The sequence below is a fragment of the Nuphar pumila genome, chromosome 14, assembly GCF_984573655.1.
Source record: "Nuphar pumila chromosome 14, dmNupPumi1.hap1.1, whole genome shotgun sequence".
Lineage (NCBI taxonomy): Eukaryota > Viridiplantae > Streptophyta > Magnoliopsida > Nymphaeales > Nymphaeaceae > Nuphar > Nuphar pumila.
Genome location: NC_143262.1, coordinates 18,051,865 through 18,123,953, shown reverse-complemented (window position 1 = coordinate 18,123,953; position 72,089 = coordinate 18,051,865). Strand labels below are relative to the sequence as shown.

Genomic DNA, 72,089 nt, shown 5'->3' with positions numbered 1-72,089 from the left:
TTGAATCCGATATCTGGAATCCTAAATGGAATTGGATCCGAAGTCTGGAATCTAATATGGAATTAGAAGATGGATCTGGATTTTAGAAATCCAGATGAGATTTGAAGATGGGTCTGGATTTTAGAAATCCAGATAAGATCCGAAGATGGGTCTGGGCTTTGGAAATATAGATGGGTCTTGAGAATAAAATTGGATTTTGGGAACCCAAATAGAACTTTGAAAATTGGATTTGAGAAATCCTAGATTAATTTTTGAAATTTGGGAAGAAGGATAGAGGATGAAAATTGATTTTCAAACTTGAATTTTGAAATCAAGAGATGAATCTGGAAATTTTGAAGTTTGAATTAAACTTTGAAGTTTAATTGAGAATTGGAATTTGAATTTTAAATATAAAAATGAATTTTAAAATTTCAAAGTCGAATTGGACCTTGAAATTGAAGTTTGAATCTTGAAAATGGGATAGAATTGTGAATAGAATGATGAATTTGAAGTTAGAAATAAGAATGGGAGATTGATTTGAGAAGTGATGGAGATATTTGAAGATTTATCTCAAAATTACTTAGATTTTGAAATAATATGAAAAGAATTTTGAAAATATGATGTAATTCTATCCTAAATGATGAATGAATTAAAAGAATTTAAAAAATGAATTTGAAAAGCATATTTCATTCTTTAAGTGAATGGAAATAAGATTGAAGATATAATACATTCCTGACTATGGTCATTGAATGTATTATACAATAATCTGTATCTAAATTCACATAAAGAATAAAATACATTATGGTGCCTTTATAGAGTTTAAAGTGAAATTAACTCTCAATATATCCTGACTATGGCCATTGATATATATTTTGAGTTAATTTTAAATTAAACTCTGATAAAGAAAGAAAATATTTAAAAATATGATGACTTTTAAAAAGAGATCTAGTGTGGATCCGGTGTTATCTCATAAAAGATAAAAAACATAAGTTTTTTTCACACCCTGAATATGGCCATTGATGTGAATCATCAACTTAGGATTTAATCACCTTTTATTAGAATGATGCACGTGCCATTCGTGTTCCCATTTGTGAATATTTACAATAAAAGAGGAAAATGATATGAAACAAATATTTTTATGATATTTACAATGCTCATTCATTCTATCTAAAGGCTGAAAATGTAATATTCTCATTAATGATCTAGCTATTACATTATGGAAATAGATTCTGAAAAGATGAGAAATATCTAACTTAAGAAAGGACGATCTAAATTCCTCATATATCTTGCAAAAACAAAGTTAGCATGAGCAATACAAGAGAATGTCATATTAAAGAACTAACATGTATGTATGTATATATATATATAAGAGCTAAATGAGAGTATGCATATCTATAATGCAAGGGTGGTATCATAAGTTTTTATGAAAAATTGAATGTGACAGCGCATGTATAATATACTACATTGATGGGAAAGTGTATATGCAACACCTAGATGACATGCATTGGCTAATTAGAAGAATGCATAGGTAATATTTTGAACTGATGAGGATGCAAGACCTAAGACCCGTTGCATGAATTGAGTGCACATACATATAGTTATCTAAATATGATGCTCACATTGATGGAGGGATGTATACTGTGTAAATGTGGGCTGAAGAAGGTAGCAGTGGTAGATGGAAGGGCTAACATGTAATGAACAATGGCTGGAATGTAGGGCTGGCAGTGAAAAGATGGGGTTTGCAATAAGTGATATAATCAATGATAAAGAAGGTATAACAGTGAAGAATTCAGCAAATGTAAGGTGTTGTATAACATTTAATGACAAGTGTGAAGGTGATGACATACTACTAGAGGTGTTGTAGAGGGGTAGATGGATAATGGAGAAGTAATGGTTGCTAACAGTAAAGATGTTGCAAGTAGCAGGGTGTGATGATGGTGCTGGTGGAACAGTGTATTACTACGGGTGTCACAGTGGGTTGGGATGTTATGTAACAGATGGATGGGGAGATTGCAGCATAAATACTGGAGATGATTAGCATCTCTGCAGGTGCCTAAGAGGGAACCACAACAATGCCTAAACACTGTTGTGAATGTTAACAGGGGAAAATGCAACAATGCATGGGCACTACTGTAAGCGTGTAAGAGGCTACAATAGTGCCCAGCACTGTTGTAGATGTGTGGGGATAATAGCAAATGGATGTGTTGTAATTGTGCAATATGCTGGAATGGTATAGGAGAGTGAAGGTATGAACGTTGTAAATTGCAACATAGTGAAAATGTTGGGAAACTGGAAGTTGGTGACAACTTGTGATGTGCTGTGTAGGTACATAAGCAAGGGGTAGTGAAGGTGTTAGATGAATTGTGGGTGTAGGTGTTGTGAGGTAGTAATGATGTAGAGAGCCATAATGGGGATTTAGGTGGGGATGTAACATTTGCAGATGAGGGTTGTAGTGATACTATAGTAGTGTTTGCAGGGGAAGAAATGGAGGTGTAAGTGAAAGGTGATGGGTAGCAGATTGGTGTGTTGTGACAAGGAATGTGATAAGGATGGAGGTGTTGTAATGTTGTGCACTTACAAGTGAATGGGGTAAAGTCTGTGGTTATAACAAGGTTTTATTTACCAGTGGTGATTGTGATGCATGGCAGGCTGTAAGGAGATGTGGTTCTGGAAGTTACAACAAATGGGAATAGTGATGATGGAACGTTGTCAACAGGGGATGGGTGTAAAAGGTGTGATTGTAGGGGAAATAGTTTTAATCAACCTCCCTTGTTGATGTATAACAAGCCAAGATAACATCAGCTGAATTTTCCTATCTTACCAGTGAAGCTGTACAAGTGGATGAAACTGATGAACTTTGAGGTAAGTCACATCATCCTTAGATGCATAGGCACGACGCAGCTTGAAGACGAATCTCAGAAGCAGGAATTTTTCACATTGAAAGAGGCTAGCAGCAATATATTTTCCCCTGCTCCAAACTTTAAAAAAAACTTTAAACCTGATAAATTTCCCATCAATAAGCCTGATTTCCTTCTTTTTTTAGAGAGAGAATTGGCTTCTAGAAGTTTATTTTGAGTTTCTCTTTAAACTATTCTTCATGCCCGTGATTTATGGCTTTTCCACATGGGTTAGTGAGAATCTATATTAGGGGATTCGCTAGTGTTTCCCAGTAATCCTATGGATCACTTGTATCGGGCTCGTCAATCCATTTATAACGGTTGTTCCTAAGGAGATGGCTCTTGAAAGATGTATACTGGCATGACTAACCGAATGTCGTGAACAACAGTAGAGCAACAACGTAATCGAAACAAACAGAATTTAGAAACAAGAGTGATCAATTACTACCTATACCAGGAATCAGATGTAATATATAATAAAAGAATACAGGGAAAGAAATGTGAAACTCAGATGCAAATATGGTGATCAGGAACAAATTGAACATTCAGAATAAAAGAAAAAGATAAAATAAAATAAAAAACAAACATGACGTCTAGAGTGAAAAATGGGGCAGAAAATGCTATTTAAAATTTTACCACTCGAACCAACCTGTTAGGATATTGAAATGATAGTTAATTAAGGCAGGTTTCATAAGTCTGGATGATAGGCTAAACATTTCATATCTACCAACATACTAAAGTACAAATGAATTAACTAACTAAATATGGTGTAAAGTATTGCACAAACGCATGATCTAAGGTATACAGAAGAGGATGAATACACGCTATCAGAAGTAAAAGGCTGATATGTAAATGCGGGCAATGAAGATGGGAAAGGGAAAAGAGACGCAGAGATATTGTTGACCCTGGACCAGACAGCAGAATATGTGATGCTGGGAATGGTATGCATTCATTAGTAATGAAAGATAAAGTTGCAGGAACAGAAGACACACAAAAAAATGAAATCAAACAATATCTAGGAAACGCAGACAATGTAATCTGGAAAACATAGATTGTAACAAGGGACTTACAAGGAAATTGGATCAAGCATAAATTAACTGTATGAATGGGAAGAAATTCATTAGTGGGTATGAAAGAATCGGTGAGATCGGCGTTTCTTCAGATATAAACTTCAAATATGTTGATGTTTGTTGATGATGTATGATGCAAGATGAAATATGATGCACAAAGCAATTACATAGCAAAAGAGGGAATGCTGAAATAATAATGCTATGAAATCAATGGGAACGACTTGGTTGGGATGCCCTTTGGGTAAATCGGTGATGTCATTAAGAGGCATCACCGATTACCAATAAGGCAATCACGGATGTAAACCACTTCAAATGATGCAATGTGATTTTAACATTTGATGTCAATAATGATGTCGATTGCTCAAGGCCACATATGCACATCACAAGGGCGATTCATATGAAGCGATCCAACTATTGGATCCAAAAAAGTAACAGGGGAAATACCGATCATAAACAGATGTTCAACTATAAACCAGAGAAATTCGGCAAACGAATTAAAAAAATGAATAAATAATAGAAAATGTTGGAATGAACATTCTGATGATATCGCAATACATAGATCGACACTACTATATGCAGGTCGATCCTACGAATTATGCTCAGGATGAATCAACAGCAAACAAATCAAAGGAAAAATAAAAAAAAGTGCTATGAATGGAAATTTTATAGAAAAAGGGAAGAGAGAATGGCTACTTACCGTGGCTTGCTTGGCTTGGAAAAGTGAGCTCTCTTTTGTTCTACTGCTAGAATTATCTACTAGTGAGGAAGAAGAAGAAGAGGGAAAAAGGAAGAACGAGAGGGGAAGAAGGAGAAGGGGAACTTCGTGATGCTTGGTGGAGGAAGACGAAGAAGCTTTGAGAGATGCAATGGTGAAGATGGATGAAGAACGCAAGTGGAGAGGTGGAGGTGGATCCAGACGAAGCGTGAAAGGGGGAAAGGTGAAGATGGATGAGGAGGAAGAGGAAGAAGCTTTGAGAGATGCAATGGTGAAGATGGATGAAGAACGCAAGTGGAGAGGTGGAGGTGGATCCAGACGAAGCGTGAAAGGGGGAAGGGTGAAGACGGATGAGGAGGAAGAGGCGATCGACCTCTGTTTTATAACAAAAAGCCGTTACGCCTTCTTCAAGATCGACACTTGTAAATTTTTAAATTTTCAAAATAGGGGCTTATTTACAAGATTTTTTTTTTCAGAAAAAGGTAGATGGGTTATTTTCTTTTCTTTTTTTTAGAATTTTTATGCTTTTGATGAAAAATCTAAAGTACGAGAGATTTAAGAGGGATTTTGAGGGAAATGAGACCCGAACGAGGTTTTTAAAGTATTCTTAAAAAAAAAAATGCTTTAAAACTTTAAGATTTTTCTAAAATGAGTTTTTTATGAAAAATGCAGGATTTGTTTCAGAAAATGTACCTCAAAATAGATCTGGATCCCAGATTTTTAGAAAACATTGGGTTTGGATCTCAAATTATGGTTGGATCCAGATAAAACATCCGATAAAATTCAAAGAATTGATTTTTTTTTTTGAAGAATAAGAGATACGAGATCATAATTGGATCCGGATATTCGATTTGGATCAGAAATTGGTTCAGAAATGAAAATTGAGTCTGGATTCCAGTGAATCCGAGAAATGAATGGAAATTTTGATTAAAATTGACCTGATTATTCAGAAGATAGAGCTAGGGGCAAAAAGAGATTTTTTTTGGAAAATTTGGGGTGTTCACACCGACGAGCCTGATCTGGGGCAAGGGACCGACTCCTCGATCATGTTTTCTGGCATGGCTAATCTTACACGATCGGGTGTAGACTGACAACTTTCTCAAATCAATCAGATTTTATCTGCCGAGTAAATGTGTGTTGTGCGAGGCGACCGAAGAATCTATGTTTCAATTTTTTTGGGAATACACTGTTTTTCAAAACATCATTAAGGTGACCTAGAATAAGCCGGAGGTCAGCGTGCGCCAGGAATCGTTCGTCAGCGACTTGTTGTGGGGTCCCCAGCCAGTTCGTCATTGCAACAAATGGTGGATTATTTGGCGAACTTGGCTTCTCTCATCCTGGTGGGCCGTATGGATGACCCGCAATAATGCTATTTTTTGGCATATTCCGGCAATGTTCACTAAACTGGTGAACCTTATTCTGGGAGACGTGTATGCCATTTTGCGCATCAACATCTCTGATCTTCAGCACAATCTACCTCCATGGCTTCCTTATGATCCAGGGTGATGCTCGTCGACTAATTGCATCCGTATCTTGTTTTTCTTTTCTTTTTTGGGCTCCTTGGCATGTCATGTGCCATTTTTGGCTTTTCGGCAGGTTCAATGTTGATTGAACCTGTTTCATAATGTTGATGGTTATAGTTCATCTCTCTCTCTCTCTCTCTCTCTCTCTCTCTCTCTCTCTTGGAGCAAAGCCAAGAATTTAAATTAGGGTGGGCACAATCAAAAGAAAAAAAAAATCACACAAAAAACATAAAAACCCTAAAATTATAATAAAAATCAAACAAGAAATCATGATTAATGCTATTTGAAACATAGACAAAGAAAACCCTAAAATCCTAATAGAAATCAAATATATAATGATTATTATGTTAATTAAAAAAATAGAGAAAATGATCAAAACCCTAATTAGACATTTATATCATTTGAAATAATGCAAATAAAAAACATAAATTCTAACAAAAATAATAGATCTTTCATCTATGCTAATTGATAAAAAAATACTAATATTCTAACCAAAATCAAACATTCATTATTCAGGCATAATACTAATCAAAAAAATAAATACACTTAAAAATCTTAAAACCACAATTTACATTTGTGCCATTTAAAAAAAAACAAATCAAACCCCTAATTCCTAAAAACATCATAGATTAAAAAAGCTTAATATTTCAACCAAAATAAAGAACTCATTATTAATGGATTCATGCCTAATGGTAATTAGAAAATAAAACACAGAAAAACCTTAAAAAGTTAAAACCATAACTAAACATTTATGTCATTCTAAAAAACCCAAATTAAAACCCTAAATCCTAACAACATCATTCATATATATGGTATTAAAAAAAAAAGCAAAATCCCTACCAACTTCCAACCAAAATCAGGAATGCATTCATGGAATAATGTAATATTAATTTTAAAAAAACATAGATATACCTAATTAAATAATCATGCCATTTAAAAAACATTCATGCTTCTTAGGAACTTAAACAAACCCCTTAATTAACATTCATGCTATTAAAAATAAAAAATAAATAATCTAAACGCTAACCAGCATCATCCATTATGTTAATAAAAAAACCTTAGAATCAAAACCTTATCAAGCAAAAAAATTTAATGAATGACCCCATAAGTTTTTTTTGGCTCATCTAAGAAAAAGAAAAAGAGGAGGAGGAGGAAGACCCTATCACCCCGAGGTGTCCACTAGAGAAGTCACCGAAGAGCAGATGACCAAACACAAGAGATAGAGAGAGAGATAATTTCAACATAGCCACAGAAAGGGTCAACAGAGTTGAACCCAAAAAGAACAAAAGCAAAAAAACAAAAACAAAACAGAAACAAGCAGGAGACAAACAAACAAAAAAAATGGCTCACGCAGGAGCCGCAAAACCAATACAGTCCGGAGGGAGCGGAGCGACAGCAGAAGGAAACGTTAGATCGAAAAGATGAATACGCAGAATCACGTAAACGTCCACTAGGATTTTTTTAGCAAGATGATTAATGTCGACCAGAGATTTTCAAAAAAGGGCATTGTTGTGCACCATCCAAATAAACCACCAAGTGAGAAACAACCACGACCTCCAGATTAACCGCCACCGCTTACTACGCCGAAGGCAGATCGGACCCAAGATGAGGTCTAGCGCAAAGGACTCCTCCATAACCAGAACCTCCGGGTGCCTCCAAGTCCTATAAAAGATCTCCACAAAGGTAGGGCAAGACCAGAAGAGGTGGAACGAAGATTCTTCAGCAGCATGACAAAGCACACACACCAGCTCGGAAGGTGGAAGCCCCACCTCTTTAAGGTAGAGTGAATTTGGACCTTATTGTGCAAGATTAACCAAGCCAGGACCCGAGAATAGGGTGAAGGGCCCTTCGCCCAGAGTGCAAATTCGATCAACCAGGCCACCCCCGGGGGAAGCAACGATCTATATACTTTGCTCATTAGGAACTTCTTAGTAGGAGCAATAGCCCAATGCACTCAGTTACCAATATCTGCAGGATCATCAAAATTGTCATTGAAGAAAGCTAAAGCTAACAACCATGACTTACGCAGATGGGAAAATGTTCCACGCTGCGAGCAGAGGAAAACTGGAAGGAGAGGAGGCCCATACTTAAGGAAAAGAAAAGAAAAGTAACGCAAGGATTATCCGGTTGATGAGCAAGCCAACATTGCTTAGAGATCAGGGCAATACTTCTGAGTCTGGGTGCATGAACACCTAAACCGGCCATAGAACGCAACAAGACCACCGAACGTCAACCAACCAAGTGGTGCTTACCCTTAAGATGACACCCAGACCAAAGGAAGCTTGCCAGCAGACGCGTCAGCTGCTTCTCCACACTCACAGGCATCAGAAACATGGACATGAAGAATTCCGGAATGGTCAAGAGAACATGCTTCACTAAAGTTAGGCGGCCAGCATACGAAAGATAAAAAGCTTGCCCCAAGAGTAATTTGTGCTTAACTTTAAGAAGCGTCGAAGCCTAAGCCATAAAAAAAAGGTGCTTAACTTGTTACGGCAAACCCAAGTACAATATAGGCAGCTCAGATATAACACAATTAAAAAACTTCATCACAGCAGCTAACATAGAGGGTTGGACATGGAACATAGAAAGAGAACACTTTTGCTCATTGAGAGAGGCCAGAAAGAGAGAAAAAAAAGTGAAGAATAAGCTTGAACTGAAGCATCTGCTGAACACTGGCGCGATAAAAAATGATCATATCATCAACATAAATAAGAGCATGAGCATATAAGTCCTGGACTGGTAAGGGATCGATGAAATTGCAGGCAGCAGCCCGCTTAAGCAGCACAACAAGACCCTTAGCGACCTCATTGAACAATAAAGGCGAAAGAGAGCAACCTTGATGCAGACCCCGCCCCAGCTTGAACCGTTCCCCAAAAGTGTCATTGATATTCATCATAGCCTGGGCATTCGAGACTAGTTCCCTAACCCAACTAAAGAACCAATGACCAAACCCGATGTTTGGTAACATTTGAAATAAAAAGGGCCATTGTACAGAATCAAAGGCCTTATGAAAATCTAATTTAACAACGAAAGAAGGTTGACCGCAAAGATGCAAAGAGTGCACAACCTCGGTTGCCATGATAAAAGAATGATGAACCCTCTTATTATGGATGAAGGCAAACTGAGAGTCTGAGAAGATTTGTTGAGCTACCAATTTCAGCCTGTTTGCCAAAACCTTGTCAATCATACGGTAAAGAGCACTCATCACCAAGATCGGGCATAACCGAGAGATATCTGAAGCGTCGACGTCTTTAGGAATAAGTGAAATAATGGCTAAATGAAAAGGGTAGGGCAGTTTGGAATTGCGATAAAACTCATCGAAGAGGCTAACCACGTCCGGTTTGATAGAATCCCAGAAAATCTTGAAAAAAATCAACATGGAACCCATCAAAGTCGGGCACTTTTCAACCAGACAAATCTTTGATAGCACGAAGAATCTCAACATCTGAGAATCTTCTTTGTAAAGCACAGATTTGGTCATGAGAAATTGTCTGTAGCATGACAAACCCAATATTCCCCTCTGCAACCACTAAAGAGGCATAAATAGACTTGAAATAGCGCGTGACGGCCTGGTTGACAAGCTGATCAGAGAAAGAGAAACCCTCAATAGAGATAGAAGGGATGCCCTTCCTCCGATGGTGATGGGATACATAAGAGTGAAAAAAATTTAGTGTTGCCATCATCGACTTTGAGCCAATTCACCCTGGATTGCTGCTTCCAACGGATTTCATCCCTGACTCTCTAGTTATTCAACATAGATAGCTCAATGGACCTGGCCTGGAAACTCAAAAGTTGAGGTTCAGAAAAAATATCAAGGGAAGACATAGACTGGTACAATTCAGAAAGCTCACGCTCCCAGGCATCCAAATGCTAAAATTTTACAATGTTGCAATTATAGATCCAGGCCTTGATATCCTTAGCAAGACGCGAAAGCTTGCTGATAAGCCGAAGAGCAGCCCAATGCTCGATAGAAGGTTTAGACCAAGAGTCCAAAATAACCAAATTGAAATCCGGCTCCTGAAGCCACCATTACTAAAAAAACAAAGCGCCTGGTGAAGGAGAATCCATCCTCCCAAAGAGTGATGAGTTGACTATGGCCAGAGATAGAGGGCGCAAGCAAGACACATTTAATATCAGGGATGAGGTCCAATAAAGAAGGGGTGATAAATACCCTGTCTAGAACCCGACAGCTCGGGCGCGACCGCCTATTCAACCAAGAGAAGCGCTCGCCGGTAAAAGGAAGAGGGTAAAGGAGATGCCGGTGAACAAAGTCTTGGAAGCCTCGAATAAAGGGATTATGAAGGATGATAGAATTGGAATCATAAGAAGAAAGCAAACAATTGAAATTGCCTGTAATAAGGTGGCACTGATCATTAGAATTAACCACTCTATCAAGGTCATCCCAAAATGTGGGCCTCCTATTAGGGAGGTTGGGTCCATAAACCACAGACACCATTGCTCTCAAACCAACCGACTGTAAGTTGAAGGCAACAGACAAAGAGTAGAGACCCACGTCCAGCTGCGATAAATTTAAAAACTTCTTGCCGAAGAGGAGAATACCACCGACATGGTTGATTGTTGGCTTAAAGAAAAAATTTGTACCCCGCCAAATGAAAGAAGCGACTGCAAGCGGAATGTCCTCCATTTTAGTTTCACAAATGACAAACAGGTCAAGATTAGCCTGTCTAATCCAACTCGCCAAAAACAAGCACTTGAAGGCAGAATTGAGGCCCCTAATATTCCAACAAACAAGCTTCATGGCACAAAATCTGAAAAGACCCGTGGCTGCTGCAGCCTGGACGATCTACGAGGAGGCCAACCAGGAGAAACTGAATCTTGAAAGACAACCATTTTCCGTCTACGGTTACCAATGGGGGAACAATGCACATTCTCGATGGAAGAGTCATCCTGCGAAGAACCGAACGAAACAGAAGGGGGGGGCAAAGGATATCCCCGAAAACATAATGAAGACTAGAAATAATTGAATCTATGACATCTGATAAAGCTAGCAACTGAGATGCGGAGAGAGAGATATCCAGCAGCCGAGCAGCGTCGCCGATCTCAATACCGAGGAGGTACAAACTGGGATACAGATGGAGCTAAGAGGAAGGCAAGTAAGTCAACACACACCATGGCAGACCACCGTTGGGGCCAATAATAAAAGAAAAAAACGGACGCAAAGAATATGAGATAACCTCTGGGGCACGAGGGGGGAAAGGGCGAGGATGAGGAACTGAGAAGCCAATCGCCATGCAGCTGCTGGTCTGGTTGAAGATAGCTTGAATCGCCATAATATGGATAACAGGGTAATCAAAATTTTGGGATGGAAAGAGAATGGAGAAAGAGAATGAACTAAGGCCACCATGAGCAAGATTGTCCACCCACGCTACCGAGCAGTAGCTGGAGAGGGAGAAGGTTAAAGAAAATGTTGGGTCCCAAGGATATGAAGAAATGATCGACTGACCTGAAGAATGGAAATGAGAGCAGGCCTTGGCATGGGACTGCAAGCCCAAATCTGGTTGCACAAGCTGCAAAGCAGAAGGTAGAGGCACCACAAGCCCACCTCAGGCAAGCAAACCTGAAGGCGTCACCAACAAGAATTGGGAAGGCGTGCAAGAATAACCAAGCTGAGGGCCTCGCCCAAGAGGAGAAAAAATTGTCAGGTCCTTAGAAGAGAAATCATTGAAAGGGGCAGACTGCATGGAGCCATCTCCATGCACAACGGTCGACGTTCTGAAGAGGGATGAAAAAGGTGCCAGGTTCCAAGAAGAAGACAAATTGACTGTATGAGCTGCATCAGAGAAATCAATGCAGGCCTGGGCATAGGCATGCGAGCCCATACCAGACAGCACAAGCGACGACGCTGAATGATGAAGGTTTGATTATCCACTGCATTCAAGCATACCTGGAAGAGCTGTCACAGAGACTCGAGAAAAAGTGCTAGAAAAACCAGACCCCCATGAAACAGTTGATGGCTGGGAGACACGTGCATCGAGAAGCTGGGCTAAAACGAGGATATCCTTCACCGGAGAAGAGGCAGGGGAAGCTGAAGACGAGGACTGAGAAACCTTAGCAATGGGCGGCGGCCGGATCGGGACCCAGATAGACCCAATCTTGACCGTGAGGAAGGAATCTATCGACTCTTGAAGATCACTGATTTGTATCAACGATGAGAAAGATAGATGTTTGATTGGCCGAGGATTACTCTGGTGAGCATGAAAATGCCCCAACCTAATAGGGGCTTGGGAAGAAAGAGACGGCCCCACCAAGAGTGGAGGAGAGAAGGTAGAACGCCTGCGCATCCAGACCGGATGACGTCAAGATAAAAAAGAAGAATCGCACTTGTGGCAGTGAAGGTGCTTATGAAAATTCAGGGAGAAACAAGCATCATACCACCAATCCTCCGGCCTGACAAGACTTAACTGAGATCTACAGCGAAGGTCGTGGAAGGAACGCTGCCAGGAAAAGGGAACCTACTGCCACCACTTATCTGTCGCCTGAACCGATGGCATATGAAAGAAGAATGGTGGAACCAGCATTGCCTGAGCAGAGCATGCGGTGAAAGGCTCTAGCCTTACCTCACGCAGGAAACGTTGAACGTCCGAGATGAGAAGCGAGCCCATGGCAAGGCAAGAGTGCAGTGACGCCGAAAGCAAAGAGAAAAATCTATATTTGAGCCTGAAAGGGAGTACAACACCGATACTCCACCGACGGAGAGCAAAGGCAGCCCCCCAGTCATTGATAGCAACCTAGATAAAATAAAGGGCTCGTTAGTTTGAGCTCAACGAGCGATCTAGAGTGAGGCTCTAGAAATGGGCCATCGGGGGTGCATAAAGAGAGAGAGAGAGAGGTGAGTTACAGAATGGAGGTGGAGGAATCGTCGAAGAAGATGATCACGACTCAAGAAGATATAGGGAGGTCTGGGTCCCTATCCCCTACAGAGACTAGTGAGCCCACCTCCTCATCCCCCTCAACAAGTGTAGGGTCAGAGAGATCTACCTCCCTTGGAAGTGCAAGAGCGAGAGGCACCGCTACGAGAAGTGCGAGCACGAGTTGATGATGGAGAGGGTCATATAGACGATGAGGAGAAAAAGCTCAAGGAGCAGCAGAAGCAACCTATTTTGTTGATCCCCAAAACCCCCAATGCAAGATGATCAGGGTCCCGTTGTCCTTCCAACTTGCCAAGAGAAAGGTAAAGCAATAGGGGCTGAGAGAGAGAGGCAGTTAGGGCAAAGCCGGAGAGAAGAAGGGCAAGGACAAGGGAAGAAGGGATTAGAGCTGGAAAGAGGGGAGGTTCAGGTGGTTGCGTATTGTGCAACAACAAGCAAAAGGTGGGCCGATTGAATGCCAAAGAGATGGCACCGACGAGCAGCAGGTGGGCAACAGGGTATACCTACGAGAAGAGGGGCAAGCTAGTTGAACGCTGACGAGGTGGTGTTGGCGAGCGGTGGGTGGGGCAGCAAGGTAAGGTGGCACTGACGAGGAGTGGGTGGGACAGCAGGGCACACCAGTTAGTAGCGGCGGGCCAGTTGAAGGCAGACGAGGTGGTGCCGGCGAGCGGTGGGTGGGGCAGCAGAGCACACCAGAGAGAGAGAAGACCCAAAGAAGGGGGGCGAGGAAGAGAAATGGGCAGGAGGATGGGCAGTATGTTTCCACAACAGCTCCACCCAAATATAGCTGCACCAGGTAATGAGAGAGGTCGAAACGTTGCCAGAGAGAGGATGCAGGACGTCGGATGGAGGTTATGGCACGCAGCGGATGGAGGTTAGGGTTGAGAGGAAAAGGGGGGAAGAGTGGCCGAGAAGCCCTCTTCTCTTTTGTGTCGACCGATCGAACGATGCCAGAGAGAGAGAGAGAAAAGGGAGCAGCCCTCTTCGGCCTTAGGTTTCAATGACCACAAAGAAGAGAGAGAAGAAGAACCAGAAATTGAGAAAGAAGGCGGTGGTGATGAGTTTTGGGGCCATTTTTGGGAGATGGAATGGAGAGAGGAGAAGACAAAGGTTATGGCGAGAGAGAGAGAGAGAGGTGTACACACCACCACCGACCAAAGATAAGAACGTCATATACAAAGAACACAATGTGAGAATGAAGACATGTCAGTGATATTTATACCTTTGAAGAAACCAGATGTGGTAGCCTCCTGCAGAATAATAACAAAAGCCTCCATGACGATATTGAACAGCAGAGATAAGGGGTCTCCTTGTTGAAGTCCCCTATAAATGTTGGAAAAATCTCCCCCGGTTATCGTTTATACTGACCGCCATGGACCAATAGCTCCATTATCCAAGAGCAACATTTTGGGCCAAAATTCACTTTTTTTTAAGCAAGTGACCAAGAAGTCCAAGCTAATCGAATCAAAGGCTTTTTCCAAATCGAGTTTAAGAATACCATCTTCTTAGTAATATGAATGAAATGAATTACCTCATTGGCAATTATGAAACCCTCATGCAAACTTCTCCCTTGAATGAAGGCAAATCTGAAAGGGAAGATAATGGAATGAATAACATCCTTGATACTTGTAGCCAATGCTTTAGTAATAATCTTGAATATTATTTCGAGCAAAGATGTTTGTCTTAGACCACCAATGTCATCTCGCCTCACATCCTTAGGAATTAAAATAGTGACCGATCTGCACAATGCTTTGGGTAGTTTGGCATTCACATGAAATTCAGGAAGCAGCTGAAGCAAGTCTCCCTTACAGGTTTCCCATACTTTCCCTAAAAAACTCAATTGGGAAACTGTCAACACCGGGCGTCTTGCCAAGGGGCAGCGGCCAAACAGTTGTTATGATGCTATGACACCACCTATGTCACAAGAACACGTTATGCAATATTATTTTAATATTTAAAATAATATATTTTGTTAATAAATACATTACTTTTATATATTAAAATATCAAAATATATATGTTTACCAATCACAAATAAAAGTTTTGAGGTCTTCATAAGGGGTGTTAACTAATGGGTTGGACCTTCTCTAGAGCTGGATTCAACTTTGAGGTTATGGTACCAGGCCTGAACCCTGGTCCGACCAGTCCTACCATTGATAAAGCCATATCCAGGTGCCTAGGTGGCTGAGTTCTATAAGGATTATATCAATCAGACCTGACCATTGCTCGTAAACTGATGGTTTTTTATGTGTTTTACATCGAAAAGTGCATTTCCTAATTGGGACTCTGGCCGAACCTGCGTTTGGTATGAAAATTCACAAACCATACTGGCTCCATGCATGTTCTTAATCGACTTCTTATTTTTTTAGATCAGAGAAAAATATCAGGTTTTAAATAGATAATAGGAAGAATTAAACTTGATTAGAAGGAGGCCTTGTTCAAGCGATCCACTTTATATTTCGTTTTAATAACCACGGTCCAAGGCTTGTTAAGTGTCCTCGTCAAACCCGATCCATTGACACTAAGGGTGTCAAAGAGTCTGGTTTGGTTCGGACCAACATAGAACCAGACTTGGACCAGATTTTCAGGTATGGTATCAGGTCCAAACTTAGGTTTAATCAGGTCCACTATAAAAAAAACAGTACCCGGACCCGATAAAAACTACATGAACCAAACCTGGCAAAACCATATTTTTTTATCATTTTTACATTGAAAATTTGTGGGTCTTAATCGGAACTCAGGTCAGGTCTGGGTCTGGTATAAAATTTCACAAACTATACCCGGGACAATGTATTAATCGGACCATCGGGTCAGGACTTAGGTCATAATCAGGTCTTCTTATTTATCACCATACCCCGACCATATAGGGTTTGGTTCAGGTCGGGTCCGGATAAACCAGGCCCATTGACACCCGTGGTCTTTGTGCCCTAGTTCTAAATGAATTGGCTTACTTATATCTATGTGACATGGGTTTTCAGTTTTCACTTGTAAACTTTGATGTTTACTGCATTGATCATTTAATAAAAAATAGAAGGTGATGTACGTTGGGGTGCATCACGGATCACACACATATAATATGGGGCCCCGGTTCCACTCGTCCCTTAACAATGTACTCCCTCCAGAGCCGGACCTGTAAAGAGGCCAATGAGGCTTGGGCCTCAGGGCCCCTGGGCCCAAAAAAATTTTAGGGGCCCATTTTTAAGGCCAATGAGTATTGTTTAGGTAGTTTATATAAATATTTTATACATTTTTATTTAATATAATATAAATATTTGAAACATTAAATTTGTTTAATGTGAATGCAAATTTTATTGTTATTTTGATTCTTTAAAAAAAAAATAGGAGGCCCTGGCCCTGAACTCCTAATATTAATAGGAGGCCCATTTTTTCCCTCCGCCTCAGGCCCCATAAAACACAGGTACGGCTCTGACTCCCTCCAGGATCTCATTGATACAAGTTGTTTTGATCAAATGTGGTCTTGTGGATTCGGCTTGGCTGTGATAGAAATCGAACCTTTGATCATGTTTTTCGATGAAAAAACTTGACTTTTTAATCATGACATCTTTTTCTTTCCTTTTTTTTTAGCCGTTTTGATTTTTTTGAATTTCCAAAAAAAAAAAAAACTCCACACAAGCTATATTTTGACAATTCAAATGTTGGTCTTAACTAAATGGACAATGTCTATGAAGTCCAATTTGATCAAAACAACCTGCCTCAATGAGATTATGGGAAAGGGTATGGTAAAGATGATGACCTTGAGAATGACTGAAACCAAACTCTTTGATGGTGGTCATCTTATGTGCAAGTCCTACATATCAAGAACTTACGTGTTCTATCTGTCACGGGGCCTAAAATTGACTCATTGATTGGTGCCAAAGGCACTTGCAAAATTGAATCTTCTGACATTGATTTCCTGCCAAATGTGTACCATACGATGGTCTAAAGATGCTCCACAACCAATCATCCTTATATTACTCATTAACCCACAAAAACTAACGGATCTCATTATCCTTCATTCTGATTATATCTTAAATTTTGATGGAAAGCCCGCTTGGGGTTTCCTAAGTGGTCAGGATTTTTTTTTCTCTTTAAATCAGTGACCACACATTGGTCAGGACGTCAACTCCCTGGGGCTGATATCCGCCCGGAAGAGCGCCGAGGCGATGGAGATCCTCAAGCTCATGAGCGCCACCTACATGGTGGCGCTCTGCCAGGCAGTGGACCTCCGCCACATCGAGGAGAACATGAGGGAGGTGGTGAGGCACGCAGTGCTGCAGGCGGCGAGGAAGACGCTCCACGCCGACCCGAAAACCGGGTCGCTGCTCGAGACCCGGTTCTGCGAGAAGGATATGATGAGGGTGGTGGAGAACCAGCCGGTTTTCTCCTACCTGGACGACCTGGCCAACCCGGTTATATTTTAGTTTGCATAATTTCAGTTTTGGTATATATATATATATATATAGATAGATAGAGAGAGAGAGAGAGAGAGAGAGAGAGAACGCAAAATCATGTTTATTAAAAAACACTTAAACATGGTGTTGATGACAAAACGAACACCTTCCCTGGTTTGTTTGTTTTTTTGTTATTACCTACAGGGAGATAGATTCTCTGTCTGGCAATAACCACAAAGTGACAATCGACAGCGAATGGTGGCACGTCAGCCGTCCAGTCGTCACCCCTCTAGGGCTGGTTCCAGAACCCCCTGCCGCTGGTGGCGCTGGGCGACCTGAGATTATCGAACCAACCCCAATGAGCGGGGTCGCACCTGGCTGGCGACGACCCCACCGACCTGGGGGTGAAGGGTCCGGCGGAACCCCTCCAGAAGGCCAAGCACTTGAGCACCACCTCCCCTAGCCTCCCTCCCTCGCAGATCCCCTTGTACACCTTCTCTATATCCTCCCCGGGGCTCCTCTTCTTGGTCCCGCTCAGCAACTCCGTCCCCATCGCCTCCCTCACGAACTGGTACACTGGGTACGTCCTGCACCTCTTTATCCGGTTCGCCACCGGAAATTCCCCGCCGTCGAACTTCTCCCTCGCCTTCGCCACCTCCTCCCCCAGCCTCACCTTCAACTCCTCCATGAACGCCGGTATCCTCTTGAAGATGAGGTACCCATCTCCCATCTCTTCCTCCGACTCCTCGCCGGCGAGCGATTTCTCCACCAGCACCTCCCTCAGCTGCAGCATGAGCGCGTAGGACGGGTTGGCCGGGTCGTCCAGGTAGGAGAAAACCGGCTGGTTCTCCACCACCCTCATCATATCCTTCTCGCAGAACCGGGTCTCGAGCAGCGACCCGGTTTTCGGGTCGGCGTGGAGCGTCTTCCTCGCCGCCTGCAGCACTGCGTGCCTCACCACCTCCCTCATGTTCTCCTCGATGTGGCGGAGGTCCACCGCCTGGCAGAGCGCCACCATGTAGGTGGCGCTCATGAGCTTGAGGATCTCCATCGCCTCGGCGCTCTTCCGGGCGGATATCAGCCCCAGGGAGTTGACGTCCTGGTTGTGCTGCTCGGCGCTCTGGACGTGTGTGGTGACGGGGTTGGCGAGGTAGAGGAGCTCCGAGGTGTAGGCGGCCATGGCGATCTCGGCGCCCTTCAGGCCGTAGTCGAGGCTGGGGTCCGGGCCGCCGGGGAGGTTCGAAGGAAGCCCGTTGTTGTAGTGGTCGCAGACGAGCTCGGAGAACTGGGCGAACATCAGCTTCCCGACGGCCGCGAGCGCGATCCGGAGGTTGTCCATAGACACCCCGATGGGCGTCCCCTGGAAGTTGCCGCCGTGCACCGCCGTGTCCCGCTCGACGTCGATCAGCGGGTTGTCGTTCACCGAGTTGATCTCCCGCTCTATCGCGTGGGTCGCCCACCGGATGGTCTCCACCTGGGGGCCGAGCCACTGCGGGGACGTGCGGAGCGCGTATCGGTCCTGCTTCGGCTTGGTGAGCGGGTCGGCCTCCTGCCGCCTGGCCGCTTCCTTCACGTAATCGCTCCCGTCGAGAAGGTACTCCATGATGGCCGCCGCCTCGATCTGGCCCGGGTGGTGCTTCAGCTCGTGCGTCAGCGGGTCGGTGAACTCCGGCTTCCCGTGCATCACTTCGCAGAAGAGCGCCGACAGCACCTCCGAAAGCAAGACCAGCACGTTCGCGTCGAAGCACACCGACGCTGCCACCGCCGACCCCACGGCCGTTCCGTTCACCAGCGCCAGCCCTTCCTTCGCCTGCAGCTCGAACGGCTCCCCGATCCCCGCCCGGCTCAGCGCCTCCTTGGCGTCAATCTCCTCACCTCCCGGCGTCGAGACACGGGAGTTCGGCCGGGCGGTGAGCAGCCCGGCGATGTACGACAGCGGCACGAGGTCGCCGGAGGCGGTGATGGTGCCCCTCAGCGGCAGCTTGGGGATCAGGTTCTCGTTTATGAGCTTGCCGATGGCGTCCAAGATCTCCCACCTGATGCCCGAGTAGCCCTGCATAAGGGTGTTGGTCCGGACGAGCATGGCCGCCTTGGCGTACTCGATCGGCAGGTGGTCCTTCCCCACCACCCCAGCGTTCAGGAAGCGGATGAGCTCCGTCTGGAGGTCGGCCGTCTTGGTGGTTCGCCGGTGGGACGTGGCACCGAAGCCGGTGGTAACGCCATAGGTATCGGTGCCACGCGCGATGTTGTCGGCCACCCACTGCGCACTGCGAGCAACGCGGGCGCGGGCTGTGGGCTCGTCGAGGGCGACCTTGACGCTGGGGCGCCGGCTAACTGCGGCGACCTGTGCCGTCGTGAGAGTGGTTCCCTGGATCAACACGGCATCAGAGCGCAGGTATTGAGATACCATCCGGCGAACTTCCTCGAAGTGACTGCTCTGAAGTGCCTCGGCGGCCTTCCGCCAATGGGGAGGGTTAGTGACGTAGGAGGTGCCAGGGACGCAGATGGGGTTGATGCCGCCCTTTGGGAGAGGGAGGGTTGGTGGTCTGCATGTTTCTATGGTCTTTTGAATGGACTCTGCCATTTGTTTGTTGGTAAAATGTGTATGTGGGACTGAGAGAGAGAGAGATGGGTGGGTGCTTTGCTCAACTCTGCTTGTGGAGTGAGAGTGGTGTGGTTACTGTGGTACTTATAGATAGAGGGAGAAAAAGGAGAAGGTGATGAGTGATGACGGGGGAAGGCTTTGAGCCACTTTGGAGAGTCAAAGTCTTTGGTGGGTGGCCGCCAACGTCGTGTATTGAATGGTCTGGTCCTTTTCCAAGAAGATGAGAGGAAGGCTGCTACTCTTTTTGAGACGCTACCTTAGCAACAAAAATAAGTGAGTACAGCGAGGCTGCTTGCTGAAAGATGCGAAAGGGGTCGTCAAATTTGAAGTCTAAGACTGTCGTTAGCGACAACTTCTGACAAAGGAAGACCTACCGTCCAATAACACATCAAGGGACATTTGATTTTAATAAGAAGCGTACCAAGGAACCCAATCACCGTTATTTTAATCATGTCCGTAACTTCAACAAAAATCAGAATTATAGGGTTTTTTTTTTCTTAATCTAAACTTTTAAATGTCTATCATCATTATTTATTTACTAAAAAACCTATTTTGAATCAAATCAATTTTAACTAAAACTTGAATTTTCTTTTCATACAACAACAACAACTACACCTTCATCCCAAAATAATTGGGGTGAATTTTCTTTTCATCAACAAGCTTAATTAGTGTAAGCAAGAGCCATTACTTTTTATAGCTCTAAAAACACATTAAACATGGAAGGCCTCATCCAAAACAGTTCAGATGAAAAGAGCTCTCTCTCTCTCTCTCTCTCTCTCTCTCTCTCTCTCTCTCTCTCTCTCTCTATATATATATATATATATATATATATATATATATATATATATGTTATGATACCATATAGTGGTACACCCTTTTGTTAGCATGGATCTAGCCACCAAATGATTGATCTAACAATCCAGATGGGTTTAGCATGGTTTATTTGTTATGTAAGAAGATTTTATCATGTTACCAACTGGTTGTCTGGCAGTAGTTAGTGCACGTCACGTTGTAAGTTCGAACCCCATGGTATGGTTGTATAACTGGTAGGGGTATGCCTAAACCCAGCTTTCTCTGTCAAAAAAAAAAAAAAGAAGAAGATTTTATCATGTTTAATACACCACAAGATTCAATTTTCAGATGGTAAAAATCAATGGTTTACCATTCATGAAAATAAAGGTAGTTTAAAAATAGTATAAAACATCATATTTGAGTAAACTTTAACACATGAAAATAAGAAACAGAACATGCTAAACAATATCCCCTTTTTTTTGTTAAGTCTATGTTAGGACCCTCTTAAAAAAAACATAGTTTTAGATGTTTTTGCTCAATATGAACCATTAAATGTGTTCATCATTTCTTATTTACTAAAACACAATCACTGTTTCAAATTGGTTTAATGTATGGCGTGAATAAACATCAAATTTTAGTACAATATCAGTCATTGATTTTTTATCTCTTCAAAAAGCACATTTGAGCATAAAAAAATAACCAAATACATGTTCTCTACAGAATAAACAATAATAACACATCTAAGGGTTCAGATCAAGCAGAAATCACCTAAAGCTAAGTTTTTTGGAAGGTCCTAACAGTGACCCAAAAAAAAAAACAGGATGAAGTGTACCTATCAATCATCAACACAAATTCATGTAGTTTCATATGGCCACATGATATTCCAAAGCCACAGTGTCAAATCCTGTTGTTGGTGGTACTGACTTTCACATAAAATTTTCTTACATGAGCCAGCCAGTCTGACTCAAGCTCACCTCTTCTAGTTTACGAGACGAGCTTGAACAGGCTAGTCTCGGCTTGTTTACCAGCCCTAACTACATATATCCCTAGATCGTCTTGAGGCAGTTAAAATAGGAGCTGAATTCGGATCCAAATGTATTGACTGCTCCTTAATATCAGAACCATCTTGGGCATCCAAATCCAACCCATGTAAAGGGCATGCATTATGGTTAGGGATGCACATGGTTCGGATTCTGATGTAGTCAAATACCACATTCGAACCTAGATTTGGATTCGGATGGTAAAAAGCCCAAACCAAATCCACTTCTTTACATGTAAATGGATCTGGATATCCATCAAATTTGGATATTTCTCCGATTCAGTATCAAAAAAATAAAAACATATCCACATTCCATAATAAATGAATTTGGTTTTAACTCACCAAATGCAACTAAATGGAACCAAATTGGGTCTGATACCAGATAAAATCCGATTCATTGCAACCCTGATTATGGCAATCGATGGTTGTTTTACTCTTTTGCATGATGGAAGACTTGGTCAAGTCCAATCCGATATTCCCCAACTCAACGTCAGCGCACATGAGATTTAATTTGATTTGTTAACTGAAAGGAGAAATTCCAGTTAGGGGCCATCCTTTTGCTCCTAATCCCAAAAATGTGACTTGAGTTTTCCAAAATTCCAGATATAGCCATAGGTTTTCTGGAAATTATCAAATAGGGACCATACATTAATATGCATCTCTTGAAAAGTATAAATTATTCATTCATCTCCATAAGAAAGAAAAGGCGATTATGAAGGTTATTGCTGTAATTTGACTTATGAATTAACTTGATCTAATAAATAATAATAAATGTCAGCCTATGTTTTGGAAATTGACAAGAAAACAGAGGCTCGTATCAGGAAAATTAGAAACATGAGCCTCATATTTGAAATTAAAAGAAAACGTTGGCTCCTAAATGAATTTTTTTTTAATAAGAGAAACCACCCCCAAGCGCAAGCTGGCGCAGAAACCTAGTCACGCTGGCTCAGCCTGCCTTACATATGATCGTTGTCCTGTAAGTGTAAAACTTCGAGAGCTTACCCTTCTATCCCAGGGAGTCCCCGAGCTTCGGCTTACACAAGGAGTGATGCCCATGGGACTGGAACCTAGGCTGCCCGTTAAACAGTGTCGCCCCATCCCACTATGCCATCCCCCTTGGATCTAACTCCTAAATGAAATTTACCCTAACTAAAAATATGTAATTGTTCTTGTTCTTTTTTTGGTTGTGAAGACTCCTAATCAAAGGTTGTTAAATGCGATGAGGCGAAGCGAGGCGTTGAGCCTGTTATTAAGCGAGGCTTAAGCCTTGAGGCGTTGAAGCTTAAGCCTCCAAGACCCCCTCGATGCGCTCTCCAACTGGAATGCCTCCTCCTCGTTGGCGACTGGCGGGGGCGTCGTGCATTGTCTACATCTCCGACCGCATCACCGAGCTCTGCCTCTCTCACCTCCGCCTCCAGGGACCCCTCTCCCCTCAGCTAGGCCTCCTATCCGGCCTCCGAAAGCTCAACCTCCTCAACGGCACCATTCCCTCCTCTATCGGTCGGTGCTCCATCCTTCGTGCCATATTCCTCCAATCCAATGCCCTCTTCGGGATGCTCCCACAGAAAATCTTCAACCTCACCGAGTTGCAAATCCTCAATGCCGCCCAAAACCTCTTGACAGGGAGAATCCCCTCTGGAAGCCTTCCGGCGAGCCTCCAGTTCCTCGATCTCTCGTCTAACTCGCTCTTCGGAGAGATTTCGGCCAATATGTCTGCATGTGTGCTGCATCTGCTCAACCTTTCATTCAACCGGCTGATCGGGGAGATTTCGATGATTTTTTGAGAGAGATTCTCTGAAGTACCTCTGGCTTGATGGAAACCTACTTCAAGGAAGCATTCCGGCGGCCCTTGCCAACTGCTCCCTTCTTTGCCACCTCAGCGTTCAGGACAACGGCCTTAGCGGCGAGATTACGGCAGGGATTGGTTGGCTTTCAAACCTTCAGGTGCTCGCTCTCTGGCACAACAACCTCTTCGGCGTGCTCCCATCCTCGCTTTTCTTCAACGCCTCCGGCTCCTCACCGCCACTGCTTAGAATCCTGCATTTTGGGTTTAACAAGCTCACCGGCATCGCTCCGTCAGAGAACAATGCGGCCGGCGGGGTCGCAAGCTCGCTGCAAGTCCTCAACCTTCAGAGCAACATCATCGATCGCAAGGTTCCCTTCTGGCTGGTGAACATGATGTGTACGCCTTAGAAGCGAAGCGTGCCTCGATGTGAGGCGTGCGTTTCACCCATGTGAAGCGTACTCTTCGAGCCTGCAAATGCCTCCCTACAGCGCCTGGGTTCCTTGCGTTTCGCCTCTGAAGCGTAAGCTTCAAGTACAGTTGCTCCTGGAATGAAAATTTACCTTTAGCAAAATATGCTCAAATCTTGCTGTAGTGATCTTTTATAGAAAATAATGATTTATGAGCCTCTAAACAACCACTTAAGCTCTTATAATTTTAAAATTTGGGTGAAGATATCAATGGGGCTCCACGTGGTTGGTAGGAGTTATCAGTGCAAGTCTGTTGCAGGACCTCAGTGGTACAATTGAATAATAACTGGTGGGGGTCTGCCTAACCTTAGTTTGCCTTTAAAAAAAAGAGTGAAGATCATATAAAAATAAAACGATGACATAGATGGCACTAATGTTTTGCACAATATCTAACTGAATAGGGACTAGAAAATATGGCAACTTTTTTTTTGACAGTTTTGCTCTTTTGTTGCTTGAAAAAATCAGGCTCCTTGGTGGAAATCATGGCACCTGGTCTTCTCAGGTGACAACATATATGGTAGTGCCCTGTATATCTTTATCGGTATGAACTATGAAGGTAGGATAGTCTAGAATAAGCATCATACTTTTTAATTTGTTAAATATGGAGAATCAATTGCAATTGATGAAATGAAGATACTCTAAAGTATTTTATGCTCAAAACAGGAGTATCATGAGAATGGCCACTTTCAAAGCTGGGAGTACGGTGGGGTCCGGTGAAGGTCTGCAGTAGTTCGAACAAAATATCTTTAAAGTATGCAATTTGGTATGAACTTGAATGATACACGTGATATGAGAAACTAAATTCCTACTACTATTCGTACAGTGAGGACAGTATCAAACCTCCCAGATGTGTTTAACAGGAATTATTTACTAGGAATAGGATGTTGAATCGTGTTTTTTTATTAAAAAATATGATTTTATGATCTTTCAAATTTATGAGAATTTTGAGTCATTGATGTTTTGTTAACCTTATAAAACCTGCTCACATGACATTTAAATTATCTAAAAGTTGTTCTCTGCTAAATAAATCATGTAGCACCACCCTGGCCAGCGTTACCAGCCTGGCTATTTTCCAGCTGGTGGCTGACCGGCGGCAAATAGCCGGGCTAATGTCATGCCGACAAAGCAGAACCAGTCGAACACTGGTCCAAAAATGGCTAGAAATTGGGGAGCGCCCGTGAAGGATTCATGAGAAAGGGGTTGATGTGGTGGAGGGGACCAAGTTAGTCCTGGTGAAAAAACAAGGTAGAGGTGTTTTTACAAATCCTAGTTTTTGAGGCAAAACCAAGTTTTGTCAACCTAGTTTGCATCACCCAAATAATGCACAAACTGGGTTTTAGGTTCAAATGTGGGTTTAACACCCAAAACCTAGTTTGCAACAGGTTTTGGGTGTCATCCAAACATGACCATAATAATTTAATTATGTGGGTTAGCATGTAGCCATGAAGTGAGATCCAGGGTGTTTCAGCTTCTTCCCTTGGATCAGTCAGACATCAGACTGGATCTTCTTCACATCCTTCCAACTTGACTAGAGCTAGCTCAGTATATGTAACTAAGGACGCTGGTCTTGTGGGGGATTTTTCTTTAAGGACCTATCCTGGGTCTCAATCCCTAAATTCATGTTCTTCCTTTTGCGATAGGTACAACTTGACCAGGAAAGATTGACTATGTTGAGACCTTTTGGTTCGAAAGCAGGTCAAGGCCACTAGGGCTTTAAATATGCAAAGTACCAGACCAATGTTATCAGTATCGGTATCGGCCCTGAATCGTTTGGCCAACGAATCGGCCCATACCTATTCTCAAGTGAATAGTTCTGAATCAGCTAAAAATAATTAAAAAATAATTTGTGTCAATCAAAACGTGACACGTGTAAAAACTATTAAAAATAATATGAAAGTGATTATCTTAGCATGACCATTTTCCCTTGTGTATTAGCTGACTACATTAACACCAATTATGATTCAGTAGTTCTCATTTTGTGCTTTGGGTTAATACAGACTTAAATAATGATAGCACAAGAGAAAAATGATGAGTATTAGTTTTCTTTTTAAATAATTCAATTGGCTGTTTTGCACATTATTCTCCTTTTTGGAAAGATCCTAAAGCAGCCTGTGATGTTTCTTCATAGAGGGTTTCTGTGAATCTAAGTTATGTTCTTTGTTGTCTAAATTTGGGTGCGTATTTCATAAAATGTTTATTAAATAACCTAAAAGCATCAAGCCTTGTAATTTATTTTAATAGAGGATAGTTTTGCCTTTGACCGCTTGACTAGAAAGTGTGGTGGCCCTTCCAAGGACCACATTGGATAATATGATGTGAAGATCAGGTGAATAATTTTTTTGTAACTCATTGCATCATAAAGATGGCTGTCACATCTTGTTTACTCAAGGCCCTCTAACCAACTACTATTGTCTAGGTTTGGCAAGGTTTCCCTTTCTTTTTCTTTTTTTTGAAAGGCAAGCTGGGGTTAGGCAGACCCTTACCAGATATCTCTTAAGCCTCATGTGGCAGAGGGATTCGAACCTGGGCCTTCAGATTGGCACAGGACCCCGCTTACCACATGGGATACCACCTCGGTGGTAGGTTTGGCAAGGTTTCTTGTGCACGATGATTATGCAGGAATCTCACCTTACTGCACTTGATCCATCATGGGCTCTGTCAAATAGAAACAAGTAGAGCAGGCTAGATCCAAAGTTGGTCTTAAGAGTCAAAATGTAAAGGGAAAAAGTATCGAACTGAAAAAACCTTATTAAGCTCACAGGCATCATCCAAAGTAGAAATCCAACTGCTGAGCTCTACGATGGAACTAAATGGCGAGAACACATCGCACATGTATTCAAATTAGGAACCACCGGAGCTAGCAGTAATAGATAGCAAGCTGTACCAACTATATCTCTCATAAACGAGCACACAAGCGACATTCGCGTTCCATTTTGCATGGAACCATTGTCGTACCTTTTAAGCCTCACAGAAACTATTGAAACCACACCAATGCATTGGCCGAATGAGAACAATTTTTCCCGTACTTAAACAGTTTGTTCCCTCCTGGGATTTATTCCGGAGAAGTATTGAATGGCACCATGAAGCCGGTCTGCTCTTCTTGGGTTTACCATTATAGAGTGTGAATTAGAGTTCAATCCTAGTGGGTTCCTGGCCATCACACGCCCACTCTCGAGGTAAAAGGATAGTAGTGGTAGATCTTAGCTCACACCACACCATGCCTTACCAGGACAACCATGCATAACAGATCAGAGATCAATAGCAGATGAGTAGTTTTTCATTTTGGTAACCACTGTTCCACTTGATTAAGACTATTTTTTGATCTGTAAAACAAAATGTGCAAACCATCCAAGCTATGCCACATACCCGCTGCAGGCTCATGGACAACATTTTTATGAAGTTTTCCGGTACGATCAGGATATAATGGTATACATTATGGGGTAAAAATGGAGTCAGTGTGAGGTACCAGCCAGTCTCACTGCCGGTTTTGTGCTGAAATCAATTCAGGACATCCACCATAAAATGGAATTTCATTCGGTTGCCATGTGCATGCCGAGAAAAACTGCATGTAAGACTGAATTGGCATATGCATTATCAAAATATTAAACAAGACTGTGTTACAGAAAGTTTCCCATGGCGGCTCTTTTCTCCCATAATCTATCAAGCTTGAATGATTGGCAACTAGAAATTATTGCCCCAATTCAGATGGCCTAGTTGCGGTTGCTGATATGCTCCAACCTGAGCACCAGAGGCTGCTGCAACACCACCCATTCCCGGCAATTGTTGGTGGACCAAGTGGTGTGCATTAGCCATTGCCGCTGGCTGAGAAGGATGATACATGCTTGCAAAGGGCACATGTGAAGATTGTGGAGTATTGAATGATGCATGACCCGTATGTGAGGGCACATAACCTGCATGCGGCACTTGTCCAGACAGATTATAATACGGAGAAGATTGCAAACCAGAAAGTTCTCTGGCCGTCTGAATCCAAATCTCAGAGCTCTCAGCCTGCCAGAAAACAGCCCGTGTCACATGAATCAGTCACACAATGCAAGGGAAACAATGACAGTATTGTTAAATTATGTATCAAGCTTGTAATCTTGTGTATATATATATATATATATATATATATATATATATATATATATATTTCTTTTGTCTCATTGTTCACCCGAAAAGGGTATTTCTGTAAATACTTATTTTACGCATATTCCATTTTGGAATAGATTGTAACTTTTTTTAATTATTTTATTTTTCTTCTTTTTCTTTTTCTTTTTCTTTTTCTTTTTTATTTTTTGTATTTTGTGCCACATAGGGGGCTCCCAAGAGAGTCGTTGGGGAGCCTCCAACGGTCATATGTGACCGTTGGTTGGGAGCCCCCTATGTGGCTCCTTGTTTGGTTATAAATAGGGGCATCTCCCCTCTTGTATTCTCATGGCTTTGAGTCAAAGCCCAAGCTTCTAATAAAGTTCGAATATTTATTTTATTTGTGGGAGTTTGTGATTTTGTGTTTTTATGCACAAGTGTTCTAAGTGTTCTTATTGTGCATGTGTGCACATATTTGTTATCAAGAATATTAAGGTCTTGATCATAGTATCTTGTTGAAGATACTTTCACATGGTATCAGAGCCTCGCTTGAAGAAGGATAGTGTGTTTGTTCATTTTTTAGTGCCTCGAAAAACGTGCCTTCAAGCTATTGTTTCTTGGAGTGGATTATCTTCTTCGGGCAATATTTTAGAAGCCTCCTTTATCAAGAAAAACTTGAGAAACTCATGAGGTACGTATTGTTTTTCATCATATCTCTCTAATGGGTGAAAAAGACTCACATTTCTCTCTTGGGTTCAAACTCAATGGGTCCAACTATCATGTTTGGGCCAAAAATATGGAAGCTCACATCAAAGGAAAAGGGCTTTGGGGCTATGTCCAAGGCTCGATTCCCAAACCGGAAACCAAGATAACCTCGCTAGAAAAAGGATAGATAAAAATTCTTGAAGGTGATGAAAGGACCAAGGCTCTTGAAGAATATACGAAAAAGCATGAAGAATGGGAAATGAGAAATTTTAAAATCCTCTCTTAGATGTTTTCGTTCGTAGAAACGAGAATTAATGCAAATATCATCAAGTTCAAAAAGGTTTCTCAAGCATGAAAATATCTTGAAAAGATGTACACCTCTAGGGATTTGTCCCATAAGTACTATCTCCAAAAAAGGGCATTAACGCTTCAACAAGGAGAGATGACTATAAGAGAGTATTTTGTCGAGCTCTCTTCTATTTGGGACGAGCTTACTATGCTCGAACCTAAGTGGAGTGGTGAAGCCATAGAGCTCCGCCATAAACAATTGGAAGAATATAGATTTTCCAAATTTTTGAATGGGCTTAGGCCCGAATTTGAACAAATCTGATCTTCTCTTTTATCCGCTTTCATTTCCCCCTCTCTTGAAGATGTAATTACTAAACTTAGTGTGGAAGAGACTCGGATGGGTATAAGCAAGAGCAACCCAAGTGTTCTTGCTACACCTTCCAACAATGAAGAAAATGAAAGTGTTAATGCCGTCTCAGGACCGGGGAGCAATTTAAGGACCTAGAAGTCCCCTCGCTTCAAAAATCAAAACTCAAGTGGTCAAGGAGCAAAGAGGGACTATAGCAAGCTTACATGTCATTTTTGTAAAGAGTCTGGGCACATTAAACGTATTTGTCCAAAATGGAAGAAATTGCTTGAATGGCTATGACATCTCAACCGGAGGAACGATCTTCATCGTCAAATGGGTCTCTTTCCCTTCAACAAATTGTAGAAGCTTTACAACCCCTTCTCAAAGGAGGGATTTCCGGAACCGCTATGTCTACTTCCTCACTACCCGGTAAGACATCTTGGCTTCTAGGTTCTGGTGCATCCTTTCACATGACCCCGAGTGCTTTTCTTTTTCCGAGTGTTCTAAAAAATTTCTTCCATCTTTTGTCTCAACGGCGGATAGAACACCTTTTGAAATTAAAAGAATAGGTAATTTTGAAAAACAAGATTTCTTTATTCCAAAAATTCGTCTTATACCAAAACTAAATTTAAATTTACTTTCGGTTTCTCAACTCTCGAACCATGGTTGCGATATAAAATTTTCTTCTAACAAATGTTGGATACAGGATCTTCGGTCCTGGAGATTGATTGGAAAAGGCTCTAGGAGAGGAGACCTCTACTATGTTGATTTTCTTCAAGTTCTCAAAAATCAATTTTGTAATGTTGCTCAAAACAAAGATATTCATGTATGAAATAAGAGACTGGGACATCCCAACATTGTTAAAATCTCTTATTTGCCTTTTATTAAACATCTTTGTAAAGAGAATTTTGTATGTAATGAATGCATTTTTGGGAAAAATGAAAAGTATACATTTCTCACAAAGATCCATGTTTACAACAAAATCCTTTGAAATAGTTCAGTCCGATGTATGAGGTCCGGCTCCTGTAATATCTATTGAAGTGTTTTCCACTTTTAAAACTTTTCATATGATGGTTTTTAACCAATTCAATGAAAGTTTGAAAATTCTTATATCTGACTCTGGTGGCGAATATCTTTCAAACGAATTCAAGAGTTATCTTGAAAGCTATGGTATCCATCAAAAATCATGTCCTAAAACCCCACAACAAAATGGGTTAGTTGAACAGAAGCATAGGCATATTATTGAAACAACTAGAACCTTGCTCATTTCGCAAAATATTCCAAAAAAATTCTGGGCTGAGGCAGCCCTCGCATCCGTCTATCAAATAAATAGACTTCCATCAAAAAATTTGAACAAGATTTCTCCATTTGAAAAATTGTATGAGAAAGAACCTGATTATAGCAAGTTAAGGGTTTTTGGATGTAAATTTTTGTTCTTACTGATAAAAACGACAAACTTTCCCCAAAAGCCATTCCTTGTGTCTTTCTTGGTTATTCTGAAACTCAAAAGGGTTTTCGATGTTATAATGTTAAAAATGACAAATTATATGTTTTCATAAATGTAAGTTTTTTGAAAAATCTTAGTGGTTTCAAAAACCTTGAATCTAATGACGAAAACGTAGATTATTTTTTTTTATTTGATCTATTAACTGAAAGTGATGATACTAGTGATGACGAGTCAAATCAGAATGACTCAAGTGATAATGAAACCAGGGAAACCAGTCTTGTGTCCTCTCCATTTCCTCAACATGTCGAAAAAGAACCTCCTAGGGATCCCATCACCTATACTCATAGAGATAGAAACACCTTCAGAAGTGCCCTTGAAAGATATGATGATGCTAGTAGGACTACTCCTCAAAGTGAGGAAAACCTTCGTAGGACCGAAAGACATAGAAAGACTCCTTCTAGCTTCATCTCATATGAATCATTCTCACCTAAACATAGAGCTTGTCTAAGCGTCATTCATTCTTACATAGAACCTAAAAACTTTGAGGAAGCACGAAAATGTCCTGAATGGATAGCCGCCATGGATAATAAATTCGAAGCTCTGAGAAGAGCCAAGACATGGGAATTTCAAGACCATCCTAGAGGTAAGAAAACAATAGGGTGTAGATGGGTATTTAAGGTTAAGACTAAGAGTGATGGATCCCTCAAAAGATAAAAGGCTCGACTGGTTGCAAAGGGAGATAGCAGTGTTGTTAAAAACGTGCCTCAAGGCGCAAAAAGCGCGCCTCGCCTCAAGGCGAGGGCCTTTGTGCCTTGAGGCGCAGTTATAAAACGTAAAAGCATGCAGGCGTACGCCTCATGCGCCTTGAGGTGTACGCCTTGAGGCGAGGCACGCCTCACCGTGAGGCGTGCATGCCTTATTTTGTTGGTCAAATGAGGGTCAAAGCCCTCATTTGACCAACATTAACATGTCACCCCGGACCCTAATAAGGGTCGGGAGCCCTAATTTCTCTCTCGCATCCCCTCTCTCCCTCTCTCTCGTCTCTCGCAGTCCCTCTCTCATCTCTCACACTCTCCCTTCTCGGCCTCCTCCTTCTCGCCGGAAGTAGCCGCGATGCCGGCAACCCTTGCCAAACACCAGGTAACCCCGACCCCTCTCTTCAATCTCTCCAGCAGACACGAAAAAGTTTTAATGCAATACATGTCCTCAATCATCTTAGAGATGTTCTTCTTTTCTCCTTTTTTTTTGTTAACAATGATAGCACACGCGACTCAGGTGACAACACTCAGTCTACAATAGTAGGCAAAATTTAAAACTTGCTAAAAGGCCTGTGGAACTGCTGCTTCACACCCGAGGAAAACCTGGGTTTAAATGGATGCTTCTGTACAGTAAAGCAAACTTTGTCACAGGCATATCCAGTGGTAAGCAGACTTTGTCCCCATTGGTGTTTCTTGGCCTAAAATCTAGCCTGCGGAGAAAACATATACAGTGGTAAGCAGAAACCACATAAAGAGGCTTGAAGGCTTCAATATCGTGACCAAATTGCCAAAAGAAGATGGCTGGTTTTCAGAGCCAACATTCATTTTAAATCAATAACCAACAAGATCTGAGATGTCTGCTAGCATTCTCCTTGTTAATATGCACCAAAGGCATTTTTATTTTTGGCTAGGCCACAAGAAACCACACCCCCCTCCCCCCTTTCCAAATCACCGACTGCACATTTGCAGCTCTCTACTTGGTACAACCCTTGAGGTCCCCCGTGCCCACAGAGCAGTACACCCAATTTTGACCTTGAGACAAAGGATGCCCCCTGCAAAGCTGAAGCTGGGTGCACACCCAGGTGGGCAAGGGGGACCCAGGGTTCTATGCTAATGTTGAAAGACCACAATTAATAAGGCGATTTTTCCCAGTTATTAAAAAATATCATAAATATCAAAAAACAGTGGTATATGGTATTATGTTGACAAGCTTTTATATTTCCCACCAAAACTTTGATAATTTTTATAGTTTTTTTAAGTTTAAAAAAAATGAGACTTACGCTTTGCGCCTCGAGGCTTACGCCTAGCCTCAGATTTTGGTGGAGCGTCTCGCTACGCCTCAACGCTTTTCACAACTATGGGATATAGTCAAGAATATGGGATTGATTATGAGGAGACCTTTGCTCCAGTAGCTCGAATGGTTACTGTCTGATGTCTTATAATTGTTGCCTCAATCAACAAATGAAATATCTATCAAATAGATGTTAAGAATGTCTTTCTAAACGCAGATCTAATTGAAGAAGTGTATATGAATGTTCCTCCTGGAATGGAAACTCCTAAAGGAAAGGTGTTTCGCCTTCGAAAAACACTTTATGGTCTAAAACAAGCCCCAAGGCTTGATATGATAGGTTTAATTCCGTAATGATAGAAAATGGTTTGTCATCCTGTTTTACTGATACTGCTTTGTTTGTTAGAAAATCCAATGCAGGTATTGTCATCTTACTGTTGTATGTGAATGACATGCTCATAACTGATAGTGATTTTAAAGGGATTAAGAGCATAAAATCAATGTTGAAAGATAAGTTTAAAATGTCTTATCTGGGTTTTCTAACTTATTTCTTGGCTATTGAAGTAGCATACTCTCATAGAGGGTATTTCTTATCTCAAACTAAGCTTTGCTTCTAAGATCATTGACAGATCAGGTATTACAGATGAAAATGTTTGTAAAACTCCTGCTATAGTAGGAGCTAAAATGAAGATTGATGATGGTGTTCTCCTTTCAAACTCTACTCCCTACAGACAGCTTGTTGGTTCATTGATGTATCTGAGTATCACCAGACCAAATATTTCTCATGCAGTTCATACTGCAAGCCAGTTTCAGCATGCACCAACTTCTGTTCACATGAGTGTCATCTTGCGAGTCGTAAGATACATAAAAGGTACTCTAAATAAGAGAGTTTTTCTATCATCTTCTTCTGATTTAAATTTAATTGCTTACACTGACTTTGATTGGAGAGGTGACTCAAATAACTGTCACTCCACCACTGGTTTTTGTGTGTTCTTAGGAGACTCATTGATTTCGTAGAGATGTAAGAAGCAACAAAAAGTGTCTCTATCATCAACTGAAGTCGAATATCGTACCGTGGCAACTACTACCATGAAAATTGTATGGATTCATCAGTTGCTTGAAGACATGGGGATCACTATTGAAAGGCCCACTAAACTATGTTGTGATAACAAGAATGCAATTTACATTGCCAAAAAATCATACTTTCTACGAGCGGACTAAGCACGTTGAAATGGACTGTCACTATGTTCGTGAAGCTTATTTAAAAGGAGTCATTGATCTACCTTATATTACTTCAGAATATCAATTGGCAGACTTTTTCACCAAAGCCTTATGTGCACCTCGATTCAACTTTCTTCTTGGCAAACTTTCGGTCATCATGCCCTAAGTTTGAGGGGGGTGTTAAATTATGTATGAACCTTGTAATCTTGTGTGTGTGTATATATATATATGTACTATGTATATATGTACATCTCTCTCTATATATATATATATATATATAATTTTTTTTCTTTTTTGTCTCATTGTTCACCCGAAAAGGGTATTTCTGTAAATACTTATTTTACGCATATTCCATTTTAGAATATGATTGTAACTTTTTTAATTCTTTTATTTTTCTTCTTTTTTTTTTCTTTTTCTTTTTCTTTTTCTTTTTCTTTTTTATTTTTTGTATTTTGTGCCACATAGGGAGGCTCCCCAAAGAGTCGTTGGGGAGCCTCCAACAGTCACATATGTGACCGTTGGGAGCTCCCAACGACTCTCTTGGGAGCCCCCTATGTGGCTCTTTGTTTGGTTACAAATAGGGGCCTCTCCCCTCTTGTATTCTCATGGCTTTGAGTCAAAGCCCAAGCTTCTAATAAAGTTCGAATATTTATTTTTATGCCTTTGGTGCATTTGTGAGAGTTTGTGATTTTGTGCTTTTATGCACAAGTGTTCTAAGTGTTCTTATTGTGCATGTGTGCACATATTTGTTATCAAGAATATTAAGGTCTTGATCATAGTATTTTGTTGAAGATACTTTCACAAGTATGCATTCACAATGATAACACGACAGTTTCCAGATAATCGGCAACCTGGTAAAAGCAATATGTCAAACATTCAACCACACTGGCCAAAATCCAGCAAATGAGAAAAATTATAGATGTCAAGATTCAACTTTCAGAAAGCACGAAGACAAATTCAGACTCAACCTCTTTGGAAAAGAAGAAAATAACCCTCAACCTTGCCTCATCAGCACTCCCCAAGGGAACTCACGCCTTATCTTGTGAGGATGCAACCACAAACATGGGAACATTACATTTTCAGTGTTAATTTTTCAAAAACAGTACGTCATAATCAAGAATGAAGTAAAATCCAGGGCACATATCCAAGATAACAAGATCAAAATATTGTATGAGGATGATTTAGCTTGGACAAACCCATAATCAGGACAACAGAACTTGAAAACCAGATAACTCCACCAAAATCTCGAAGTAGACAGTCAACATCAAATATTATTATCCACGCGAAACCATAGTCATATCATTGTACATTAAATATCGAAAACTCATCACACGTTCTTTAAGTAATGAAGAATATAAACCACTTATATGCACCCTAAACTGGAACTCAAAAACGTCCAATATCCGAAGGACATTAAGTGGGGCCTTAAACCAGGATTGATGGCCCATTCGCTTCAGAAAGATCATTGCAGTTCAAAAAAGGATAATTAAGTTTTTACTTTTCAGCTCAAGTCAAATAAGCACAAATTTGTGTTTTACATGACCATGCCAGAAATAGAGCCAGCACAATATCAGTTATAGTTCTTGCATATATTAAAACAGCAGTTCCAAGCTGTAGTTCTGACAAAAGTTGAGAATCATCTATTGATGTTTTTGCACAACCTAGGTCATCTATGGTCAATAACCCAGTAGGTTTTCCAGCAACTAATTTCCAATCAAGCCACAGTAATATAGTTCAAATGATTCTTCTGCACAAGCCATATAAACAGGAGCAATAGCCAGACATTCTTCTTTGGCCCAGGTTGAGAAATAGCCTATGGTGGGACTTCAACCCGAGAATCCTTGTTTAAGATAGTACAACTCTAACTGGAAGCTATTTCACACATCACAATCAAGGGAAAACTTGCCATTCAAAGAAAGAGAAACTTTACTTTTTCTTTTGGATTTCTCAGGGCCACTACTTTCCAACATGCAGATGAAATATAAGGTGGTTTACTAAGCATCATTAAGGGAAAAAAAAGTAATAAACAAAACTAGGACAAGTTAATGTACTTCACCTGTGGATTTGGAACGTAGAGATTGTTCTCCTTGTACTTGATTCTGGACACATCGTCAACACCAGCAGTGCCACTTAGTGTCATTGGTGTTGTGACCGCATATCCAGCAGGATTAGTGTAACTTCCATAGCCCATTGGACTAGCAGCAGGAATGGGCTTATACTGTGCAGGTGCATATTTCAGACCACCTGGAGCAAGGTGGGAGGTACCCCCTGGCATTATCAGGTAACTGCTGCCTGCTGATGCATGAGGATATCCAGGGCTGCCAGAAAAACTAGGCATTGCCATAGGTGGCACATATAATGGTGATAAATATTGTCGGTATGGAATGAAATTTGGAAATTGGGGCAAATGAACTCCAGCAGGTTGTGAATACATTGGTGTCATCTGTTGCTGCTGCACCATGGAGACCGTGGATGCAGTAGCACCATTTGTATGTGTATTCAGGGTCTGAAAAAAATAAGGGCAGGGCTGCTTAAATAACAAAAGTACAGAGAAATTTGTCATAATCCATGTCATATGCAATAAATACAAAAATAAACCAACCAAAACCAACATAAATTTCAACTGCAATGAAAAGAATGTTCAGTTCTCCATCATCTTACTAAACCAAATAGCAAAGCCATTTTTTTACATTTTCTCATGGTGTACTCTTCTTCTGAAAAGTACTGGAAAATGAACAAAACTCAACATAAAAATCCTGGTTTGGACATTTATGCAGAGTTAATGGAGTCCAGGAATCTGCACAAAATGTTTTGGAGTGCTAGTTTACATGTGCAACACAAAATTGTGGCCATCTGACTCCACAGCCAGACCATCATTTTCCTTTAGAAGTGGGGGTTAACGAAGGATTATTATGCAATCCAAAGTACATGTAACCAGACAACAGGAGGATTGGACTAGGATATCCTTTTCTGGAGTTTCCTCCATGAAACCAGCCAACAGACATTGTAAAAGAAATTGAGCAAATTTTGGTGGAGATTAAAAACATCCTAGCGAAAAATATGTAGGTTTTGGCAAATAATCTATAGAACTTATGCTGACCATGGTTAATCACCTCCTGTGGCAATGTCATTCCCTGATCTCTCACATTCTCATCCATAGCCTGTCTGAAAAATGGTGTGTCATAATCTGTTGGATGGTCGTAAGCCTGAATCTGCAGAAGCAGAAAAAATGAATGATGAGAAAGGCTTAAGAGGAAGAAGTAAAGATTCAATTTTGACAGAAAATTCAAAATGACTTTAAGTTGCCAAAGTAAAATGAAACAAGAAGGAAAACCAGAAAAGCATGCAAACAGAGCAAGAGCATTATTTTATTGCTCAAAAGAAGAAAAAAAAGGTAACAGCAGAGACTTTATAAGGTGACATTGTTGTTTTGATTATTCCAGTCACTTGATTTGCAAAAAAATAAGCATTCCACCATGCTGCAAGTAGCAAATTATTTCTTTTTCTCAACCAATCAGAAGAGACCCGGGAACTTCTATACAGATTCAAAAGCATAGAATGGAAAAAAATACGGGTTCCATGAAATTGATATAATGCTCCATAAACGTAACAAATCTAATGAACAACATAAATAGATTTAGACTAATAACGGTTAACATTTCTATATGGTGGAACTGTCACCTTCAAGAGCATTATGTGAATGCTAGTGAAAATGATGTTTACCATGGAAATCAAAAAGCTCTTACATATTCTTGAAAGCTTGCTCCCTCAAAGGCTGCTGTAGAAGCAGGAAGCTAAGTGTTACAGAAGCCCGCTTCCCAGATATTGAAGCATGCTTCCAAGAACAACAGAATAACAATGTCCACACAATCACATCCCACAATGTGTATTTTCATTTTTCATAGATGCACAGGTCTTTTAGGTAACTACCAAAACCATTAGACACTTAGTTTCTTATTACAAGAAGATTTAAACAACTTTCTCAACAGTTTGGTTAGTTAATCTAGAACAATAATGATGTATCATATAGCATGACAGTTTTTGCCTTCAACTTCTGAAACCTAACTTCTTAATTTGGATCCTAGGTTCTTAGTTCGTTCTCTTCCCATATCACATAGATTTTGAAAGTCATTGCCTTCTGCTAATAGGAACCACATTAAAAAAAAGGAAAATGAATGAATTTTTGAATGAGACTAAAAATTAATGATGAATAATTTTGGCAAACTAGACTGACCGGAAAACTTTGGAGATGGGAAGGATCCTGTTCTTGCAGCTCTGCTAGTCCATAGGAAGAGGAACTGTGGACTTGGACTAGTCCAATATTTGCATAGTTCTCCAAGTTCTGCATGTTTGATGTCTCTTTTCCCTCTGGCAATGGGGATTCAGATGAAACAGGGGACGGAGAATGAGATCCAGATATGCCAGGTTGATCAGCCTGCGAAACTACCTGGTCACCTGAGATCCCTCCAGGATTAACCACAGCATCGTCTGTTGAACTGCACAAAAGGACCAGAGTCAGTTCATTCACCAAAGACTGATATAAACTATAAGATAAGAGACACCAGAGAAGAAAGAGTTATAATTTAACTCAAGCTTTCATATTCAAGTCAAGCAACACAGTCACAGTATTGATCTTGCTGAGTAATTGGCAAAGGTTGTCTAAGTTGTCCTTCAAAATGGTTATTTCTTAAGAAAACATTGTGATTGTAACAATTTTCATCCCAATATATTTGTTTACAGTTTTCTATTGTACTCTGATGATTGGAAAAAAAAAGGTCATTCATCAAAGAGATTCAACAAAACAAGAAATGGGCATCAAAATGGTGCAAAATATGAAAAGAAAATCAAACAATACATAACATTGCTTGATAAAAATAATATAGCATTACATAAAATAGAAAAAAAAACAGAGTTCGAGCTAGTTTTTCTTTGCAAGCATAACAGACAACCGGTCCAATCGTTCATTTTCTCATACGACTGGCCTGTTTTTGTCATACTGCTCATATGTTACACTATGGATAGAAAAGGTGAGAAATAAAGGCATACTAAATGACACTGATAGTGGCACAAACCTTGCAGATGGCACAACTTTTGCTTCTTCACTTTCCGTAGACTCCCAATTCCCAGGAGTGAAGATCTTGTTAGCATCAAATGCTGCTTCAAAGCTTCCAAAGGTCAATCGTGTCAGGTCAGACTCTGGTACCCTAAGATGAGCTGGTATAATCACATGCTGATATTCACCAACATTTGTTTGTGAAAGCTTTTCTACCAAGTGGTTAACTTCCTCTTGCTGCCTAACTAAGCTACCACTAGCTGATGAAATGCTGGCAGCAGTTGTCTCAACTACAGGGGTGCTAACGACTGGCTTTTGGCTCAAAGATTTAGGCTTCCATTCCATATTAGTTGCCGGTACTGAAAAATAACAAAACAAAGGCACACACAAGTCATTGTCAAGTTCTGAAAATTATGAGGATAAAATATGAAAACACCAACACACAAAGATAGTATGTATTGACATACTCAAGGTAATGCCCTCTCTCTCAGGTAGGGCTCGTAAATAAACCGATCAGTTCGCGATTCAGCACGGTTCGACTGGTCACAAGCTCGTTCGTGATCAGCTCATATGGCTGGCAAGCCGAGCCACGAGCAGCTCATTTAGCTTAAACGAGTCGAGCCCAAACACAGGGTGTTCGGCTTGGCTCAGAGCAGGTGAGCTCATATAGATAAAAATATATATATTTTTATGTGTGGTATATACTTTAAGTGTAATATATAAAGATAAGGATACAATATATATACATATAGATAGATAGATAGATAAAGAGAAGGATGAAATATATATATATAGATAGATAGATAGATAAAGAGAAGAATTCATGTAAAATATGCTATTAAGTTTAATATAAAAAATATATATGTTTCAACTTTCAAGTGTATATAGAAAATATATATTCCATGTATAAATAACATGGATTTTTTTTACACAAGCCAGCACGTGTTCAGCTCGCCTCGTTCAGGGATGAGCCGAGCTTGAGCCCGGATTGGCTGAACACGACCCGAATCACGAGCTCAGTCCACTGGTAAATGAGCCATGCCCGAACATGCCCTGTTCGGTTCATTTGGCTCATTTACCAGTCCTACTCTCAGGTAAGTAATTATGACACTGTCTAGAGCTTTTAACATTCCATAAATTATTTTTCATGGAACAAAAGTAGATCAATCTCTGAACAAATCTCTATAAAAAAATCAACCAAAAGGGCATCTGAATATGTTTTTTTTATGGTGACTAGAAAATCATAGTGGGAAGGCCCAAGTCCTTATAAGTCACAATATGGATATTCGGAACCAGGGTTACCACAAGCGCCATAGGGCATGGGGAAGCACGCTTCCCCCAAGCGTGTTTCGGAAGCGTGAAACGTGTCTAAAACGTGCTGGGAAGAGCCAAAAAATTGAGAACCCCTCGCTTCCCCTTCTTTTTTCATTTTTTTGTGTTATTATTTTTATTTTTCTTTATTTTTTCTCTTTTTTCCTTTCCCCTCGCTTCCTAAGTCGCTTCCGAGACGATTCCTAGTTCGCTTCTAAGTCGTTCTGCGCTTCTCACTTCCTAAAATTTTGAAAGTGCCTTGGTTCTCGCTTCCGCTTCCCGAATCACTTCCCGCTCCCGCTTCCCCAACAGGTAACTCTGTTCGGAACATTCCCATGTATGTCACTGTAATACTAGAAATCAAAGATAATGGTATATTGAAATAGAAGCAGTCATATCTGATTTCACAAACTTAAATGTGTATAAAGCTCTTTAAAATTTCCAAATACAACAAAAATCAACACTATATGACAAATTCAGATAATGAAACATAGATTGGCAGTCAGAATTTAAGAGACAGGTCTGTACAATTCAGGTGATTTACACCATGTCAGTTGTCTACATAATTTTTTTTCAGCAACTCACCAAAAACCACCTAAAATTTCAGGTAGAAGAAAAAAATAAGAATTTAAATCATATTCTACTTTATTGGAGAATAAAGTTCTAAGCTGCCGATATGAAAGACAATTTTTAAAGTTCAAGGTGACACTAGAGGTGCCTTCAAAAGCTAAAATAAAACCTGGAGTTTTCCTCAACTAACTCAACACATGGGAGTTTAATATCCGTTCAATACCTCTGAAAATGTCAAACAGAGCCCAGCTATGAAAACTGCAACCATAGGAACTATCTAAAAGGTAACAAGATCATATGGTCGTGTCTTTGGGCCAGAACTGCTACAGCCTTGCACAGATGAAGATGGAAGGTCAAGATGTGTGCTTGACTTTATGTTTCATGTCATTTTTGTGGCATCCTAAATGTCTTGCATAGTATGTACAGCTCATGAGGAACGCGTCCAGTTTAATGTGACCATACCTGAAGTCCTGAGCTGTTATTGAGTTAAAAGACCGTGTATTCTACAGAGCATTAATGTTGTATCATGGCGTCAATAATGTGGTTTGGTCCTTCGGTTCTAAACAATTATTCTGGGATTAAGTAGGTTCTCAATCAAAAGGCATACATGTCCCATAGGTCAATGCCGTTAAGCGTGAACTTTCCCCATCTTGTATTTGTTCAGGAGGTTGTCCCATTTGATATAATAAGCACTTAATCATACTGTTGCAATCTGGCTACAATGCCTAACTTATATATGTTTCCCTTCATGTTTATGTATCCCATTTGCAGGTTCCTCTGAGAATTTGCATCATCAGTGCATCAAAGTGTGACACCATCACTTGCCAAGTTCCACCACCAGGACACTGACATATCTTGGTGCCGCAAAAGCATAACAACAATGGTTCGGGCACTTACAAGACACAGGGAACACAATGAACATTGAGTTTTCTATGTTCAAATTTTGAAAAAATTCAGTGTCCAGCACTACAGCATAACATTTGTATTTGGGTATTCAGTAAAAAGAAAAAAGGTCAGAAGCGTCTAAACTTGAAACTGTGTCAATGCTGAAAATCCTCTTTAACAAGCTACAGTAGGCATCGAGCTGCTGTACAAACATATCTTATAAAGCACACTTTAGTTTAACATCAAATCAAAATAAGCAAGCAATTTTACTGAGATTATGAAAAGGCGAAAAAAAAACAAATGTAAGTTGCAAAACCATACCTTTTTGATGACCAGCATGTTGTTGATGAGCCCTGGGGCCATATTGATTGCCCACAATAGGCCGACTGACAGACAAACCAGGCAAAACAGATTTGTGTGCAGCCGGTTGACTGTATTGATCACTCTTGGCCACTGATGCAGCATTCCCAGAGGATGAGGTTGTTGGCGGCATATCCTTCGCCAGAATTGGAACAGAGAAGGAATTACTTGAAACAGATGAACGAGTAGTAGAATTTTCAGATGATTGACGGTGAGCACCAACTATTCCAACTTCACGTTTAATTGTTCCAACTATTCCAGCTAATTGAGGATTACGAGATGGAACATGAACTGGGTCCTTCGATGAAGAATAAACCCCTGCCACAGAAATAGTTGATGCCAATGATTCAGAATGTCGTTCAGAATTTAGCGTATGTCCTACTCTCAACAATGAGGTTGAGACAGATGCCCCTCCGCTTTCTGATGGCAAACGATTTCCGCACACATGATGTGAACCAGAATCAGAAGCCCCAAGGGACTCTTGAGATGGAATCTGACACCCTGAGTTCCCATTGGAATCGTTCTTTTGATCAGTTAATTCTCCCGGAGAGCTACAGAAAGATGAAGAAATAGAAGATGAGCATCTAAGTGCACATATGAAGAGGAATACAATCTAGTAGCAGTAATAAGATGAATAATAGGATAGTCCTTTGTATGGCATCCCTTCTTCATTAAAATAAATATCAGATAAAAGGAGAAAGATTTTTTATATTCAGAAAATGTAGCTGACCGCAGTCTCCATATATGGAAACCGGATAAAAGATGAAAAAAAATGTTCAGCTGCCGGAGGCATCAAACTCTAGAACCAGTACCACTAGTTTTGACTTTGGACAACCTGGGAAGCCTATAGTCACCTTGCATGATTCAATTGATTACTTAACTGATAAGAGAAATAAGCTGAAGCACAATTGGCCCAGCTGCTGCAGCTAAGAGCATTTGTGAGAGTTGCTTGTGGGTCTAGGTTGTCAACCTTTAAAAGGTTGCCTCTAAAATATATAATAGGGTGGGGTCATAGAGCTACATTTGAATTGGAAGAGCCATTGTCATCAAGGATGAGGTTGCATGTTGCAGAATGACAAGTGCTCAAAGACCCCTCTATGCAAGGTAGGATTATTTGAACCAAAATAGAACCAGTATACTAAGAAGGCTGGTAAATGAATAATTGGTGGCAGGTCACAATAACCAGGCAGAGAACCAGTCGCTTGGTTAGGATCACAAGCTGCCATAGATATGAAATAGGCTGTCACCCGGTGTGGTCAATGCACCCAGTGTCATATATGTCCAAATTTTGGACTTAAAAAAAAAAAGTGCCTGATAAAATGGGCTTTAGAGGATTAGGGCAAAACATTTTCGCCCTCTCTCCTCTGTGAGCCTAAGTCTGTGACACCCCGACGCCGGTGACGCCTACGAGCTGCCACCGTCCAGCTAGCGCGACGCTTACTCTCTATCTCCAAGGTACGCATTCTCTCTCTGATTCTCTCCTTCAATCTATCTCTCAATCTTTCTCTCCAGTCGTCTCTCAATCTCTCGGCTACCTCTCTCTATATATTGTTCCCCTTTTTCATATTGTGTGCTTCTCTCTCTTTCAACTCAATATCTTTCTCCTTTACTGTGTACCTCTCTCTCTCTCAATCTCGGCTAAACACTGTTGTTGCCCATTTTTTAAAACAATATTTACCCATTTTAGGGAAAACTCAGTTCGGTTGGCTCATTGTCTTGAAAATCTATCTTTTAAGAGTTTTTACATGTAAAAACTATGTAATATAAACATTATATATAGATATATTATACATAATATATCTGTTGGGACGTTGCAAGTTCAAATCCTAATCATATGGCCGTATGGGGGTCTGTCAAAAAATATTTTGTTGCCTTAAGCAGCTATTTTGCAAAACATGTTGGCTATCTCAGCTCACCGAACCCAATTAATGAGCCGAACTCAGTTTTCACAAGTCCAGCCAAGCCCAAACTCAATTTTCACAAGCCCAGCCAAGCCAAACCTGGTTTTTCCTGTGACATTTGGTTGCTTATAATGTGTATTATTTGTTGATGACTTGATGTTGGGTAATTTGATTGTTATTACTTATTTTGTTACTTAAAATTTGGTTGAATACTCATATTTTTATTACTAACTTACCACTAGTCTACTATTGTTATTGTTAAATACTTAGATATTTTTAAATTTTGTTATTGTTACTAGTTAAAATTTTAGTAACATACTAGTCTAGAGCCTAAAATTTGTTAAAGTTTTGTTACTAGTTAAATACTTGCATAGATCAAATTGCATTAATGTTATTTGTTATATATTTTTCTCGTACCTTTCGGTATTTATTTATATGTACGGTACTACTACTAGTCTACTATTGTATATGTTAATGACCCATAATTGATTTTAATATAACATTTTTTTGTTTTCAGGACAAAAATGACGGATAAAGAGAAAGGACTTGTGTCATCCTCATCCTCATCCCCACATGTGAGTTTTGTTGCTAGTGTTGTTGGTAGTTGTAGTAGGAGTATTGATTCAAGTTCGTTAGCTGCAACATGTGATGATGGAAGGCCACTATGGGCACATGTGGATAAGCTTGCAAAACTGCAAAAGGTGGTAGAAACAAGAGATTTTGATGCAAGCCTTGTGAAAGAGATTTTGTTGGGTTTTACACAAGAGTTAAGGTTCATTTGTTGAAGATACCAGGACATGGCATTTCAGGATGCAAAAGAGTTGATGAGTCAATGCGAAGACAATACAAAATGAATATGAGAAGAGAAAGACAATGAATAATTCTTGTGCAATTAGTGTACAATTTTTAAGTCACCAAGAAGATGCACAAAAAAAAGTGAATGTAGCAGGTAGAGAAAGAGGAATGATACAAGCATCATTTAATACATATGGAAGGGAGGAGATGGATATAAAAGTAAGGAGATATTTTTATTCTAGTTCATTTTCATTTAATGCAGCTAGAAATCCTTATTCAAAGGATTTAGTTACTTCTTTGGCAAATTGTAATTTGAGTGGCTATGTACCTACAAGCTCAGAAAAACTACGAATCGCACTTCTTTCAAAAGAGAAGGCAAATATTGAGAGATTGCTACAACAACAACAACAACTACGCCTTCATCCCAAAACAATTGGGGTCAGCGATATGAACCAAAAAAGAAATTCATTTTGGGTCTTCCACATGAATCCTTTTCCTCCAATCATTTTTATCCAATGCCATGTCCTCGGTGAGGTTCAAAGCATTCATATCCTTTCCTATCATCTCCATCCAAGTCTTCCTAGGCCTACCCCGACCTCTTTTAACTAATATATTTTCCCATTTCTCCAACCTTCTAACGGGAGCATCATTAGGCCTTCGCCGAATATGTCCAAACCACCGTAAACGATTCTCTCGCATCTTATTTTCAATGGGTGCAACACCTACCTTCTTACGTATCTCCTCATTCTGAATCTTATCTTTTATAGTGTTTCCACACATCCATCTAAGCATCCACATCTCAGCTACACTCATTTTTTGAATATGATGTCTCTTGGCAGCCCAACATTTCGTACCATATAGTAAAGCGGGTCTAATAGTCGTTCTATAAAACTTTTCCTTCAACCGCAATGGCATTCTAGGATCGCACAGCACTCCAGTTGCACTTTTCCATTTCATTCACCCAACCTTTATCCTATGATTTACATCTCCATCAATTTCTCCATACTTTTGAATGATGGATCCCAAATATTTGAAATAATCCCAGAGATTGCTAGAGACTAAAAAAAAAATCATGAGAACAAAACAGAGTTTTCATAGTTAATGATGGATGGACAGATATTCAAAGGCATCCACTAATTAATTTCATTGCTTCTTTACACAGTGACCCAGTATTCTTGAAAGCAGTTGATGCATCTGGGCAATATAAAAATGTTGAGTATTTGAAGAGATTGTTTATAGAAGTAATAAAAGAAACGGGTGATCAGAAAGTAGTGCAAATCATCACAAACAACGCTCCAGCTTGTAAAAGTGTTGCATTGAGTTTGGAGAGTGAATATCTTCATATTTTTTGGACTCCCTATGTAGCATACACCTTGAATCTGACCCTCAAGAGCATCCGTAACCCTAAAGAAGAAGAAAATTCACCAACATATGCTTTATGTTCATGGATTGAAAAATTAAAAAAATATCAAAAGCATTAGGAATTTTGTTGTCAACCACCATCATGCTAATGTTATATTCAGTGTTGTGAAAAACGTTAAGGCGTAGCGAGGCGCTCCACCAAAAACCGAGGCGAGGCGTAAGCCTCGAGACGTAAAGCGAAAGACTCAAATTTTTTTTTGAAAACTTTAAACAAATTCTAAAAAGATTTCCAAAAATACAAATAAATAAAGAAACGTTTTATTGATGAAATAACAACCAATAAGAAATAGAAAATCTCAAATAAGTATTAAAAAATATGAGATTAACATATAAAAGTAATTAAAAACTGATTATATAACTGAAAAATATATGAGATTAACCAAAAAAGTTAAAATTTACTAAGAAACTAATTACATAACTGAAATAACTGAAAAATATATGAGATTATTAACCTACAAAAGTTAAAATATATGAGATTATTCTAAAAAATATGAGATTAACCTATGTCACATGGGTGCGGGTGCGGGTGCGGGTGCGGGGATTCGGCACTTCCAAAAAACCCGGGTGCGGGGGTGCGGCAGGGGCAAAAATATAATATATATATATATATATATATATATATATATATATATATATGCGACGCGGGTTTTTTCAAATTTCATTTTATATACAGCTGCACGCACCCATTTCGCCAGGAGAACAAGAGAACAGTGGAAATCGTTTACTAAAAAGAACCATCATTATCATTTATTATGGAGAGAGAAAATCCTTTACGAAAAAGGATTGAAAAGGCAGCTGCTGTCAGCTGTCATTTATTGTGGAGAGAGAAAATCCTTTACGAAATTGAAAAGGCAGGAGCAGCAGTTGCTATCATTTATTGTGGAGAGAGAAAATCCTTTACGAAATTGAAAAGGTAGGAGCAGCAGCTGCTGTCATTTATTGTGGAGAGAGAAAATCCTTTACGAAATTGAAAAGGCAGGAGCAGCCGCTGCTGTCATTTATTGTGGAGAGAGAAAATCCTTTACGAAATTGAAAAGGCAGCTGCTAGCAGAAATTTTTAAAAAAAAAAAATTCGCAGCCCATTTCGTAGGGCAAATTTTTTTTTTTAAAAAAAATCCAAACAAAAATGGACCGAAATGATCCTGGGTGCGGTCAACGCACCCAGGATTGGGTTGACCGCACCCGGTGCCGCACCCGCATCCGCGTCGAGTCGCGTCGACGCAAGTGCGGCACCCTGCTAGCCGAATCCCTGTGACATAGAGATTAACATATAAAAGTAACTAAAAAATTATTACATAACTGAACAATATATGAGATTAACCAACAAAAGATAAAATATATTAAAAAACCGATTACATAACTGAAAAATATATGAGATTAACCAACAAAAGTTAAAATATATGAGATTATTCTAAAAAATATGAGATTAACATATAAAAGTAACTGAAAAACTGATTACATAACTGGAAAATATATGAGATTAACCAAAAAAAAGTTAAAATATACTAAGCAACTTATTACATAGTTGAAATAACTGAAAAATATATAAGATTAACCTACAAAAGTTAAAATATATGAGATCATTATAAAAAATGTGAGATTAACATATAAAAGTAACTAAAAACCGATTACATAACTGAAAAATATATGAGATTAACCAACAAAAGTTAAAATATACTAAGAAACTGATTACATAACTGAAAAATATATGAGATTAACCTACAAAAGTTAAAATATATGAGATTAACATATAAAATTAACTAAAAAACTGATTACATAACTGAAAAATATATGAGATTAACCAACAAAAGTTAAAATATATTAAGAAACTAATTACATGACTAAAATAACTAAAAAATATACAAGATTAACCAACAAAAGTTAAAATATAGTAATATACTAATAAACTTATTACATAACTAAAATAACTGAAAAATATATGAGATTAACCTACAAAAACTTTGTTGATTATGCCTCAAAAATCTTGTTGTAAAAAAATAATAATAATATGCACCTCATGCTTGCGCCTTGAGGCACAAAGGGCCGTGCCTCAAGGCGAGGCGTGTCTTTTGCTCATCAAGGCACATTTTTTATAACACTGGTTATATTTAATAGGCATTCTAACTTAAAATTATTGAAGGTCGTTGAAACACGTTTTGCGCCCATCTTTGTGATGGTGAAGAAGATTAAGGAAGTGAAAAATGCTTTGGTTAACATAGTAACCGATGAAAATTCAAGGCTCAAGAAATTAAGAAATTCATTGTTAATGATGAGTTTTGGGATAGAGTCGTATACTTCAATTTACACAATTTATTTGAGAAATGTTGAGAAAAGTTGATAAGGATGAGCCCATGTTTCACAAATTTTATGAAATATGGGATAATATGATTGAAAAAATACAAGTTGTAGTTTTCAAGCATAAAGAAAAAAATCTTGCATTGGATGATTCAGAATTTTTTAACCATATTTATTCAATTTTAGTCAAAAGATGAGATAAGAGCAACACTCCTTTGCATTGCATGGCACATTCTCTTAATCCAAAATATTATAAAAAAAAAAGTGGTAGGAAGGTGATATTGGTCGTGTCCCTCCAAATTTAGACAAAGAACTATCAAGGCATAGAAATATGTATGTGACAAGACTTTATCCAGAATCATATATTCTAAATCAAGTCACACAAGAGTTTGAAAAATTTGCATCTTCGAGATTATATAGACAGGCATTACTAGCAAAAGAGGAGGAGAATATAGATCATATGACATGGTGGTCAACATTTGGATCAGAAACACCTTCTCCAACCTCTTGCATTGAGATTGTTATCTCAGACTGTTAGTTCATCCTGCTGTGAAAGAAATTAGAGCACATATTCTCAAATCCACAACATAAAGAAAAACAAACTCACCAGCAAGCGTGCAGAAGATTTAGTATATGTTTATTCTAATCTTCGACTACTTCCGCAAACCAATGATGAATACAGGTATTAATTGCTCTCTTAGTTATTTGACTATTTCTTAGTTTTTCATTTAAATATACTTGTATTTAACATTTTAAAATTGACTTTGTAATACAGACAAAGAGCATCCAAAATTTGGAATGTAAACCCAGAAGAGTATGACTTAGAGAAAGAGCATGATTTCAACATTACAAACATGGATTTATCTGATCTCAATCTTCTTATGATGTATTTGATGATGAAGAAAAAAATTATTAGGATCCATTACCTCATCGTAATATACATTGTGTAGGATATACTTTTGATATGTAATTATGCATTGTTTGCTTCTTTTGTTAGTATATTGTATAATTTCCTTCTTTTCTGCTTTAGTTATTTGATTGTTTCTATAATATATTTAGGTTGATTTAATTGTGGTGTTAGTTTTTATGATGTAGAATAGAATTGTAGATTGTTAATTTGATTTATTGCATGCATGATGATGAATTGATTTGATGATATTCTGATAATTGTTTTTTATTTCATTAGCGTTATTGTTGTTAATTGTTAAAACTTAAAAATTATATATATATATATATATATAATTTTTTATATTTTTGTCGTCCCGCACCCAAGTTTTTTTAAAGTGCCGCGCCTGCACCTGCACCCATGTGACAAAGAAAATAGGCAAGTTACAAAAATCACTCAACGTTTCACTTATTACATTCAACTACCTGAGTTTTTCATCTTGGTACAAGGTCATAAGATCAATCAACCTGCTCGCTATGGTTTACTAATAAAATCAATAAATCATTCTCAAGCTTCATTTTATTAACAAAAGAACATAAGACAAGTTCTTTATCAATTAATTTTTATTATTAACAGCAGCAAAGTCATTTCATACCTTAGGCAGGTACTTGAAATACATTACGAAAAAGAAAGCATTTGAATGCATTAAACAGAAAATTGAGTGATTTTCCATAAATAGGTGAAAAGTTGGCAGGCTTCTTGCAACTTTCCCTATGAATTATTTTGAGGAGTGCTGCTTCTAGGTTTTATGCATTGATTCCTTAGCAGCTCTCTCTGTAAAAGTGGGCGCCACTCTGGAGCAGATTTGCTGATGTGAGGGGATAGAGAATCTTCACCTTCACACCAGACCAATGATCAGAGCTTCTTGACTAAAGTTTTAAAAGATGCGGATGTTGACTAAAGTTTTAAATATGTGGTTCTACATAAAATTCTCAAGAGGCAAGGTTGAAGTTTCTCTTGGGAAGCTTGATCAATGCAGAAGATGTAACCTGAGGTTTGAGTGGTTTTATGAAACCAAGATCCCTTTACAAGCTTATTTTTCAAATATTCGAATAATTTTCAGGGCACTTCCATGGAATCAGATTTTCACTTTGATGAACCAAACCCACCAAAGTGTTGTAAAAGATTCTCCCGTGTATATTTTACACGATGATTCCCCTGAAATGTCAATGGAGGGTTTGAGATGTAAAGAAATTGGTGGCCTGGAGTGATTTTTTGTCCAACTCTTATAAAGAATACAACTTTACAGGTGTTTCTCTTCCATAGCCATCCCAATATATCATCTCTAGTAGCCATAAAAGACAATTGTCTTATATACCCATGTCCCAAAATATTAACTCTAAAGGAGCAACCATTAAAAATTGGCCCACCTGAATCTTGATATCCTAGCAGCATATCCTCGTACCTCTGAACACTTGAGATAAATACCATGTCATAGGTAGTGGGAATAATTTGGCAATTCGTGCAATTTAGCAGCAACTTCGGAAGACAAACAGAGAGATACTTTTCATCCATTATGATGACAAGCCTAATATATCATTTAGGGTTGATAATTCCACTTGCGATATATTTTTTTCAATTAGGCAGAAACTATACTTTTATTGGAAGTGTGACAAATGGAAGGGATTGAAGAAAAAAAAGTCCCAGCAAACAGGAAAGATATAATTCAACAAAAAAGCCAATGTGACCAAAAAGCACCTCCATGGCAAAGTCATTTTGTTTGAGGCTAAAGAAGAACATGAATCCCTATGGAAGTCAAACTAAATTACAGTCTTCAGGGTTTTGCCATTAGCTAGGGCCTCTTCAATCATGTAAAAAGTAACTATCAATAAATTGAAAATGGTTCTCATCATCTCGTATCATGTGCTGATGACTCACTCCTTAACCACAGCACAATTATATACTATTGCCAGACATTGACAATTTTGTGATGCTTCATTATCTTATTTGACAATGAGAAATGTTACATTCCGTAAAAGATTTATACTTTTCCATCTGTGAAAGCCTAAACCAGGCAGCAAATAAACTCTTCGTTCACAAACTTAAACTTGATAAATGTACAACCTTAAATTTGAGAAGCATCACAATCGAAATGTAACATTCAAAAATCATTACAGTCTTTAACTATAAAAGATAATCATAAGCCAATAACTGCATAACACAGCATAAGCATATTATTGAAAAGCAAATATTTACCTCAGTTTGGAATTATCTGAAGACAGTTTCTCACTTTTTACAGCAGGTAAATGTGATGTGGTAGCCCTGTTTTCCGTATTTGAGTTTTGATTGAGTCTATTATCTTGTACAACACGGAACTCTTGATTCACCCCTGCATTGTAGCATGTTATCATTAAAAAATAAAAATAGTAAATATTAAAACCCATCATAAGCATACGAAATAACAATGTTCAACCTAGGGCATAAGAACAGTAGCACCAAATATCATGTTGAATCAATCTTGAAGATTAAATAATAACAAGCAATTCAAATCAAACAGAATGAATTCATGCACAGAAAGAGAAAAAAAAGTTAACCCATTAAATTCTATCTCAAGATTAGACCTTTCTTCAAATGACAAATGGGTATCAATCCAAACTGCAACTACATTATTTACAAAAAGCAAAAATGTAAACATCCACCAATTCTTGAACATTAGTTTCCACTTTCCAGCACAAAAAACTTTCCAACATGTTCAGCATTTTGGTTTCTCAAGGGTCTTTGTTTCTTCCATATTTTTATTTCAGATTTCTTACTTTCTTTACCTAATAATAAATATTGCATTGATGGTGATAGTGTGAAAATATCTCAAAAAGAGATAAAGTGTGCGATAAGCACAACACCACCAATGTGCACAAATGCACAAGAACACTTAGAACAAATGTACACAAAGGTACAATAAAGAAACTCAAATGCACAAAGGCATACAAAATATAAAGAATTTTATTGAGAAGCTTGGAGAACAAAAGCTCCAAGAAGTGAGTATTACAAAGGGGGAACTCCCCTATTTATAATGAGAAAGGAAGCCTTGGAGGGGCTCCACTAGCTGTTGGAGCACCTCCAACGGTTAGAATTCTAACCGTTGGAGAGGCTCAACAGCTAGTGTTGAGCCCTCCAAGTTGACTTTGAGTCAACACAAAAAAAAGACAAAAAATGAAAAAGAAAAAAGCAAAAAGAATAAAAGTGAAAAAGCAAAAAGAATTACAGCATATTCATAATTATGAATATGCGCAAAAGGTGAATGACTAAAATACCCTTGCGGGTTTTACAAGAAAAGAAAAGAAACAAAAAGAAACATACATATTTACATATATATATAAAGATAGATACATATACATATATACGTGATATATATATGTATATGTATCTCTCTTTATATATATATGTAAATATTTACATAAAGAGAGATACATTTTAACACCCTCCCTCAAACTTAGGGCACAATGACCGAAAGTTTGCTAAGGAGAAAGTTGAATCTTGGAGAGCAAAGCGCCTTGGTGAAGAAATCTGTCAACTGATATTCTGACGTTACATAAGGAAGGTCGATGACTTTTTGTAGATATGTCTCTCGGACATAATGGCAGTCCATCTCAATATGCTTTGTCCGCTCATGAAACGTGTGATTCTTAGCAATATAGATTGCACTCTTATTATCACAACACAACTTTGTGGGTTCTTGAATTGGAATCCCCATGTCTTGCAACAACTGATGAATTCACACAATCTCCATAGTTGTAGACGCCATGGCTCGATATTCTGCTTCGGTGGATGATAGAGACACCTTCTGTTGTTTCTTACATCTCCATGAGATCAGGGATTCACCTAAGAAAATGCAAAAGCCTGTAGTGGAGTGACGGTTATTTGGGTCACCTCCCCAATCAGAGTCAGTATATGCAATTAAATTCAACTCAGAAGAAGAGGAAATGAAAACTCCCTTGTTTAAAGTTCCCTTTAAGTATCTGACAACTCGGAGAACGGCACTCATATGAACGGATGTAGGAGCATGCTGAAATTGGCTTGCAGTATGCACGGCATGAGAGATGTCCGGCCTTGTGATGCTAAGATACATTAGAGATCCCACAAGTTGTCGGTAGGGGGTAGGATCCTCCAAAGGTTTCCCATCATCGATCTTCATTTTTTATCCCACAACTTCAGGGGTCTCACAGATTTTATCATCAGTAATACCTGATCTGTCAAGAATCTCACAGGCAAGTTTAGTTTGAGACAAAAAATAGCCTCTATGAGAGTAGGCTACCTCGATACCAAGAAAGTAAGTCAGATACCCCAGGTCTGACATTTCAAACCTTTCTTTTAAAATGGTTTTAATGTTTCTGATGCCCTTTATGTCATTACCTGTTATCAACATATCATCAACATACAACAGTAAAATCACAATTCCTGCATCAAACTTTTTGACAAACAGAGCAGTGTCAGTGTAGCATGAGGAAAAACCATTTTGAACCATTACATCATTAAATCTATCATACCAAGCCTTAGGGGCTTGTTTTAAACCATAAAGCGCTTTTTGCAAACGAAGGACTTTCCCCTTTGGTACGTTCATACCAGGAGGAGCATCCATGTAGACTTCTTCATTAAGATCCCCATTTAGAAATGCATTTTTAACATCCATTTGGTAAATATTCCATTTTTTAATAGATGCAATGGTGATCAAACACCTTACAGTAACCATTCGTGCAACAGGAGCAAAGGTTTCTTCGTAATCGATGTCGTATTCTTGACTATATCCTTTTGCGACAAGACGGGCTTTATATCTTTCGAGAGTGCCATCACTCTTGGTTTTGACTTTAAAAACCCATTTACATCCTATTGTTTTCTTTCCTTTTGGAAGACATTGAAAAACCCACGTTTTGGCTTTGTTGAGGGCTCTAAGTTCGTTGTCCATGGCATCCCTCCATTCAATCATTTCCTTAGCTTCTTTAAAATTTCTAGGTTCTTGATATGAGTGAATGGCACTAAGGCATGCCCTATGTTTTGGAGAAAAAGACTCATAGGATATAAATCTAGAAGGATTTTTCCTAGATCTTTTAGTTCTTCGAGAATTGTTGGAAGATTCACTAAGATCACTATATTTCTCTATTGCACTTCTAAAAGTGCCTTTATCTCTATGAGTATAGGTAATGGGTTCATTTATCATTTCTTCTTCATCATGAATGGTTTGAGGAATGCTTTCACTTATATCCTCATTCTCTTTTAATTCATCATCGCTAAAAAAATCTCCATTTCTAGATAATAGTTCAAACAAAAAAGAATAATCGGCATTATCTTCATGATTTTTGTGTTCTTCAAAACCACTTATGTTTTCTAAAAAGGTTACATTTCTTGAAACATATAGTTTATCATTTTTAATATCATAACATCTAAACCCTTTTTGAGTTTCCGAATATCCCAAAAAAGCACAAGGAATAGCTTTGGGAGATAATTTATCATTCTTATCGGTGAGAACAAAACATTTACAACCAAAAATTCTTAACCTATTGTAGTCGGGTTCTTTTTTATACAAGATTTCATATGGAGATATTTGATTCAAGTTTTTGGATGGAAGTCAGTTGATGAGATAAACCGATGCAAGAGCCGCTTCGGCCCAAAATCTTTTTGGAATTTTTTGAGAAATTATTAAAGTTCTTGTAGTTTCAATTATGTGTCTATGTTTACGTTCGGCCAACACACTTAGATTGGTTTTATTCATTCCCAATCTAGTTTCTTCTCCACTTAATTTGGTAAGCACATCTTCCAACGGAGGGGAAGAGAAAGAAGACAAGAGAGAGGATCTAGTTTGTTCAAACTCGGGTCTAAGCCCATTTAAAAAATTGAAGAAATGATCTTCTAATTGTTTGGCTCTCAATTCAATAGCCTCACCACTCCATTTAGGTTCTTGGAGGGCAAGCTCATCCCAAATAGTGGATAACTCGGCGAAATACTCTCTAACGGACATTTCTCCTTGTTGAAGGGTTAAGGCCTTCTTTTGGAGATAGTATTTATGGGACAAATCTCTTGAAGTATACATTCTTTCAAGATATTCCCATACTTGACATGCCTTTTTGAACTTTAGAATATTGGCATTAATTTTGGTCTCAACCGAAGAGAAGAACCATGAGAGTATTTTGTAGTTTTTCATTTCTCATTCTTCATGCTTCTTATTGTAATCTTCAAAAGCCTTTTCTCTTTCTTCTCCCTCAAGAACCTTGATCTCCCCTTTGTCAAGGGTAGTAATTTTTTGTACGGGTTCGGGAATAGTTCCTTGAACATATCCCCAAAGACCCTTTCCTTTTATATGGGCCTCCATATTCCCGGCCCATACATGATAATTCGTTCCATTCAATTTGAAGCCAAGAGAGAAGTGAGAATCCTTTTCGCCCATTAGAGAGGATACAAAGAGAAATAAATGCGTACCACAATGCGAAATGAGTCCCTTCTTGATGTAGGAAGCTTCCAAAATATAGAATGAAGAGCCGAGTCTTCACTTCAACCACCACAACTTAATGGCACGCTTTACGAGGTATTCCAACGAAGAGAAAAAAGAGCACGATCTTCTTTTCCTTTAAGCCTAGCTCTGATACCATGTGAAAATATCTCAAAAAGAGATAAAGTGTGCGATAAGCACAACACCACCAATGTGCACAAATGCACAAGAACACTTAGAACAAATGTACACAAAGGTACAATAAAGAAACTCAAATGCACAAAGGCATACAAAATATAAAGAATTTTATTGAGAAGCTTGGAGAACAAAAGCTCCAAGAAGTGAGTATTACAAAGGGGGAACTCCCCTATTTATAATGAGAAAGGAAGCCTTGGAGGGGCTCCACTAGCTGTTGGAGCCCCTCCAACGGTTAGAATTCTAACCGTTGGAGAGGCTCAACAGCTAGTGTTGAGCCCTCCAAGTTGACTTTGAGTCAACACAAAAAATGAAAAAGAAAAAAGAAAAAGAATAAAAGTGAAAAAGCAAAAAGAATTACAGCATATTCATAATTATGAATATGCGCAAAAGGTGAATGACTAAAATACCCTTGCGGGTTTTACAAGAAAAGAAAAGAAACAAAAAGAAACATACATATTTACATATATATATAAAGATAGATACATATACATATATACGTGATATATATATATGTATATGTATCTCTCTTTATATATATATATATATATGTAAATATTCACATAAAGAGAGATACATTTTAACAGATAGTTATTGCAAAGCATCAACCTTGGATTTCAAAAGCTTTCGGTAAATATATTAAAGTCATACACTTGTATGTACAGGCCATAGTCACTGATATCACCAATATTTTGAAAATATCGTAATAATATTGATACTTTAGGGTAAGCCAAAATTGCCAGTAATATATCGTGATGTCAAAATATCACCAGAATTCAAAATCTCGCAACAGTATCATGATATTTAAGCAATATTTTGGGGAACGTCTTATTTTTTTATATTTTAAGCCTACTTTTTCTATTTTTTGTTTCTTTTATATTTTAAAACCTTTTAAAGCTTGTTTCTTTATACTTTTGCAAGAAAAATGATGCAAGAATTATTATTTTATTATCTTTTTATTATTTATATTTTTCAAATATTTAAACTTCCAAGCTTTCGCAGAAAAAATCGCTTAATTGACAAAAAAACTCCGAGAAAAATCCCCCGGCAAGAATTGCCTTGAACCATATAGGTGACTATGGTACAGGCACACACACAAGCCTACCCAAGACCAAGTCAAGCTCGGAAAGCCTGGTAACTCATTAACTCCTCAACCTCAAAAGAAGCTCATTTCATCAGCCCAAAGACCTTGAGCAAGCTCAATACTGAGCTGAATCAAGCTGAGTTATCATTATCTTGGTTCATCTGCCAGCTATGTAACATGGACTCTTCTAACAGGGCACAACGCCCGCATGAAGTCAACCACACTAAGGTCCATTTCTGTCCAAAAATAGATACAGTTAACCCTAACCAAGTCCAGTTTTATCTAATATTGTATATATAAATACATAAATGCACACACATACACATAGTATTAACTTAAAACTGTTAAAAATTATATATATACCCTCCCCGCACCCCCGCACCCAAGTTTTTTTAAAGTGCCACATCACTGCATCGGCACCCGTATCCGCACCCGCACCAATGTGACATAGTCTACCAGCCTACCTCCACCCATTAGTAAATATATTAAGTTTTCATAATGGAATAAGCATCAGTTAAATGTACAACCGCTAAAGGCATGAACAATAATGTAACAGATTCAATGTAACCTACGCATTCAGTGCAATCAGCAGTATCAACGTGAACGCCCAGTCAATTGTCAAATCCATTTTTTTTAAACACCATTCTGGATGTAATCAACCATACAGATAATTCTCTAAATGAAAAATAACTATAATTCTCTAAATGACAAATAACTATGATTCAACAGCAACCATCAACATAACCATAATAACCTTGATGCTGGTTGCTCATTACCTGGCGCACTAGTTCGAGTAAAGCTGCCTCTCCGATTATTCCAATCCCACTGTGTATGAGACCGAACACCTTGTACAGTGGGCTCTGGTCGCTTTCTTGTTTCTGTAGGACCCTTGTGAATTGTATTCTGGGTCAACAAATAAACAAGATAAGCAGCTCAACATACATGCATGTATATATGATTCATATAAATACGGCATAACTAACATTAGTTAAACAGTTCAAAGGTTTAGATAAACTTAGAATGGTCTGTCTAAACTTACAACATATATGGACATATACACAAATCATATAGATATGAAAAATTTAAGTAAAATACAGATGCAATAATAATCAATCACCCATTCAATAAGAACTATTCAAATGGAGGCAGGCCCTAGACTGCAAAAAACTAACAAACTGGTAACAGAAAAATACCTCTTTTTTCCTATCCCTTTTCCTCTTGACTTCATGAAATGGATCTGTTAAACAAATTATATAATTAATCTACATTGTAAATAGTCATTCGTAAACACATCAATTAATAAGCAGACAGCAAAAGCAGGAAATAGCATGGGAATTAGAAGCAGGAAGCAACAAAATGAAGAACTTAAAGGATCTAAAAGCAAGACGTGGAAGGAAAGAAATGTGGGGAATTATTTCAGAAGAAAAACAAGATTTGTATACAAAGTGATAGGGAAGCAAAGGAAGCAGGAAAAAATAAATAGACAGATTATATAAGCATTATTAACACATCCACAATCACTTTATCTTAAAGAACAGCAAAATCTACATGTGATACACATACATATATATATATATATATATATATATATGATATATTGACCATTCCTATGAAAATTGTACATGTGCACACGCACACAACCCACCTGCATCAGTTGTGTGCACAAGCCACGCCTTTCCATACCACATACCAGCATCCATATCAATATAACACAGCTAAAATGTTGTCAACACGTGAAAAGAAATATTATGAGATGTAAATAATAACTTTACTAGATAAAAATTTAATAAATTTATGTAAAATTTGCTTTAAAAAACCTTATTTTTATATCTAGGAATCTCAATTCCATAATCGACTCATTCTTTATTGACTCGTGACTCGACGGGTCAACTCGGTGACTCGGACCGGGTTTTGTTAACTTTTGATTTTAAAAGAAAAACAATATATAATTTGTCTGAAACCATGTTTTTGAGTAAACATAGTCTCCAAATGTTTGTAAGAATATAAAAACAACTGCAAAGAGCTATAGAGGTTTGGTTGAATAATTGAATTTGATATCTATACAAGCACTTTGACTAATTCATGACTTGAATTAGAGGATGTGGTCACCATGAGTTCAGTCTGCTACTACCTAAGGTTCCTAAAATGGCCAATCATATATGCTAGCTTGTTTTAAAAGTTTTAATTCCCTCTCTAACAAATCCATAAATGTAAAACAGGGATATATGTGCATATTGAAAGTTTACAGAATGCCCAATATCAACATAAATAAGCAATTTTCTCATGTATGAAAACTATGCAGGAAATATATTAATGGCACAACTATAAAAAGACTACTAATATTTGAATCTGTACAATGCTTGTTCACATAACAAATGGATGATGAAACCTAAATGTGACTTCCCATAGGCACATTTGACCCTCCATATATAGTGAGAATCATTTCTTTAAAATATTTTGCTAGAATAAGTTGATAGCACAGGGTGAACAGTGCTATTTTGCCAGATTTCGAACAACATGGCAATTTTATTCTATGGATTTAAATGATTTTTTATCTTTAAATGATTTTTATTTTCTTTTTTATACAAAATCTGGGGGTAACCCTTGTTAAAATATATGTACTTATATATTTCGAAACTGTAATTTGAAACTCAAAAAACAAATTTCAAACATCCCAGAACTCGCCCGAGTCAGGCCGAGTCAAGCCGAGTCAAGACGAGTCAGGCCGAGTCAAGCCCGAGTTTTGGCAAACCGAGTTTGCCTTGCCGGGTTGACTCATTGGAGGACCGAGCCGAGCCGAGTCAGCCGAGTCAACGAGTTGACTCGGCGAGTTTTAAAACACTGGGAATACCTAACCACTTCCTATTCATTTTTTAAACAAGTTGCTTCCAGCTTCTAAACTGGACATCTCAAGAAGTGAGCATCCCACTCCACGTAAGCACTTCAAATAGCTATAGCATAAATTATAAGAACAATGATTAGCATAATAAAAGCTCCCCAAACATAGTATATAAATTCACCGCACTCAAGCATTATGACAACAACAAACCTTAAATAACAAGTGACAACATTATGGACTGTGACCAAGAAACCTTTTCAAGTGCTTGAGACTTTGATGTCACATACCCCCTTACAAACAGTTACCCTGATCTATGACTACGGGGTTAAATTCCATGCAATAGAATCTAATGTCCTCATAAAGATATGGTTTTGACTTCTTATAAAGCACTGGTAAATAAATCAATGGCTCAAACTCTTAATTCGCATAATAAAGTAACACATAGGCATGAAAATACCTTACTAGTACAATCGTGATATCATGATCTTTGAATCAGTCATTTCTTTGCTACTGCTCATATAGAGCTTCACATGTAATCAAAACAAAAGTTGACATTTCAAATTTTTGAGTGCACGTGATTGACCACGTTACTTTGTTCAGTTAAAACCCTCATGTTCCAACTGTTTCTCTAACAAATTCTTTACTCCATGGAACTTTCTTATGAGAACCTCAAAGAGCCGTGTCTGCACTCGTGCACATGTTTCTATCCGACAGGACTCAAATCACTTCAAGGGTCATAATGTCCCAAAGAACGACTGGCTAAACCAAATATCCCAGCATTAGAGCATTAGATCTTCGCCAACGCATGCAAGATGAGCCAACTACCAAAGGAAAAAAAAACTAAACGGTATATCCAGCAGCGCAACCGCGTATATCTCCTTCTATGCCATAAGCCACACTCAAGAGTAAGCTTATGATCGTATTGTACATATCAACTGATTAAAACGGCCGATTTGCAAAAATCTTCCACGAAGGACATCTTTTGCAGTGAATAAGCAAAACTAAGCATGGGATAAGCTAGCGAAAGGAAGTAAAATAATTTGATAATATCAGCAGGCATCAAGAAATACCGAAAAAAAGAAGAAAAAAAACTTCTACGAAACACCAAACTACACCATAGAACCCCACCCCAAGATTCAACATTGCCGCCAAAAAAACCCTTGAACCCTAACAGCTTCGAGCTCAAAACCCTTAGACAACGCCTGAAAAGAAGCAAAACAAAGAACCAAGAACCCCAAAAATTCCAAAGCATAATACCGCAGTAAAACAAACCCTAGAAACGATAGACTAACCTCAAATGAAAAAAAGAAAAGAAAAAGGAAAACCGAATCCAAATGCCCGAAGAAACAAAAGAAACCAAGAACCAAAGAAATCCAATGCGCGCTAACTGAACAAAAAGGAAAGGGAGGGGAATGAAGAAAAGAGCGAGAGAAATCCGGGAGGCGGACCTTGAGTCAAGAGCTTCTGAGTGGTCTCGTTGGGATCCATGTTGGACTCCTTGAGCATCACGTAGATTTCATGATCGGAGTGGTTACTGACGATCTCCTTTATGGATTGGATGGTCTTACGGACGCGGGCGGGAAGGGTTTGAGTGGCGACGTCCGACCTGTTGTTGGAGGCGGCGGCCGCCGGAAGGAACATCGCCGACTCTGAATATGGGTGAAGGGCCAAACAACGAAAGGGAAGGGGTTTCGCCGGCCAGATCGCTTGCCGGAGGGCGGGAAGGAAGCAAAAAAAAAAACCCTAGTTTCTTTCCAAAGGGGGGAGAGGAATGAGAGAGAGCAAACGGGAAGTGAAGTGGTCTTTGAAATGCAAAAGGGGGCAAGGCGGCTTCGCTCCAAACCCCTCAGAAAACCCCCAAAACCAAAGAGAGAGAGAGAGAGAGAGAGAGAGAGAGGGCCTTGGGGGCGTCGGAGTGAAAAACAAAGAAGGGTTTTGGGGAAATTTCCACTTTCTTCCTTTTTTATTTATTTTTCCACCTTATGCGTTTTTCTCACTTTTATATTAACGGTTTTTTGGTTTCAGTGTTTTCCTTGCTCTTCTTGCGTGGGTGTCTGTCTCTTTGCTAAATTTCCGTTTACGGGGCTATCCCTTTGCTTTTAATTCCGAATACGGGCTTCGCGTTTCTGAATTTTTCTGAAAAGTGTTCTCTTTTTTGAGAAACTTCCAAACAAAAGCCTAACTTTAACATTCTTTTTTTTCTTGATTATTGAAGAAAAAAATTAGCATCATCAATTTTATAATAAAATGTTCAAAATATTTATCCTTTTTTTATGAATATGAGTATAGTGAAAGTACAATATAGGGAACAAAAAAATCATATTTTTCAAGATGATGAGGGTAACATAAGGTCCATATTTGCAGTTCTCAAGAAAACTATCACTCGTATGAAAAAATTTAGAAAAGTGAGGCCTATTTTTGTGATTAAGGAAAAAGGCCAACCCTTAATTGAAATTTTCTATATTGAGAAATAAAGGAAAATAGTAATCTGATTAGTTAAGGGACTTACGTGACGCCCTCGTGGGTAAATGATTTTCTTTTTTAATTTTATTACTAGGTTTTGTCAAGTGTACGGACGCCTCCAGGTGAGTCACAACTAAAGACGTCAACGGATCCGATTTGGGTCGGATATCTGATCGAATAGAAAGTCATTTATTCGGATTCGGTAAAGATTAGCTACTACGGGTGGGCATCGGCCCATCAATGACGGGCCGGCTCGTTGGGAAAACCCTGGCCCACGGCCCGCCCGTTAGCCCATGAACCTAATTGGGCCAGATCTATTATATATTATGTTATATATAATATATGTAATAACGGGCTGGACCGGCCCAGCCCGTGTCAGCCTGCTTCGGGCCAGGCAGGGCCAGAGGCGGACCTGGGCCGGAGGCCGGCCTGCAGGCTGTCCGGCCCAGTGCCCCACCTCTAAAGATGGTATCATCTGGTTGTTGGTCCAGTTATGATTCACCCAGGAGTTTAACGTCTGAATCCAAGTTTGAATTTGAATCCTAGTAATATCTGCATCCTTTGTAAAACTCGTAGCTTTTTTAGCTAATCGGATCTGGTTACAATAATGACTTCTTACATCGGCATCTAATTAGGGCATATCTGATTGGGTTGGATTCACTGGTGCCTACACCCAAAACATGATTGACCCATTTACATCTTTCAAGTTGTGGAGTGGATACGGTCAGATTTATATTTGTCATGACTCTTTTGGTCAACCAGACTTGGATCATTTTCGAAGTGGGTTGCAAAGAATTATTTGATGCACCTTGAGATATGGGTGGGTCAGATCTAAGAAATTGGGTTCTAGCCCAATCCAAGGTTCATTTGGGATAACGGGGAGTATACTTCAAAAACAATGACAGTAGTGTTAAGACTGCAGTTTGTTGGCATTTAAGCTAGTTAGGGAGAACACCATTTTCATGGGTTGCCAAAATGTGGTGTTGAAGATGGAGTTGTCAAAAACATACTCTTGTAAATGGTGTTGAAATGTGGTCTTGGGTCCCCAACTCCATTCTCAGTGTTTTGGCAACACCATTGCTCCCAAACAAAGCTTACATTTCAATACTAATCATAAGAAAATATTTTTATCAATTCCATCCTCAACACTAATTTTGGCAAATCCATGTTTTGGCTAGGGATGGCAGTGGACCGGGGGACAATGGGGCCCCGCCCTGCCTCACCCCCGTTTGGACCGGGGATGGAGGACATGAAACGGGGATGGAGGCGGGGGTGGAGGTTAAAATCCATCCCTGTGTGGGGATAAAGGTTCAGATTTTGAAACGGGGCGGGGGTGGAGACCTCGTCCCCCGCCCCCGCCCCGGTCCACTGCCATCTCTAGTTTTGGCAGCACATAGGAATGGTGTTTCTATCTTAATGCAAGGCTCTCAAACATACCCTTAATTTGCTTCAAAGCTAATAATGAAAGATAATTTGTGGATTTCGAAAAGTGAAAGTTATCGATTTTTGGAATTGACAATTACCATTTGCAAGTGGGGATAGATATTGAGGCCTTGTTTGGAATCTCAGTGTCGGTGCCAGAGTGGATTCAAGAGTTTCCCTTTGTTTGGGACGGAGGGAAAAAATGGAATTTGTTAAACTGGTGTGGCATTTGCCAATGTCAGTTCCACATTTTAACTACCATCATCGGGAGGTGGTAGTCAGCAAATCTCATGCCAACGACACTCTCGACGGTGCGCCCAGCAACCTTTGATGCCCTCTCCACCTCCCATATTAACTCCCTATTTCCTTCTCTATCCTCACACACCTTCCTGTTGGTATATGGCCATGATCCATATCCAACATGGATCTCATAATCGTGGGTGGGCCCACTCACGGTTATGAGTGTTGTTGACTTTTTACATATGATAATTCAAAATCAAAATTTTGTTTTATAAAACTGTTTTAAATGAAGATCATGTGCCGCATATCTCTCCATGGCTTAACTGCCAAGTCTAAGCAGTAGGGAATCTAAGAGTGTATATATATGCCCAGCACGTATACAAAGCAAGATATACAAGATTATCCTGAGCACTCTTGAAGCAAACCTACAAAGGTATATACCTTCATATCTCTCTCCTGCTCTCCATCTTCTATCCTTGTAGTCGTTGAGGTGAATCCTTGTTACTGCTCGCTCTCTGTTGCGCCATCAATGGTATCAGAGCGAGGTTCTCTTCAGAAGCTTTCTGTGCATGAACCGGTCCTCAGACTACAATCGAGGTAGCCTTCGGACTTTACAGAACTTCTTCTATTGTTGCGCCTGTGCCAGCAGTGAATGATTTGTCCCATTGAAGCTACATCATCTGCACACACACAAAATTTGTCGATCACTAAGTAAGTTCAAGGCTTATAGAGAAGCCTTTTTTACATCTGATTGTGTGTAAAGAAACACACACAATTTTTAAATAGTGCTTTGTTTCTGCCTCTACAAACTGAGGCTTGATATACTCTTATTTATTGTAGATGCTAGCTTAGTTTAGTATTAGATCTATGTCGTGAATGTGTGCATGATTAAATCTGTGTTTTTTTCTTCTTTTTCTGTGTGTGCATATACCTTTATACATAAAACACAGTAAGTTTCTTTTTAAAACAAATCAAATAAAACAAAGGGAAGGCAACTTCCTGAGTTCCTGGGTCTTCATTTGTTCAGTAGGCTTATGATCTAGGGTGTAGTGTTCCTTGTTTATTTTTCTGTTGTGAATATCTATGTGCATCTAGTTATATTTTGTCCTTCAACAAAGAAAACATAGAGTAAAGTTAGAAACCGAATAAAAAGGAAAAAATTTTGTTTTATTTATTTACTTTCTTTACTGCGACTTATCTGTGCATCTGGTTTGTGTGTTTGCTACCAAAAACATCCTCTGGTAATACCTAGACTGAGATTAAAAGAAAATAAAAGAAAGAGGAACTGAAACTGGGAGATTGATAGAAGGGTCTTCATTTTTTTCTGCTCTCTCTGGTGCTGTTTTTTTTTCTCTATATACAACTCGAAAGCTTTCTTTATCCCTCTGTAACTGCAGTGGGCCCTGTATAGCTATATCAAAAAAAAAGGGGGAGGGGAGGGAAAAGAAAAAGCAAAAGGGAAGAGAAGAAGAAAGGGGCTTGAGGTAGATTTGGCCATCCACCATTTTTTTGTTTGTCTCATTTTTCTTCTTTCAGCAACAATCAAGAAACAACATTTGCTCCTCGGTGGTCTCCTATGACTGTCGTCTATGATAGACGATTTTTTTAGTCTTACGACGGTGATCCATCGCGCCTGAGAATAGCAGTGACCAGGAACACCCTCAGCAGGCGCTGTCAATGGCCCAACAACCATTTTTTTTCTCCTTTCTCTTTCGGCGATATTTCGGCCCTTCGATCACTAACCGGTGATTTCGCTCCTTGCTTTCGGTATTGACACTTGACTGTCAATCACTCCATCGCTCAACTTCTTTAAGTCAGGGGTTTTGCAAAACCCTGTGAAAAGAGGCATGCAGAGAAGCTTCGTGAAGAAGCCTCTGGAGAGAGAGAGAAAGACTCGTATAATAAGAAAAATGAAGGAAATCGGGTTTTACCTTTTTTAGAAAATTTTCAATTTGCCCCAGAATTATTCAAGTTTTTTTTTAAACCAAGGCTAAACTATTAAAAATTTAATCTGCCACCTCTTATTTTCAGTTTTTGCAAAAAAGAGGTTTGTGTCAGAAAATTTCTTGTAAAAACTGAAATTTATAGAGAAATTTCATTTCAGTACCTCTGAATTTTCATAATTTAGTAGAAAACATATTTTGCTTTTCTTTGATCCATGGTTTTCTTTATAATTCCAAATTAAGGCTTATAAACATTAATTCTTTTTTATTGTTTAAACTTGTTCCTTTTGCTTTTAACTGCTCTTTGAGAATTATCTTGCTTAATTAAGTATAAATCTTTTGGTTTCTTCAAGCAAAAGCTAATATTATTCTTCTTTTTCTATTGTTTTGTTAAACTTGTCATAAAATTTATAATATTCAGAAAATGACGAGTAGGGTGTGTGCATCAGAGCTCGCCAAGACCAATAAGTTAAATGAGACCAACTTTCCTATTTGGAAGCGTAGGATTCCCTTGGTCTTGACTCTAGAAAGCCTGGAGTATGTTCTCTAGAAAACTTTGACTCAACTTGGAGAGACTGCCACTAAAGAGGAGAAAGACAAATATGACAAATTTAAAAAGGATGACCTTATGGTTAGGACCATCATGTTAACATATATGGATGATGATTTAATTAGAGTATTTGAGGATTACAAAACTGCAAAAGAAATTATGGATGTCATGGCTGCCAAATATGATACAACATCTGAAGTCCATATCCAATTGCTCCTTGAACATTATAACTCATATAGAATAAAGGAGTTCGATAATGTAGTTGATCATGTCAACCGAATGTTGGTAATGGCTAAAGACCTAGCCATAGCAGGTAATGTTATACCGGATAGGATGTAAGTATCCACAATTTTGAATAGTTTGCCAGCTTCTTAAAAGATGGTAACCACTACTCTTAGGCTGGACTCCAAAAGCCTTAACTTGACTGAATTGCCCCTTCAGTTGGCCATTGAACAAGAACATATGGCCAAAGATAACTCTAGTAGCCGAGTACCCTTCAAAGTTCAAAGTCAACCAGTTTAAAAGAAAGGGTAATAAAAATGGCAAGTTTAATAGAGGTCCAAATGCAGGTTTTTGAAGGCCTCAAGGGAACAATGTGTCTCAAGTGAAGTGTTACAAGTGTGGCAAGCTAGGGCATATCTAGAGGAACTGCAGGACAAAGTTCCCTAACAATGGGAACAATGAAAAGAACAACAACAACAGGAGGAGAGATGACAACAAAGAAGTCACCTGTGTAGTGTCTGAATGCCTATTTACCAATGAAGAGTTGTCTGGATGGTGGGTAGATTCTGGAGCTAGCCGGCATATATCCAAGACCACAAATGGGGCATTGGATATGAAAGAACTTGGTCCTGGTGAACATAAAGTGTATATGGGCAATCATTCCTACTGTGATGTACTGGGTATCGGGTCTTATAGACTCAATGTGGGAGGCACTAGTGTCTTATTGAATGAGGTTTTGTATGTACCCTCCATGAAGAAGAACCTAGTGTCTGTATCAACTTTAACTAGTAAAGGTTTTGAGGTCAGGTTTGTCCCTAGCAATGTCACAGTAGGAAAGCGTGGCAGAGTCCTTTTCGAAGAAAAAATTGTAAAAGAACATAGTATGTTCAAGTTATGTGACATTAAAGGATCTGTTTTTGCTTATATTGACTGTGCATTTAATGTTGATGTTAATGTCTGGCATAAAAGACTAAGACATATAAGTATAAAGAAAATGAAGAAATTAGCACAACAAGAAATAATATCAGCCTTTAATGAAACTCACTTTGAAATATGTAAGTCTTGTATTTATGGAAAGATGACAAGAAAATCTTTTTCATCCAATGTGATATGTGCTACTGATTTATTAGAAATTATCCATACAGATATTTGTGGACCATTCAGAGTCCAAACCCATAGTGGCATGCTATATTTTATAATGTTTATTGATGATTTCTCAAGATATGAATATGTGTACCTAATCAGACAAAAGTCTGAGGCTCTTGAGAAATTTAAGAAATATAAAAGTGAAGTTGAAAGACAACTTGAAAGATATATTAAAATAATAAAGTCTGGTAGAGGAGGTGGATACACCTCAAATGAATTTTGTGAATATTGTAAGGATCTTGGGATAAATAGGCAAAGAACAATGCCTATAACACCACAATTAAATGGTATTGCTGAGAGGTATAATAGAACCCTCTTGAACATGGTGAGATCCATGTTGGCAGGAGTATAATTACCCAAAGTATTTTGGGGCGAGGTTGTAAATACAACTTTGTATACGATGAGTAGAGTGCCCTGCAAAGCAGTCCCAACTACTCCTTATGAAAGATGAACTAGTATGAAACCAAATGTGAGTCATCTCAGGAGATGGGGATCTGTAGCACATGTGAAGATCTTAGATCTAAAGATGGATAAATTACATAATAGATCTGTAAGATGCATACTTATTGGATACCCAAAAGAATCCAAAGGCTACATATTATACCATCAACATATGGGACTGATTAAGAATAGAGATGTAGAGTTCCTAGAAGAACTCAATAATGAATCTATTGATCTAGTGGAGGATCAATTTGATTTACTGGATGATCTTAATGATCTAAATGAACAGTTTGGCAATGAACCAACTGTGCAACAATTAGGCAATGAACCAATTGATTATGGTGTCTCTATTTCTCAATTTTTGAGTGGTCATAAAATGTCTAGAGCTCACCCCATCCTATTTAAATGATTATTATGTTTATTTGACTGAGGAGCTTTGTTATTCTATAGATCTAAATAAAATGATTGATAATTTGACATACAGTGATGCAATAAATTCACACAAATCATCGGATTTGAAGAAATCCATGGATGAGGAAATTGAATGTATTGTAAAAAACCAAAGTTTGGGAATTAACAAGTCTTCCTGAAAGAAGAAAACCAGTTGGTTGTAAATGGGTTATAAAGAAAAAATATAAAGTTGATGGAACAATTGATAAGTTCAAAGCAAGACTGGTAGCAAAAGGTTTCTCACAGAAAGAAAGTAATGATTATACAGAAACCTATTTACTAGTAGCTAAGTTTGCTTCCATCACGATAATTTTATCCATAACGACTTCCTATGATTTAGATGTATGACAAATGGATATAAAAATTGCCTTTTTGAATAGTGACTTAAAAAAATAATATATATGGAACAATCAGAGGGATATATTATTGATAAAGATAAAGTATACAAGTTGAAAAAATCCTTATATGGGCTGAAACAATCACCAAGACTGTGGTATTTGGCTTTTCACAAAGCTATCACAAAGATTGGATATGTAGCCAGTCATTAAGACTACTGTGTATATGTTTGGAAAAGTGGGAGTCATTTTTGTATTATGTCTCTATATGTTGATGACATATTATTGACAAGAAATTACAATGACATAATAACTAAAACTAAGCATTAGTTGCACACCAATTTTGAAATGAAAGATATGGGTGAAGCATCCTACATTTTACGAATTAAAATCACCCATGACAGAAAGTCTAAGATCCTTAGTCTTAGTCAAGAAAAATATATTGATTATATTTTGAAAAATTTTTGAATGCATGACTCCAAACCGATTGAAACTCCTGTAGCTAAAGGAGTTAATCTAAGCAAGAGTGATTGTCCAGGTGAGGGACAACAGAAGCTAAATGTACCTTATGCTCAAGCTGTTGGCAGTTTGATGTACGTAATGTTGTGTACAAGACCTGATATAAGTTTTGCAGTAGGTCTTGTCAGTCGATATCAGAAAAATCCTGGGTGGCCTCACTAGCAAGCTACTAAAAGGATATTTTGATATTTAAAAGGGTTGAAAGGACTATAATTGTGTTTCCAGACTGATGAGCTAGAATTAGTCGGATATTCTGATGCTGACTTTGTTGGATGCAAATATGATAGAAAGTCTACCCCTGGCTATAACTTTTTGTTTGGAGGTGGAGTTGTTGCTTGGTCATGCAATAAACAAGGATGTGTTGCTCAACACACTCAAGAGGCTGATTACATCGCTTGTAATACAACCACCACCTTTGCTGTCTGGATTAACAAGTTTCTAAACGACCTAAAGTTGGAAATCGTGAAAGGACCTATTCAATTATATTATGATAATCAGGCAGCAATCTCATTAATGAAAAGTAGAGTTGATAGCTCAAAAAGTAAACACATAATGGTGAAATATCATTATGTACATGAAATGATTGAGAAAGATGATATAATCGTCAACTATTTGCCGACATCAGATAGGTCAAAGAGATCTCAAAAGACCTATTTACCAAGCATGTAGCCCATATGGGGCTAAGATATTTATAAATAGATTACGACGAAACCCATGATATGGAAAATCCATATTTTTTTGTTGGGAAGCCTATATGGCCATGATCCATATCAAACATGGATTTCATAATCGTGGGTGGGCCCGCTCACGATTATGAGTGTTGCGGATTTTTTGTAGAAGATAATTCAAAATCAAAATTTTGTTTTATAAAACTATTTTAAATGAAGATCATGTGCCACATATCTCTTCATGGCTTAACTGCCAAGTCTGGGCAGTAGGGAATCCAAGGGTGTATATATATGCCCAACACGTATACAAAGAAAGATATACAAGATTATCCTGAGCACTCTTGAAGCAAACCTACAAAAGTATATGCCTCCTTCTCTCTCTCATGCTCTCCATCTTCTATCCTTGTAGCTGCTGAGGTGAATCCCTGTTACTGCTTGCTCTCTGTTGCGCCATCACTTCCCACATCTTTGATCGGGTTCGTTTCCAACAGGAGAAACTCGTCTTGCATCCCCTACCACCGGTTAAGCTCCCTATTGCAGGTAAGATATGTCTCTTTGCTTCTTTCCTTCCATAGTTGAACATGTGGGTGGTGATTGAACACTGACGTGCACCATTAACGTTGGCCCTCTCTGTTGCCCTTTCACAATATGGGATCAATCCAGAAGAAGCATCTAGATGGGGAGTTGTCTGTTTTTTTTTTTTTTGCTAGGGTTTCATCTAGAAAATCTATTTTTTTTAGATTTTATGGACCTCGACCTTCTATGTTTTTTGAGATTTCATTTCTGAAAGTTTTTTTTTTATGTTTTAAGGTTTTTTGAAGTTTTATTTCAGGAAATCTATTTTTTTATATATATTTTATGTTGGTTTTCTTTTTTATATTTTTTTGAGATTTCATTTCTGAAAATTTAATCTTTTTCATTTTCTATTTTCTATTTTCTATTTTTTATTGTTTTTCTGTTTTCTGTTTTTTGAGATTTTATTTTTGAAAATCTATTTTTTTGTTTTTTGTTGTTTTTTGTTTTATGTTTTTTTTTTATTCTATTTTTGAAAATCTAGTTTTTTTGTTTTTGTTTTATGTTTTTTGTTATTTTTTTGTTTAATGTTTTTTTGAGATTTTATTTCTGAAAATCTAATATTTTGTGTTTTCTATGTTATATATTTTTTGTTTTTTTGTTTTATGTTTTTTTTTAGATTCCATTTCTGAAAATCTATTTTTTTTATTGTTTTATATATTTTTTTGTTTTTTGTTTTTTGTTTTTTGTTTTTTGTTTTTTGTTTTTTGTTTTTTGTTTTTTGTTTTTTGTTTTTTGTTTTTTGTTT

General features: G+C 38.8%; 3 protein-coding genes and 1 pseudogene across 4 annotated transcripts; 2 read left to right on the top strand and 2 right to left on the bottom strand.

Annotated features, from left to right (window-relative positions):
- The first annotated feature begins 13,046 nt into the window (after positions 1-13,046).
- On the top strand, positions 13,047-13,338 carry LOC149816538 (NADH dehydrogenase [ubiquinone] 1 beta subcomplex subunit 7 pseudogene; annotated as a pseudogene).
- A 4,235-nt stretch (positions 13,339-17,573) lies between these two features.
- Positions 17,574-20,116, bottom strand: LOC149816537 (phenylalanine ammonia-lyase 2-like). The gene has a single exon (XM_089987978.1). It carries the CDS (start codon positions 20,046-20,048, stop codon positions 17,754-17,756), a length of 2,295 nt encoding a protein of 764 aa, XP_089844104.1. The 5' UTR covers positions 20,049-20,116; the 3' UTR covers positions 17,574-17,753.
- Positions 20,117-23,204: 3,088 nt separating this feature from the next.
- Positions 23,205-24,093, top strand: LOC149816536 (phytosulfokine receptor 1-like). The gene is made up of 2 exons (XM_089986917.1): positions 23,205-23,611; positions 23,736-24,093. Exons 1-2 carry the CDS (start codon positions 23,205-23,207, stop codon positions 24,091-24,093), a joined length of 765 nt encoding a protein of 254 aa, XP_089843043.1.
- Positions 24,094-27,725: 3,632 nt separating this feature from the next.
- LOC149816535 (uncharacterized) lies at positions 27,726-62,338 on the bottom strand. Of its 2 annotated transcripts, none has more exons than XM_089987450.1 (10): positions 61,818-62,338; positions 58,724-58,767; positions 58,307-58,433; positions 52,030-52,162; positions 42,436-43,025; positions 39,368-39,707; positions 38,530-38,791; positions 37,409-37,507; positions 36,352-36,801; positions 27,726-28,161 (listed from the first exon to the last, which is right to left on the bottom strand). In XM_089987450.1, the coding sequence occupies exons 1-10, from the start codon at positions 62,008-62,010 to the stop codon at positions 27,835-27,837; spliced, it is 2,565 nt and encodes an 854-aa protein (XP_089843576.1). In that variant the 5' UTR covers positions 62,011-62,338; the 3' UTR covers positions 27,726-27,834. The 2 variants fall into 2 exon arrangements, with proteins under 2 accessions (XP_089843576.1, XP_089843575.1); XM_089987449.1 differs by having other exon boundaries at positions 36,352-36,822; positions 61,818-62,189.
- Between the last annotated feature and the right edge of the window lie 9,751 nt (positions 62,339-72,089).

Bases quoted from the DNA above. Each gene is read 5' to 3' on its own strand.
- LOC149816535 (XM_089987449.1), bottom strand. From the start codon at position 62,010: ATGTTCCTTCCGGCGGCCGCCGCCTCCAACAACAGGTCGGACGTCGCC. The intron at 38,792-39,367 runs GTTTGTGCCACT...CCTTTTGTGCAG, and splicing joins AAAGTTGTGCCATCTGCAAG to TTCAACAGACGATGCTGTGG. The intron at 36,823-37,408 runs GTGATTAACCAT...TTATTTAAGCAG, and splicing joins GAATGACATTGCCACAGGAG to CCCTGCCCTTATTTTTTTCA.
- LOC149816537 (XM_089987978.1), bottom strand. From the start codon at position 20,048: ATGGCAGAGTCCATTCAAAAGACCATAGAAACATGCAGACCACCAACC.
- LOC149816536 (XM_089986917.1), top strand. From the start codon at position 23,205: ATGCGCTCTCCAACTGGAATGCCTCCTCCTCGTTGGCGACTGGCGGGG. The intron at 23,612-23,735 runs GTCTGCATGTGT...ACTTCAAGGAAG, and splicing joins GGAGAGATTTCGGCCAATAT to CATTCCGGCGGCCCTTGCCA.